Genomic DNA, 72,089 nt, shown 5'->3' with positions numbered 1-72,089 from the left:
ATTTCCCTAACACTCCCAAATTTTGATTTTAGAGCCAAAAAACCGTTATCACGTATATTTATGAATATAATCCCTTGTAACTTTTTTATTTTTGCACTGATTTAAAAGTCTTTTCTTCATTTTAAGGGGGGAAACTCATGTAAATGCATGTTTTTTCAGGAATTAAAAAAAAACTGGTAAAGTTTATTGAATGAAAGTAAAGCATACCTTAAAGTACACAATATAAGCTTTATAAAAAAATTTTTTATTAAATCTATTATAAAATGGCGACGTTACAGGCGTTTGAAGTTGCATCTTTGATTTTGCGCCGTGCAGTCTACAGGTCACAAATCTCAACTAAAACTAAAAATCAAAATTTTTACAGTTAAAATACGCAAATACGCTTTGCATGACAAAGAGAAAACTAAAAAATTTTTTTTTTGAAAATTTGGGACCATTTTGAAAAAAAGTAATTTTTTTTATAAACAATGGTCAAAAACTATTGTATAATTTTTTTTTAAATGTAATGCAACAACCAGTAAGATAAAGAAGATTTATGGTAAGTTTGATGAAAATCGGTTAAAAATTGGTTGAGCTACATTACACGGCGCGCGAAAAAACACGTTTCGAGAAAAACGTATATATAGTTTTCGATACATAAAAGTAGTGTTTCAACTATTGCCTTGAAGATGTTATGTATTCGAAAATAACTATTGCAATAAAACCAAGATTTACTATCACTTGCTTATGGTCTTTGCTAATGACAATTAACAAAATTATATTGACAAGAAACCGAAGGAATAGAGGCATCTCATGCTCATAGTTAACTGCATTTGGTTGCATCTGAAGTGCTAAACTTATGATTACTATGAACATTCATACATCTAATTATAGATTAGTAATGTAGGATCATGTTCTACAGATAGTAAACTACTTTTTAAAGCAAAAAAAAATTGTAAAAAAATTTTGTTTTACACGAGTTTCCCCCCTTAAAGCTGAAAAGCGGGGCTTTTTTACCCACATAGACTTTTTTTGTTAAAAGTAATATTTACAAGAGAAAAGTTGCATGACAGTTCGGAAATTGTAAGTTTTTCCTCAATTTTTCAACTTTAACTGATGTTTACGGTATTAATTAATTCAAATTATTTTGAAATTTGAAACTAAATAAACTTTCTTAAAACTCGTTACCCGAAAACCTTTTAGTAACGAGTTTTAAAAAAGTTTATTTGGTTTTACTCATTTTTGAATTTTTTCCGCTTTTAAAACTTTTTTAAAACTTAAACCTTAATTATTAAAAAATCTGTCCATTTTTTGAATTTTGCCATTTACATTTTTTGTTCAGGAGGTCAAAAACTACAAAGTTACAAAGTTGCAAGAAATTTCACCAGACCCCGAATTTCCATGTATATGGTGCGGGATTCTTTCATTTTCTGGCTTCTTAATCCAGCGAGAGTGTGGTGCGAAAGTGTTACACCGAGTATATGGTTCGGTATGGCATACCCAAGAGTAAAAACTGCCTCTAAATGTTTGTATGTGATAGTTTTCGGTTAATTATAGTATTAAATTATAAAAAGGTATCTAATAAACAATATTTATTTATTGTCTTCAAATTATAATTTTTTATATTAACATCTTTAATATAAGTATACACCAGCTCTGTGGCTGGACATGACATACCTAAAGGAAGTTTTATATCATAAGCTGCCTTGTTTTGAGTGTAAAATTTATTTTTGACCATAAACTAAAAAATAAAACATAATATAAAGAAATAAAGAAAAAATAAGTACAATAATTTGTTGCACGGAAATTATACACGAGAACTATGTGGTTGGGTATGACATACCTAAATGATTTTAGCGCACATGTAACTTGAAATGCGAGTTGCGCAGCACTGTGGTCACATTTCTACCCCATCCATCACAATTTAGCTCGACTTGCGTCAACTTTCCCTTGAAGATCTCTACTTCAACTACAGTCTATCGCAGGATCGTTTTTTTTAATAGCCACAGGTAGGCAGTGCCTGTTCTAGTACTGTATACATTTTAGTGGGTTATACCTGATACAATTGTTAACAATAAAGATTTTTTACAAGAAGTCAATCATAAAAAAATAAGGTAAAAAATGAAATGTTTTAAAAAAGTGTCCGCATTTTGGCATTTGTTTAACTTTTGAACTATTTTATAGGAACAACCTATTATTTAATAATTTATTTCGCAGTGTAGAATGCCCAACGTTTTCCCTATTTAAAAAACCATTGATTACTAGGTGCGCCATATTGGCCGCCATTTTGAAATTTTTTGAAAATTAAGAATACGTTTTAAAAGTTCAAGGATGTACCTTTATTGAAAAAAACTACATCGTTAGTCAAAACCGTTCCCCGCAAAAAATTGTCAAAGTTTGTGTTTATTTTTACTTCCGCAATGGAAAGCTCTCCTTAAGGGAAAAGTCCACTTTTTTCAAAAATTTTAGTTTTTCCAAGAAAACTCAATTAAAACAACTACCTATCAAGTTTGTTAAATTTTTCCTATAATTAGCACGTAAAACTGAATAAATTTGAAGCCCTTTATATAATATTTTCTTCGTTTTTTGTGGAAATAATGATAATTTTTTCTAAAATTGTAATTTTTCTTTCAAAATTTAATAAAAATTAATCATCAACACCAAACGTGCTAACTATATTAATTTTTAGGCACTTTTCGTAAAAATTCATGGTTTTTCCTTGACAAAGCTATGATAATCAATACCAATCAGGTTCGTTATATTTTAACTGTAATCTACACGCAAAAAATACATATGAGGCAAAATTCCTCAAGTGTCACAGGTCCAAAAATGAAGTTTCTTGAATCGGGCTAAGATTTTCAAGAATTGTTGCCTGATTGGCTAAGACTTCAGACACGAGTATTTTTAGGTTAATTCAACAACTGTCTGATTCAGAATTTTTTCATTTTTAGGGTTCTGTACCCGAAGGGGAAACCCTATTAATGAGACTAGTGAAGTAAGGCATGTACCCCCCTCTCCCTAGCGGCCACACGAATTTATCTAGAGGGCTGAAATTTGGTACACATGTACATTATTTGATATAATGAACACGTGCTAGTTATATCAACAGATATGATTGTAATTATATATTAGAATAATTAAAATTAGATTAGTCCTTAAATTTATTATTTTTATATATATATTTTTTTGAAAGAAAATATTTATTTTATTTTTAGAAAATTTGTTGCTTGTTTACCAAATTAGAGGAATCTTTTCTATAATTATTCGGTAGATCATCTGTTTATTTTCTTATTCACTTCTACTTTTATAAATCAATAAATGTCATATATCGTTTCGAAGTTAAATATTTTTACATTACAAAAAAATGAATATTAGTTATTAATAAAAGAAGGAATATTAGTCATTAATAAAAAAAGGAAAATATAAATCAATCATAGGATATAGTTATTAATTATTTAGGTCTGAATAAATAATTTTGAGTTCGTTCTGAATGAAATTAAATGAAATAATTTTTATTAATTAATTTAAATTTTTCACCTTTTTGTTAAATTTTTTCTCTAACAAATTTGTTTTTCTCAATTTAATTTAAAATTGCTAGTAGGTTTATCTATAAAAAAATATAAAATAAAATTTTAACAAAATATAAAAAACTGTCAATGCCTAACAGCTACCAAGGTCAAGTCATCTATTCCCTAAATTAATTAATCTATCATAAGTAAATTAATTTCTCAAGTATTTCCCCCAGAACTTGATTTATTTAATATGTTATTTAATTCACCACATATTAAAATGCTCAAACTCTTGTAGCAAATAAATGAAAAACTCATTTACTTCTCTGAAAATTAGACTAAATAAATAATTTAAATAAATTATTTATTTCCTAAATTAACTAATTAATTGGAGAGCAAGGATTCACAATCAATTGAATCTTACACATTAACAAATTGATCGCCTATTGCAATGAATTTGAGATATATGTATCTTCAAGAGACTTACGATTTGCTTTTGTTACCACTTAAGGATCCAGATAATAAGGTGGTACTCCGAGTTATCAGAAACCCCTTAAGTCCTTCACCATGGCTTAATTTTGTAGAATTTTTAAATAATTTTTACTTTTATATGAGATATAATTTTTATATTATTATTATTAATTTAAGCAATTAAATTAAATAATTTGCATTATTTTATTTAAAAAAATGAAAAATATGGTTAATTAATTTAATTATAGGTTATATTTATTTTTAATATCATTAATAAAAAAATCTTTAGATTTGAATTAAATTAATAATTTCTTTATATTCGAAATTATATTTTTTTTCTATTACTATTATTTTTCTCTTGTATATTTCTCGATAGTGTTATCTATGAATGTCTTCTATCTCTTTTTATTAATTTCTGTAATTCTATTTCACCAGGTTTTTTATTTCTTAATATTTCTTTACTTTAATTTTTTTTTATAAATAATTTATGATTTTTCCTTAAATACTTAATTATTTTTATACTTATTTTACAAAATAAAATAATTTTTATTATTTAATTTATCGATATTTAATTCAATATAAATTAAAATTTTATTTATATATTATTAATTATTTAATATTAGCGAACATGATTCGGATCGATTTACATAGCGTTGTCAAGGAAAAATAAAAAATTTTGAAAAAAGCGTTTAATCCTCCTAGCGCGCACACACTATTTGCACGATTGGAGTTGATGATCATATTGTTTTTAAGGAAAAGTCATACTTTTAGATAAAATCATGGATTTTTCGAATAAAAAAAGAAGAAAATTTTATCTTAAGGGCTTCAAATTTATACATTTTTACGTATAGATTACAAGAAAAATATAGTGAGCATGATTGGAGTTGATAATACGTTTTCAAGGAAAAGCTGATAATTTTCGTTATATGTGACTATGTGTCTATCTATTTGTTTTTATGCTCACATTACAGGAAAAATTAAGCAAAATTGAAATTTTTCCACCTGCCTTCACACTTTAACCACCTTAAATTTTAGGTTTAAAGGTACGGAACCCTCGGTTTTAATGCGAGTGTAACGCGCACTTGTCCGATTTTAATGAACATCCACTTTTTTAATATTCTGTTACTTTTTTCCTTTTGTATGTAGGGGAGAGTGGAAAGTTGTGCTCCAGGTTTTGTTTTCCGATAAAAACTATTACATAAATTTTTTTTTACTATTATATTATATAGAACTTTTAGTACACGTTCAAACACAACTTTTGACATAATTGATTAATTAAAATTCAAAACGGAAATAGAAATTTTTCTTATTTTCCGAAAATACTGGTTTTATGACTTTTCAAAAACAGTGGAAGGTGTGATCCACCGTTGAAATTTGAAAAAAAGACATATTTTTAGAATATTAATAATAAATAATAAATTTCATTTAAAGTGAATACAGATGTAAAAAGTCTCATTTCACTAAAAAAACAATATTTAAATTGCATAAATCATTCTAATTATTCATAAATAATGGGAAATAAAATAGAGCATTGTATTAGAATTAAAAACTGTTAAATATGATGTGAGGCACAACTCCCCACTAATGTTGGACCACAACTCCTCATTTTCTATATTTTCAAAATTGTCATAGAATAATTAAAACATCGAATGTTTATGCGAATTTTTTTGTATGTCGAAAAGTTATTGATGACAGCTAATTTTTATGCATTAAACATTGTGATCACTTTTTTACTCACTATCTGCAAAGACACGAAAAATGCTTCCAAAGATGACGGGTGTCACTTAAAAAGTTAGTTCTGAACGAGAAAAGAATATGCTAATAGTCGAAATTTGTCATATTAATTGCTGTAATAGAAAAAATTAAGGTGGAGCACGGCCCTGCCGATGGTTGTTCGCTACCAACAGTCTTGTAAATTATTGGTAGACCTTGTCGTAGTGGTGCGGCTAGTCTGAGCTCCCGAAAAGGGATGTCAGCCGATCGAAAAAGGGGTCCTTAGCGTTCTTCGATTTTATAGAGCAGCTGTACTCGCTGGTACTGCTGATCACCCGAATTTCTTTCAGCTCCGATCCAGCCCTTGGAGTTGAGTACATGGCTCAGATAATGGCGCGTGATCGATTTCGAAAAATTACAGAAATCCTTCACCTCAATGACAACACCAAGATTCTTAAAAAAGATGATCCCAATTATGAAAAGTTGTTTAAAGTAAAACTTCTCATTGATCACTTAAACAGAAAGGCGCATGAAACTTATTCTGGCACATAATTTTTTATTTTTGTGTCGATTTGGCAATTGTAAATTCTTTTACAATGTATCAAATTCATCACGAACGTAAAGATGATCAACTCACATTCCAAGTAAATTTGCCAAAGCAATTGATAAAAGAGTTTTGTACTACAAAAAAGGTCGCTATAACATCCCAATTTACAAAAAAAAAATCCTCAGATGAAATCTCAAAAGATGCAGGAAACCACAGGCCAGATGTCTGTTCAAATCGTCGACGGTGTCATTTCTGCTCGACAAAAAACAATCAGAAGAGAACGAATGTGATATGCATTGCATGGAATGTTCCATTATGAATCAATGCATGATTTCAAAAAATTTAATGGTAAGTAGAGATTATTGAATTTATTATTTTTCATCGACTTTCATCAAATTTATTATTATCGTCAATATCGTCAATTTTTATTATTTTTTATCAAATTCGTAAATTTACCTCAATTTCATCGGTTACATCAATATTTATAAAATTTGATCGTTTTTAATAATGTTATTTTGAATTTATCACTCGGCAGTATTAAATAATAGAAATGATGATATCGATCACTCCGAGTCCGAATTAAAATCAATAAAAAACTATTCTTTACGTTTCAACGACACAGTCGTCCTCTTCAGAAACTAAAATTTTTATTGTAAATGTAAGATACCAAACTTAAAATAAAGATTTATAAACAATTATTAAATAAACTTTACCTAAAGATAATTAACATATTTTTTAGAAAAATGTAAACTAAATCTAAAAAATATGTTAATTATCTTTAGGTAAAGTTTATTTAATAATTGTTTATAAATCTTTTTTTTAATTTTTGTATCTTATATTTACAATAAAAATTTCAGTTTCTGAAGAGGACGAATGTGTCGTTGAAACGTAAAGAATAGTTTTTTATTCATTTTAAATCTGACTCGGTGTGATCAATATCATCATTTCTATTATTTAATCGTTTTTATTAAATTAATAATTTTTTATCAGTTTTTATCAATTGTCATCAATTTCACCATTTTCAGCAATTTTTTTGTAATTTTAATCAATTTCATATAAAAAACACCCGTGTAACGAATTTTAAGTTAATCCGATGAATTTTTACAAAACTTGTCCGCCATATTGGAACCCAAATTTTTGAATTTTGAAAATCTGACTTCATTTTCGGAAACAGCGACCCCAAAAATCCCTGCGTAACAAGTTTCACGCAATTATGAGCAACTTTGAAAAAAAAATTCCGCCATTTTAAAAACCTGACTTCATATTCGGAAGCAGTGACCCCAAAAACCCACAAGTGGTGAGTTTCAAGCAAAAATGAACAATTTTAAAAAAAGTCCGCCATTTTGAATTTTGAAAATCTGACTTCATATTCAGAATCAGCGACCCCAAAAACCTCGGAGTAACAAGTTTCAAGCAATTATGAGCAATTTAGAAAAAAATTCCGCCATATTGGATCCGCCATTTTGAATTTTAAAAATCTGACTTCATATTCAGAATCAGAGACCCTAAAAACTCCCGAGTAACAAGTTTCATACAAATCCAACCGATGGATTTCCCGGGGGCACGAAAAAGTTAAATTTTACAATGTTTGACCTAGTTAGATAAATTAAGTATCAATGTATTTTTACGATTAAAATACCATAAAAATTTTGCGAGTTAAAATAAAATTGAGTTTCATATATTTTTTTCGAAACATTTAGTTTTCTTAAATAAAATCAGATAAATGTATGTTACACTAGCACTGAAATCGAGGTATCCATACACGAAGCGAACTTATTTAAAATAAAAGCTGTTATATTCTCGTGCTCGGAGTTTGAGATGTTTATACTTGTAGATATTAGCCGAAAAGGTAAGAAAACAAACAAGTGTAAACATCATAAACCCGAACAATGACATCCAGAGGGACTCTGAAGCCCATTGTTCTGGGAGGCGCCGACGACTGTGAGGCAAAACCCAAAACAGTCTGGCGCGGGAGTAGGGAAAACCCAAGGCTCTTCTGGCCGCCTTACGGCAATGCGTTGCGATAGAGTAAATTTAGTTGTAGTATAAGTATATTTTATTTTATTCAATCTATTTATATATTAGTTTTCTTGCGCATAGTTTTAAATTTCCTTCATTTACTTTATTAAATAATTGCATCTTTTCCTACTTTTATTTTCTATTTTTCTTTTAACTAATGAACATGTAATTATATTCTTTAGGCTAAGTTAATTTTTTTATGTTTATAATACTAAAGGTATTTAATTTTTACATATTCGTTAATATAATTTATTATTGATATGGTTCAAATTACCTCCGAGTAATAGTTATTAATGTAAATTTAATTGAAGTCTATTTTAAACCACAATTTATTTAACATTAATATTACACTAAGGGCCAGTTTCATCAACTCCGGTTAAAAGTTAATCAGCGATTAAATCCCTAACCGACCAATCATGAGCGTTTAAATTGGTTTTAATCGCTGATTAACTTTTAACCATAGTTGGTGAAAACGGACCTAAGTTAAGTATGTAAGAAACAACTAAATAATATATCTTTTACTATTAATCTTATATAATGTATCATAGCCGTGCGTAGGCTGGTCTTCTGCATGGCACGGCGTTTTTCATTCATAGGGAGGTTCTTTTAGTACGTCCGTTCCATTCAGTCTATCCCGCTCGACTGCCTCTCACTCTTGACACTGTCACCCTACCGCGCAGGCGCGAACGGGTGGGAGCACAACTCGCGCACTGATTGGTCCCCGCCAAATGGAAAGGGGAAGTCGCGGAGGCAACTCGGAAGAGGCGCATAAATACTCCGAAATTTCCCTGACTCTCTCTCACTTGTTCGCTATATCTTGAGAAAGTACGTCGAAAGGAACTCTCTCTCTGAACCTCTGTCGTCGATACGGTCAAGAGGTCGACGTGCCATCGACCAGCCAGCCAGTGTACCGGCGCTCTCGGGATTAGCAATAAAGGAGTTTCATCGAAGGAGAAGATTCTGATTATTTCAACCACGACTACAGCCTATAAAACAATCTGCCCTTTTCAGGGCAAGAACGAGGAAAATCTGTTCTTTTCAGGACACACACATAAAATCAGTCATTTCAGGACTAGTTATTGTTCAAACATCATACGTAGGATTACTCAGCTCAACGAGTAGTAGCCAACCGTCTCCAAGGGATAGTGTTCTCAACCTTGCTTAGGTTCGAATACCCGACACTTGGAGTAGAACGGGTTCTCGATCTCTGGTCCCTGCTTGGGTTCTCAGACCGACGTCATCGATCGGCTCTGGCAACAACTACCGTTGATGACTGAGACGTTTACGTGCGTCAAGCGACGCCGCCCAGGAGGGGCCGCCCGAGTGCGAGCCCAACGCCGTGCTGCCCGTGAACGCAATGCGGCCCTGACGACCGCTCTGGAATATAACCCGGATCGCCCTCCGCCGCCATTGTTGAGTTTCTTCCTCAGGTTGGTCCGCGGAGACCCTTCAACCAGGGATCCCTGTTCGAGGCTCGGGGGACGCCCTCGTACCGTGCTGTCACTTCCGGTGCCAGTCTACGAGCGCGTTCCACACTTAAACTTTTCGGGCGTCCGACACGACACACGTGCCCCCTCCACTGACTCTGGTGAGGGGAAGTGAGTGATTCTCAAACAAATAGTTTTCTGTTGGCGCAGCGTAAGTTATTCTTTGCTGTTGTAATTGATTGAAAGTAATAAATTATGAATAACAAATTGTTACTAAATAAGTAACAAAACTAAAATTTCATAGTTTTATTTGGTTACAATAATATGCTAATAAATAAATAACATGTGAAACTATTGTGATTTTTTTATGGTAAAAATATGCGTATTTAATTTATGTTTTTTTGATTTCTATAATTTAACTAATTGTTACTGAATAAGTAACAAAAGTACAATTTCATAGTTTTATTTGGTTATAATAATATGCTGATAAATAAATAACATGTGAAACTGTTGTGATTTTTTTATGGTAAAAATATGCGTATTTAATTTATGTTTTTTTGATTTCTATAATTTAACTAATGTTTAAAAAAATATTTTATTCGGATTCATTTGTAAAAAATTGAAAATGTGTATGTAAATAGTGAATCAATTGGAATTATTTAGAACAAATGTCAAGATTAAATACTAATATTCAGGTAAGTATCAATATTATTAATTTTATATTATAGTTAGTAAATGGATTTTAGAATTTTTTTTTTGTTTTTTTTAGGGAATGTGTCTATTTATTCAAAGAAATTTATTTTTCAATTTCTTATAAAAATACAAAATAATGAAACGAACATTTTAATTTATAATTATGTCATTTATTTTTATCTGGTGGGTGACATTAATTATTATATAACTTTTTTTTTACTCTAAATTTTAAAAAAATTATTATACATTAGAATTTTTAGGTAAATAAAAATTACTTTTATTACAGTAACATAGTCATTATTTATTAAAATGTATATATTTATAAAAATTACAAAATTAATTTAAGTCTTATAACATAAGTCAGTTTAGGGATCACTTTCAATGATGTCCATTATTTTGTTAAATTTGGTTCTCCTTTTTGATGGACACACTTCTTTGAAAGCATTCACAATTATTCTTTCATATCCCGTAAGTGGAGTGTAATTTTCTTTTTGTTTCAAAAAAGTTTTTAAAATTTCTTCCATCTGGCTACTGCAGGCAGCCAATGTTTCTATTTCATCATCGTCATCTTCATTTTGTTCCTCCAAATTGTTGCTTCCTTCATCAGCCAGTTTGATGTTTTTTGCTTTTGTTTCACCTGTAAAGTTTCAACAACAAAAAAATGTATATATATTTAGTTTTTAAAAATTATTTTATTTCTTTTTTTTTAGTTTTCTTTTAAGCTAAATTAAAGATGAAAAATTGTACCTTTGCACATGTCATCACATGCTGTTCCATCGAATTCTCTTTCCTTCTCTTCTGCAAATGCATTGTTTGATGCAAATGTAAAATTGCTATCCTTTCTAGAATTGAAATAAATACAATTTAATAATTAAGTAATCTGTCAATATTTAATTGTATTTATTGAAATTTATTTTAATATAATAATATATACATACCTGTAGTGTCTAACATGACCATCGAGGAAGATCATGTCCGAATAATAGTCCCAGGATGCTGACTGATTGTCACTCGTTTCTCCCGATCCACTTGGAACATATTTATTCAGTTTTTTATGTTCTTTCACGAATTCTGTTTTCAATGACGTCCACCTTTGCTTTAGTACATCTACTGTAAAGAAAATGAACAAATTTCTTTTCAAGTTATATTATCAATTAAAATTTTCAGCAGTATTAAATAACAAAAATGTTTCTCGAGTTCCATGGAACTGTTTAACTGTAGTTAACCAATTTAAAAATTAAAAAATATGTTTTTTCGTCATGAAATATAGTATATTCTAAAAAAATTTGTGTTTAAAAAACTTTTTATTCTCAATACTTTTTAATAATATATCAGCTTTTTGTTGTTAAGCGTCAAGTAATCACATAAATTAGGGTCAACTGGGGTAAATCCGAACGCTTTTAGTAAGTTTCAACAATAACATAAGTTTTTTCTTTAAAAAAAAAATACTTCCGGTATTCTGGTGCATGAAGTTGTTACTTTACTTCCATAGAACAATTTTATGGGGTAGAAAAAATTTTTGATAAATTACAATCGCAGGAAACTTAGCGTTCGTATTTACCTCGATACTTTGCAACTTTCCTAAAATATGGGGGTAAATACGAACGCCACTGTATTTCAGAAAAATCTTAGGGAAAATAAATTTAAAGTATTGCAATTGTTAAACTTATATAAAAACTCAAAAAAAATACGATAATAAACCTATTATGTAATAATGCATCATATATAAATACAAAAATCAAACAGGTTAAAAATTAAAATGCATTACACAAATAAAACCTTCAATAACTTTATCAAATCATAACGGATTTTTGCAAAACTTGGTACAGAAAGTATTTTGGAGTGATTGAATGTAAATACAAAAATAAAAGTCAAATTTTTTAAATTCAAAATGGCGGACTTTCCTAAAACTTATTTTTAAAAATGATCAAATTTGCTAACCCTGAAACCCCCCGAGTAACAATTGTCGAGCGAATCCAATGAATTTTTTAATTCTCGTCCGCCATTTTGAATTTTGAAAAACTGACTTCAAATTGGTAATTAGCGACCCCAAAAACCGTAGAATACCAAATTTTATTAAGATCCTGAAAAACTTTTTTCAACAAACCATTTGGCAAAAAAATTGAAACACTCCTTTGAGAGAACAGAGATTAAGTTTCTGCTTATTAATTACTAAGGAGGATACGTATAGAAAGAAAAACTTTTTTCTATGTACTTTTATAATGTTAAAATAATAGTGTAATCAAATAAAAACAATTTTGTGTGGCTTTGATGTAAAAAAAAATTATTAAAAATACCGTTCGGATTTACCCCAGTTTTCCAATTTTCTTGGGTAAATACGAACGGTCTGATATTATTAATAAAATTTTACAGAAGGCAAAAATCAAATATAGTTTCTGTTCTAGTATTCATAACAAACAATTATAAATAATAAAATGAATTTTTAGCTTCTTTTTCTTCAAATACGAGACAAAATACTGAAAGAGTGTCATCTTTGATTTTCAATCTTTTTTGCAATACTTGTTATCTTTGTTTATGCTGTTGCTAATTAACAAACAAAAAATGGGATAATACTTAGAATCTCTTCAAGAGGATCTGAGGTAAAAATTCTCATATCGAACTTATTTTTAAAAATTTTAATTAAGCTGAAATAATTAGCGTTCGGATTTACCCCCCGTTCGGATTTACCCTGACTGACCCTACTTCTTAACATTATTTGTTTTTAAAATGTTAATTCTAACAAATAGTATTTTGAATGTCCCAACAAATAGAATTCTTTAAATTTAGACATTGGATCTAAGTTTTATGATTATATTTTGAAATGTATTTTTTTAATTATTCATTTTTTCATTAAATTATCATTTTCCTACAAGAAGTAAGAGATACTTATTTTAATTTGTTAATAAAAGATGAAAACATTGAGAAATGAGAATAAAAAATGAATTGTTGAAATTTCTTCGTTTTTTATTAATAAATTCTTTACTTTTAATAAGCAAAAGGTGAAAAATTACTAAAAAGGGGAAAAAGGGGACAAATCATCAAAAAAAGGTGAAAATGAGAACAAATTTGAAAAAAGGGGACTATCACATTTCCTCGACTTTTATAGCTACCCTGATAAAGGTTATGTTTCTTCTATGCATTCATGTGTACAGCTCAAATTGTACACAGAGAATTTATAATATACATGCATAGATAAACAATTACAAGTATCATTTTTTCATTTATTTTTGCATTTATAAAATTTTGTATATATAAAACTTACGCATTAACAAAGTTTGCGATTTCTTCGCCAATAATATTTTAATAAATATATCTTAAATAACTTTTAAAACTTACCACTTTCTTCTTCATTGCAAAGGAAATTATACCTTTCGGCAATTTTATCCCATGCTTTTTGTTTTTTTACACTGTTTTTGTAATCATCAAGTTTTTTGTTGTACAATACAGGATGCTTCTCTACTAAATTCATAATTATTAAATTTTTATCTATATCAGAGGAATCTACTTCCATCATTTTAATAAAAGAAACTGATTTCAATAGAAAAAAAAAACTTAAAAGTACAATAAAACTGTTTAAATGCGTGTTAAATAATATAAAGCTATTACTATCGAAAACTTGAGATAATATTAGGAAGAAAATGTTGCATCCAGTGATTGCAGCAGAATGTGTTCGTAGTAGGTAAAATGGCGGTAGTATCATTTCCACTACGCTTGCGTCAATTGTGTCAATTTCTTATTGGCTTTCAACATTTTGTGACACAAAGTTTAAAATTATTTTATAGCATTTGTAAACTATTCATGCTTTGAACCAATAATTCTGCAATTATTATTAATATCATTGAAAAATTTCTAAAATATAATCATATGTAATCCTAGCCATATGGAGCATTGACATTTTTCTTTAAAAAAAAACGAAAGAACAAGATTTAACATGGCCTTTAGCGCCATATGATTTCATTATAAGGCAACATTGTGTTTAAACCCTTATGGAATTTAACTTTTCTATTGCACTTTTGTTTACTTTTGTGAATTTCGCTTCGTATAAAACTTTGAGTTATGTATATTATTGTTTTTTAAGTTATCGGAAGTCCATTTGTTGTTCTTTTAGAACAATTTTTGGTATAGTGCAACATAGTTCCTACTTTGTAAACTATTTTATCTTTTTTGAGAGTTGGCATTAGTGCGTTAAATGTGTGGCGCTGTGAATCTAACTTAACATTTGTTTATGTTTCTTCAGAGTATCGTTAAAACTTTAAATTTACTATTGCGATTATTTAGTATTAAAAGTCTTTTTGTTTTTATTATCTTCTTAATAACTGTAAACATTTATTCATGTGAAAAATGACAGCTCCTGTTCCGGGAAGTGAGTGTCATAAAATTTCGATTTTAATAGAAAATGTTGCGAAGAAAGTGTGTTTGTATGATAAAAAATTTAGTCGAGATTCTGTTGCCAAAAAAAATGCATGGGATGAAATTTGTGAAATTATAAAAAAAGCAGGATATGATGAAATTACAGGTAAGTTATTTGGTACTTTACTTACATATAATGTTTGTTAAATTGCAGTAATATTTTTAAAAAAATATATGTATTATTTTTATAGTTGATGAAATTCAAACAAGATGGACTAGTATTAGGGATGGATTTGTTCGAGCTGACAGAAAAAAAATTAATTACAAATATAGAAAGCAGTTGCTCTTTTTGATGCCACACATTGGTCATGTTGAAAAAAATGAAAGGTATAAATAACAATTATTGCTGCTTGATACGATAAAATAATATAATAAAGTACAGTAAATGTTTTTTGCTCTAATTTTATCACAATTTTGTTCTATTCTTAATTTTCTCCATTTTCAGTTAGTCAAGAATTAAGAAAATGTTATTTTATATAATAAAGACCTTTGTAAATCTAATATACAAATGAAATGATCAATTGAAAAATTTCCTGTTACTTATAATTTAAATTTTTTTGGAATCATGTACTTCTTCTTTTTAAGTAAAGTTATTTTCGGTTATCTAAAAAATAAAATGCAAAGCTGTATTCTTATTGTGTAATAAATAATTTTTTTTATAGTGTCAAGCGACTCATTAAAAAAAATGAAGATTTGAGTGATGCCTCAAGTTGTTCTTCATTAAATACGGTAATTTCTACACAATCACAAGCTGATACTTCAGCTATTGCATCTCAAGAAATTTTTCGCGAATTAAAGGAAATAATAAAACGAGATAATATGAAGAATCAAAATGCCAGTAGATGGAGAATGTTTTTTTTTACAAAAGTTCAATATTTTAATAGGATGTCATAATTTTCTTTTGATTTTAAAAATGCATACTGATTTTCAGATCAACCAACGACTTCTGCGTTTAATATTGAGGATTTTTCTTCTGATAATAGAGATTTACCTATTAACGAAAATATTGGTGAATACAACGCAGGTATGATAACTGAATAATATTAATACCAAATGATATAGATTATATGCAAAATTGTAATGACTGAAGATTTTTGTTATTGCATTTCTGGTTCTGTACATCAGAATATTAAAACTTTATTAAACCCTTTCTTATTGGAACTAATAAATAAACATACTACATTTTTTACAGCCCATGAAGTAAATCAAATTTCGAAAAATTTGGTTGAAAATGAACATTCACAACATGCTGATAAATCTGATCCAGACAATGATACAAATCGGAATTGCTCAAAATATTGTTAGCGATCAATCCGAGATGTGAAATTACTTTTAGATCGAGTAGAATTAGATAAATTTAAGGAAAAACAAGTCCAAGAAGCTCAAACTTCGACAAAATCTACCTTAGCTAAAATTCTAATAAAACGAAAAATTCAAACTGCAACTACAAATTTGAAAATTAAAAAATCTTCAGATTTCAATAACATTGTTACTGCAAACTTTCAAAATCCTGGACAGGCCAGAACCGGAATTGTTGAAAGAGGTAAATTATAATAAATATTTTAAAAATCAATATTTGAGTCCCATAAATGATCTTATTTATAATAATCAAATCAATTATAATGTGAAATTCTAATTTAACATAAAACATTTTTTATAAAAAAAAATAGAATTTAAAAACTAATATCTCTTTATTTTTGCAACTGTTTATATACAGGTGTCCATCCGCCTCACGATAATTTTGCAAGAAGAAATAGAGTCAGTATTGATGGATGTGAAATTAAATTTGAAGGGGCTGTGAATACATTTGAGAAATTTACGAAAATGGCTACTAATTACTACGCGAAAAAACAAATTTTAAATTTTAATAAACAAATGGTTACAAATGAAGCTGCAGTGAACATGGCATCATCACCTACATTACAAGATGGCTACGAAGAAGAAATAATTAACTTTTTTAGAAGAATACCTCAAACAAGAAAAAGAGAGGCCTTTGGATATGTTATGGAGCAACTGGAATATATTCTGCATGATGCTGAGGTTATTTAACTTTGATTTTAATTTGGACTTGTAAATGAGATTTTCTTTAACTTATCTTTTAAAGATTGCGTTGTTTTTAAAGTTTATACATTATTATAAAAATGTTGAGCAAGACTTCTAAAAGTTACACTAATTTTATGTTATACAGATTTGAATATTAAGATGTTAAACAAACTTCAATCATACAATTACAGAGTATGATGAACAGTATAAAATTCTTTATTAAATTAAGCAAATATTTATAACTTAAAAATGTTTTATTGACATAGTTTTTTATCTTAAAACATAAGCGTAATGTTTTGTTATTAGAAATGTTGTCCTTGATAAATATGACAGGTAGTACAGAGGCCTTTAAATATGTTATGGAGCGAATTTAATATATTATGTATGATGCTGAGTTTCTTTAACTTATCTCTTAAAGATTGCGTTGTTTTCAAACTTTATAGATTAGTATAAAAATGTTGATCAAAAAATATGAAAGTTACATAAATTTTATGTTACATAGATTTAAATATTAAGATGTTAAACAAACTGCAATTATACAATTACAAGATATGATGAACAGTATTAAAGTTCATTCAACTAGATTAAGTAAACATTTATAACTTAAAATTTTTTTATAAACATATTTTTTTTATCTTAAAGCATATGCATAATGTTTTGTTATTATAAATGTCTTCCATCATAAATAACACCGTTTGTCTTTACTGTATTTGAAAAAATCATTAAATTACATTAAATTGCTTTGCTTTTCAAAATATGCACACAGAATTTTTCTTACTTTTTGTCCTTTAGGACAAATTTTTTTCTTAGTTTTCTTTTTTTCCTGTTGGTTTCGTCCATCGATATCATAATTGTCATCATTATTTCTTCCTATTTCATCTTCGGCATCTTCTTCACCTTCTTCATCTTCTTCTTCATTCTCATCTTCTTGTCGTCCAAAATTTTCATTAAAATCTTGATTGCACTTATAATTTTCTCTAATTTTCCGCATCAACTTTTCAGTTGCATACTTTTTATGTTCTTCTGGCTCTTGCGCTTCCTTCGACAATAAAAAATTGTGTAAACACAACAAACATTTGACTATGTTAATTGAAGTCCGTAACTTTAAGTTCAGTGTTGTTTGCAGAATTCGCCAAACAGTTGTAAGAATTCCAAAAGAATCTTCAATTGTCATTCGAGCATGAGACAAACTGTAAAAAGTGTTTTTTAAAATTTTTTTTAAATTTTTTATTTATTTGTACTTACCGATAATTGAATAACTTGTGTGCATCGTGTTTTAAACTTCGCCTTGAATATGGCCGCATTAGATATGATCGCAAACCGAAAGCTTCATCCCCAATGAAGAAATACGGAATTTGGTCATTCATTCCAGACAAAGGTATTGGTTCAGGAAGAGGATATCTTCCTGCTTCTAATTCTTGTCCAAATCCCGACGCATTGAACACGCTTGCGTCATTTAGAGATCCTGTAATATGTATAATTAAAATTAAAATAATAACACATAATTTATAAATTATTCATGATAATAGACAAAAACATTCTTTGCAGAAAAAAGTGTTCACCATAATCTCCTATATCAACCCAAGTAAAACGGTATTCTGGATCACAGATTGCCATCAAAACAAAGCTGTAGTACTTTTTGTAGTTATAGAAAGCTGAACCAGATCTTGGAGGCTTACTAATTCTAATGTGCTTTCCATCAAGCGCCCCTAGACAATTAGGGCAATTCCAACGGCTTTCATACTTTTCTCCTATTTCAATCCAGTCTTGAATTTTTTTTTCTGGAAGGTATATTGGTGATAAAACATTCCATACTTGCTCGCATACTTCATCGATAACTTCGTATAATGTCGATAGTCCTATGAAGTACATCTTTGATAATGTAAAAATGCTATCACCATGTCCTAAGAAACTGCAACATAATAAGAAAAAATTCTTTACGACTAGAATACATTTGTAAATGTACAGTAATGTTCAATGAAGACTTTAATTAAATTTTTTGTTTAAGATTTAAGATGAATGTAGCTTTATGTACAAAAAAAAACCAATTGTCGAGGGTGTACCATTTGTCGAGTTATCATGGTAACAACCTAAAATATTAATTTTAAAAGTTATTTTGTTATTGAAATTAAAGTTTATACATTAGAATTCACATTCACAACACATAATAATTATAATATTTATCATTATTAATAATTTACAATGTGATTCGATGTTTATAAAAAAAAAAATTTGTTTACTCGACAAATGGTACACTCTCGACAATTATTGCCTTTACCCTACAGTCATTACATATAAACAAAGACTATTGTTGAAAATGCAAGACGCAATCAAAAGAATAACTTTAAAAATAAATCATAAGATTTTAGTCATTAAATTCGCAGCAAATTGGTTGAAGGATAAAGTGAGTTGCAATCAATCTTATTTGACCATAAATTCAACTGCTTTTAAATCATTTTAATACTCAAATTTGATGATGCAATTCACTTTTTTCTAACTTGAACATTTTATGAATAAGTTAAAACATCATTTCAATAAATGATAACAAAGTAATTAAAATGTAATTTTAAATACTTACTGCAAAGTAACTGCTAATCTTAATTCGGGATCTATTGGTTCTCGCAGCAGAGTCGACTTTTGAATCCTAGGTTTAATCATCTCGTATAACTCATCAAATTGTTCGACTGTCAATCGATATAATTTATGAAATTCTTCATGATCCTCCGCTTTAAAATACGTAAAAATAGTTGTAAATGCGCCAAATCTATTTCGCACATTTACATTAATGTGTGGTTTAACCCACCATCTGCGAAAATGTTTCTTTTTCTTCTTCAATTCAATATACAATTTTACAACCCTCAAAAAAGATAAAGAAGTATACAAAATAGGAACTATGTCCATGTTGAACAACAAATGAACTTCCGATAACTTAAAAAACAATAAAATACATAACTCAAAGTTTTATACGAAGCGAAATTCACAAAAGTAAACAAAAGTGCAATAGAAAGGTTAAATTCCATAAGGGTTTAAACACAATGTTGCCTTATAATGAAATCATATGGCGCTAAAGGCCATGTTAAATCTTGTTCTTTCGTTTATTTTTAACCTTCGCCGGACTGGATACTTTTTATATACACGGTTGACAAGATCCCACCCAGGGTGGGCCAAATGTTTTCTTCTTTGTATATTGCAATAAAAACTTAGAATCATTCAGTTTTTTTCCAAAATTGTTATATGTTACCAAATAATATATTTTATTAATGTTTTGTTGATTTTTTATTTGTTTAAACAATTTATTATTAATAATTTATAACTTTTTCAAATATACATACGACAGTAGAAGAATTTTATAAATTTGTTACCTTTTCTTCGTAATTATTAATTCAAAGGTTATAAATAAAATAAAATATATAATTCAATTTGCAACAACTATTATTATAAATTGTTTAAACAAATAATTGTTGCTATTTATTAACTTTCTTTATAATGTTCCAAGAAAGTTGCAATTTTTTTCTAATTTTGCAACTTAACAAGCTCAACATAATAACACAAAGATTTTATATGAATTTACTATTTAACCAATTGTTTAAACAAATAATTGTTGTTATTTATTAACTTTCTTGTAGTGTACCTAGAAAGATGCAGTTTTTTCCTAATTTTGCAATTTATCAAACCGAATATAATATAGCCAAACAGATTTGACATAAATTTACTAATTTAACAATTGTTTAAACAATTGTTGAATTTACAATTTTACATCAAATCTATCTTTTATTATATTCGGCTTGATGAGTTGCAAAATTAGAAAAAAACGGCAACTTTCCAGGTGCCGTACAAAAAAAGTTAGTAAATAACAACAATAAATTGTTTAAACAATTGTTGAATTAATAATTTTACATCAAATCTATCTTTTATTATATTCGGCTTGATAAATTGCAAAATTAGAAAAAAACTGCATCTTTCTAGGTGCAGAACAGAGAAAGTTAATAAATAATAACAATAAATTGTTTAAACAAATGAAAAATGCAATATAATATTTTTTATATCTATTATTTGACATCATAAAACACTCACAGTGAAAAGTCTGCATGATTTCAAGTCTTTTTGTAAAATAGAATTAAAAAAATATCTGAATCATCCCGGTTATCTCCGTACATACATTGATAAAAGTTATAAATAATCAAGAAGAAATTTTTTTTAAAAATTTGTTTTTACATTTTTTGAAAGTTCTTAAGATTTTGTTCAGTGACTTAAAATCGCAATTCAATTAAGGCAAAACTTTAGAAGATATGGCAATTTCAATTTGTCTGGCCCACCCTGGGTGGGCATCTTGTCAAGCGAAGGTTAAAGAAAAATGTCAATGCTCCATATGGCTAGGATTACATATGATTATATTTTAGAAATTTTTCAATGATATTAATAATAATTGCAGAATTATTGGTTCAAAGCATGAATAGTTTACAAATGCTATAAAATAATTTTAAACTTTGTGTCACAAAATGTTGAAAGCCAATAAGGAATTGACACAATTGACGCAAGCGTAGTGGAAATGATACTACCGCCATTTTACCTACTACGAACACATTCTGCTGCAATCACTGGATGCAACATTTTCTTCCTAATATTATCTCAAGTTTTCGATAGTAATAGCTTTATATTATTTAACACGCATTTAAACAGTTTTATTGTACTTTTAAGTTTTTTTTTTCTATTGAAATCAGTTTCTTTTATTAAAATGATGGAAGTAGATTCCTCTGATATAGATAAAAATTTAATAATTATGAATTTAGTAGAGAAGCATCCTGTATTGTACAACAAAAAACTTGATGATTACAAAAACAGTGTAAAAAAACAAAAAGCATGGGATAAAATTGCCGAAAGGTATAATTTCCTTTGCAATGAAGAAGAAAGTGGTAAGTTTTAAAAGTTATTTAAGATATATTTATTAAAATATTATTGGCGAAGAAATCGCAAACTTTGTTAATGCGTAAGTTTTATATATACAAAATTTTATAAATGCAAAAATAAATGAAAAAATGATACTTGTAATTGTTTATCTATGCATGTATATTATAAATTCTCTGTGTACAATTTGAGCTGTACACATGAATGCATAGAAGAAACATAACCTTTATCAGGGTAGCTATAAAAGTCGAGGAAATGTGATAGTCCCCTTTTTTCAAATTTGTTCTCATTTTCACCTTTTTTTGATGATTTGTCCCCTTTTTCCCCTTTTTAGTAATTTTTCACCTTTTGCTTATTAAAAGTAAAGAATTTATTAATAAAAAACGAAGAAATTTCAACAATTCATTTTTTATTCTCATTTCTCAATGTTTTCATCTTTTATAAACAAATTAAAATAAGTATCTCTTACTTCTTGTAGGAAAATGATAATTTAATGAAAAAATGAATAATTAAAAAAATACATTTCAAAATATAATCATAAAACTTAGATCCAATGTCTAAATTTAAAGAATTCTATTTGTTGGGACATTCAAAATACTATTTGTTAGAATTAACATTTTAAAAACAAATAATGTTAAGAAGTAATTTATGTGATTACTTGACGGTTAACAACAAAAAGCTGATATATTATTAAAAAGTATTGAGAATAAAAAGTTTTTTAAACACAAATTTTTTTAGAATATACTATATTTCATGACGAAAAAACATATTTTTTAATTTTTAAATTGGTTAACTACAGTTAAACAGTTCCATGGAACTCGAGAAACATTTTTGTTATTTAATACTGCTGAAAATTTTAATTGATAATATAACTTGAAAAGAAATTTGTTCATTTTCTTTACAGTAGATGTACTAAAGCAAAGGTGGACGTCATTGAAAACAGAATTCGTGAAAGAACATAAAAAACTGAATAAATATGTTCCAAGTGGATCGGGAGAAACGAGTGACAATCAGTCAGCATCCTGGGACTATTATTCGGACATGATCTTCCTCGATGGTCATGTTAGACACTACAGGTATGTATATATTATTATATTAAAATAAATTTCAATAAATACAATTAAATATTGACAGATTACTTAATTATTAAATTGTATTTATTTCAATTCTAGAAAGGATAGCAATTTTACATTTGCATCAAACAATGCATTTGCAGAAGAGAAGGAAAGAGAATTCGATGGAACAGCATGTGATGACATGTGCAAAGGTACAATTTTTCATCTTTAATTTAGCTTAAAAGAAAACTAAAAAAAAAGAAATAAAATAATTTTTAAAAACTAAATATATATACATTTTTTTGTTGTTGAAACTTTACAGGTGAAACAAAAGCAAAAAACATCAAACTGGCTGATGAAGGAAGCAACAATTTGGAGGAACAAAATGAAGATGACGATGATGAAATAGAAACATTGGCTGCCTGCAGTAGCCAGATGGAAGAAATTTTAAAAACTTTTTTGAAACAAAAAGAAAATTACACTCCACTTACGGGATATGAAAGAATAATTGTGAATGCTTTCAAAGAAGTGTGTCCATCAAAAAGGAGAACCAAATTTAACAAAATAATGGACATCATTGAAAGTGATCCCTAAACTGACTTATGTTATAAGACTTAAATTAATTTTGTAATTTTTATAAATATATACATTTTAATAAATAATGACTATGTTACTGTAATAAAAGTAATTTTTATTTACCTAAAAAATTCTAATGTATAATAATTTTTTTAAAATTTAGAGTAAAAAAAAGTTATATAATAACACAGCCACACAAAAAAAAATTTGTGTTCTGACCCAAAGGTCTCACTATGTGTACGTTATGTTTTTGGGGTCGCTGAATCCGAATCCGAGGTCCATTTAACCCCATCAGTTCAGGGTTTTGATATAACCCCAGAAAACCAATATGGCGGACACCTTTTGGAAAAATTCATCGGATTCGCTTGAAACTCGTTACTCGGGGGTTTTAAGGGTCGCCGATTACGAATTTGATGTCAGTTTTCAAAAATTCAAAATGGCGGATCCAATATGGCGGACACTTTTTTGTAAAATTCATCGGATTCGCTTGAAAATCGTTACCCGTTACATCCAGTAATGCCAATGCCGACGGTACAAGGATTTAGAAAATTGGTCTTAATTAAATGAATGTAATAATAAAGTCATTTTTTGAGGTTAGAAAAAATTTCTGATTTTAATGGAGTTAAATAGACCTCGAATTCGGGTTCAGCGAACCCTAAAACCCCTGAGTAACGATTTTCAAGCGAATCCGATGAATTTTACAAAAAAGTGTCCGCCATATTGGATCCGCCATTTTGAATTTTTGAAAACTGACATCAAATTCGTAATCGGCGACCCTTAAAACCCCCGAGTAACGAGTTTCAAGCGAATCCGATGAATTTTTCCAAAAGGTGTCCGCCATATTGGTTTTCTGGGGTTATATCAAAACCCTGAACTGATGGGGTTAAATGGACCTCGGATTCGGATTCAGCGACCCCAAAAACATAACGTACACATAGTGAGACCTTTGGGTCAGAACACAAATTTTTTTTTGTGTGGCTGTGTAATTAATGTCACCCACCAGATAAAAATAAATGACATAATTATAAATTAAAATGTTCGTTTCATTATTTTGTATTTTTATAAGAAATTGAAAAATAAATTTCTTTGAATAAATAGACACATTCCCTAAAAAAAACAAAAAAAAATTCTAAAATCCATTTACTAACTATAATATAAAATTAATAATATTGATACTTACCTGAATATTAGTATTTAATCTTGACATTTGTTCTAAATAATTCCAATTAATTCACTATTTACATACACATTTTCAATTTTTTACAAATGAATCCGAATAAAATATTTTTTTAAACATTAGTTAAATTATAGAAATCAAAAAAACATAAATTAAATACGCATATTTTTACCATAAAAAAATCACAACAGTTTCACATGTTATTTATTTATCAGCATATTATTATAACTAAATAAAACTATGAAATTTTAGTTTTGTTACTTATTTAGTAACAATTTGTTATTCATAATTTATTACTTTCAATCAATTACAACAGCAAAGAATAACTTACGCTGCGCCAACAGAAAACTATTTGTTTGAGAATCACTCACTTCCCCTCACCAGAGTCAGTGGAGGGGGCACGTGTGTCGTGTCGGACGCCCGAAAAGTTTAAGTGTGGAACGCGCTACGCACCTATGGCCGTTCCCGCCGTCGAAACCGCTCGCTCACACTTCGTGCGTGCACCCTCTCCTCCCGTGTGCAAACCTTCTTCGACGACCTCTACTCCACCTGTTGACCGTTGGAGCCAAGAATTTCAAGAGTTGTTCGGGCCCAGCCCGAGCAAACCAGACCCGCTACCTACGACACCCCGTCACTCATCATCCCTCTCCGCATCGCCCGCACTTTCCCCCGACGTACTGTTCATCACGGTAAGCGTGCCACCCGAAGCACTCTCTCCGGACAAGTGTTCGCCGAGTCCGAAGTTGTCGCTGTCCTCACGTTGACGCCTACGCATTGAACCCTATTAGGGTCCAACTGATAAAACATCGGCCCTTTTTAGCGCCAACAAGTTCTTTAACCAGAAATAAGTTTATTTTCTCAAAAATTATCCCCCTTTTGAGCTCGTTACTCCCCATCCTTAGTGACCAGTATCAAATTGGTGCCTAACGTGAGGCAGGGTCCGGACGGATGTCTGGACGAACCCCCCTCACCAGTAAATGCCTCCTGCACCTCCGACAACTAGCTCTGGCACACCATTAACTTCTACGCGCAACCTACGAGACTTACCTTGTCGTCGTCGCAAGGGTGGTCTCTTGCGAACACCTCCGCTCATCCGACGTGTCTTCCCAGAGGATACCATCACAGAAAGACCTAGGAGAACGAAAATATCCGAAAGCAGGCATTCTTCTTTGCTACTCGGACTAGCTGCACTCACTACTACTGAACAGCCTAGTATCGCGATCAGTTCCGACTCCAGTTTAGACCCCTCGCCTGGGACTAACATTTCAGTTTCCCAACCAACCACTTCCGGGAGTGGTCTTCACCAAGAAGGTGCGTATATGCGTTTTCTGGGTTCTTCAAATTTAGATACTTTGTTCTCTTTTCAATTTTTTTTACAATATAATATGTATATATATTTAAAAAAAATAGAATTTAATTTTTTATTATAAACATGACACTTTAAACAAACTGTAACCTCGTAAAAATATACTTTATGGATAATAAATTACGTCACTGATGAAGGCTCCCATTTGAGCAGAAACGTCTGACAATTTTTTAAAAAAAGGAAAAGGTTTCTTTATTTTATCCTCACGCCAATATAATCAAGAAAATCAAATCTCATTTTTCAGAAGCATAAAAATGAATGTAAATCTAAATTTGAATGCCTAGTTACGCAGAACCAAATTGATAACATCTCTGAAATAACTGACCCTACATTGTCACTTAAATTAGATTAAAATAATTTGCTGTTACATAACTGCGTTGACACATTTCTCAATTGAGAATCTCATAACAAACACACAAAAATACCTATGACTTACTTCCTTAATGGCCTTACCACTTGCACTAAAAATTCATTTTTTAATTTCAACAACATAACTTATAAACAAAAAGAAGGTTTTTCCATGGAGTCACCTCTATCGCCCATAATGGCAGACATTGTTATGGATGACTTAGAAACAGAATGCTTATCCAAACTACCTTTTCCAATACCCTTTTATTATCGTTATGTCGATCTTCAACGGTTATAACCACAAAATTCAGTTCACAGTAGAAATTGAAAATAATGGTACAATAGCCTTTCTTGACGTTTTACTCATTAGGGATGGGGAAAACATAATAACAAATTGGTACAGAAAACCAACCAACTCAAACAGAATTCTCAATTAGCTATTACACCACCCCCTGCGTTACAAAATTAACGTTATCAACAAACTTGTTGATAGGAGCTTACTACATTCAGACAAAAAATTCCACTCTGACAATATTAAACAAATCAAATTTAACCTTTTTGAAAACAACTACCCGTCAAATTTCATTACAAAAACTATATCAAAAAGTATAAACAACATTAAACACAAACTTAGATGCGAAACACAAATACAACAATGGGATGACAACAACACGACAACAGTCAATTACTTGCCATTACCTTATATTGAAGGATTATCAGAAAAACTAAATACCATTTTAAAACCCTTTCATATCAAAACTACCTTCCGTACTACCAATAACTTACAACATATTTTTAAGACACAAAAAGACATTATCCCAGAAAATGAAATAAACAACGTGGTTTACAAAATCCTTTGCTCACAATGTGACTCCTCTTATATAGGCACAACTAAAAGAAATATAAAAACACGAATTCACGAACATAAAAATGATGTCTACAAACTCCCCAACGAATGTACATCTCTAACTAAACATTCCTGGTCAAAAGATCATACCTTCGATTTTGAAAAAACAACAATTTATCGACCAATCACAATTTTATAAAAAAAGAATGATACTAGAAATTGCACACATTGTGAGCAATCCCACATCAGTCAATCTTGGTAGCGACACTGCTAACCTTTCTTCTTTCTACAAAAAAGGTTATTTTTTCCCCTGTGAAAGCATTTTCACTATTTCCAATATATTCATTTCTTAACCATATGTAACGTGATAATATTAAATGAATCCATAAATTACGACATACTTCAAATAATATTCTACAAATTTAGCGTGAAAAATCATGTTCTTTCATTAACCAAACAAATTTAAAACCGCTCTTTTCACCATGAAATTAGTCACGGTACCGGCCGATGACTCCAACTACATTATATTACAAAAAAAAATCATAGTTTCCGCCCTCATCTCACTCCTTCCTAATATTGCACTTTTGGACAATATGTGGACAGATAACCCCCCACCCACAAGAAGACTAAAATTCAGTTTTCTTTAAATCTTGGTATTGTAGACATGTATATATCTGTCTCATATTTTTTTCACACAAAAATTAAACTAAAAATGCCAAGAAGTGTAACAGTGGTTCAATTTTGTGAATTTTTAATGGATTAACTCTTCACCAAGAAGTTTCGTATATGTGTTTTCTGGGTTCTTCGAATTTAGATACTTTGTTCTCTTTTCAATTTTTTTCAATTTTTTTTTCAATATAATATGTATATATATTTAAAAAAAATAGAATTTAATTTTTTATTATAAACATGACACTTTAAACAAACTGTAACCTCGTAAAAATATACTTTATAGATAATAAATTACGTCACTGATGAAGGCTCCCATTTGAGCAGAAACGTCTGACAATTTTTTAAAAAAAGAAAAAGGTTTCTTTATTTGATCCTCACGCCAATCTAATATTACAACCGAACTAATTAACAATAAAGGATCAATATAATTCGAAACATGGATAGAATTAATAAATTTATTTTGTTAAATCATAACATTTTTAATAGCGTGCGTTTTCTAAATTACGATGTGTTTTACGTGGTAAATTCTTGGCTCTGTTCTGTTTTTAAAAAAAATCTGTTATTTAAGTTTTTTATCTTCAAAGTTTAAATCTCTCCTATTAAGGGTGGTTTTTTCGATTTCAAAAAAATTCAGAGGGTGCTGGATCAGCTCTGGCTTTGTTTCTGGGTCAGTAGAGAAAAAATAAGGTAAGGTGTAAGGTTCTGTTTTTTAAAGAATCTGTTATTTAATTTTTTATCTCCTAAGTTTGAATTTGCCCAATAAAGGGTGATTTTTTCGATTAAGTAAATCAGAGGATGATGGAGCAATTCTGACTTCATATTCGTTTTCAGCGGGCCAAAATACTATAGGAAATATATGTATAGAAACTATATTCGTTCCAAGTCATCTTCACTAAACTGAACGGACGTACGAAAAGAACCTCTCTAAGAATGATAAACGCCTTGCCATGCAGAAGACCAGTCTACGCACGGCTATGATACATTTTATAAGATTAATAGTAAAATATATGTTATTTAGTGGTTTCTTACATACTTAACTTAGTGTAATATTAATGTTAAATGAATTGTGGTTTAAAATAGACTTCAATTAAATTTACATTAATAACTATTACTCGGAGGTAATTTGAACCATATCAATAATAAATGATATTAACGAATATGTTAAAATTAAATACCTTTAATATTATAAACATAAAAAAATTAACTTAGCCTAAAGAATAGAATTACATGTTCATTAGTTAAAAGAAAAATAGAAAATAAAAGTAGGAAAAGATGCAATTATTTAATAAAGAAAACGAAGGAAATTTAAAACTATGCGCAAGAAAACTAATATATAAATAGATTGAATAAAATAAAATATACTTATACTACAACTAAATTTACTCTATCGCAACGCATTGCCGTACGGCGGACAGAAAGGCCTTGGGTTTTCCCTACTCCCGCGCCAGATTGTTTTGGGTTTTCCCTCACAGTTGTTGGCGCCTCCCACAACAATGGGCTTCAGGGTCCCTCTGGATGTCATTGTTCAGGTTTATGATGTTTATACTTGTTTGTTTTCTTATCTTTTCGGCTAATATACACAAATATAAACATCTCAAACTCCGAGCACGAGAATATAACAGCTTTTATTTTAAATAAGTTCGCTTCGTGTATGGATACCTCGATTTCAGTGCGAGTGTAACATATATTTATCTGATTTTATTTAAGAAAACTATATGTTTCGAAAAAAAAATATATATATATCTTAAAAGTACATTGATAGTTAATTTATCTAACTGCGTCAAAAATTGTAAAATTTAACCTTTTCGTGCCCCCGAGAAATCCATCGGTTGGATTCAAATCTTAAATTTACTTTTGATATTGAAAATAACAATTCCATAAATTGTTTAGATGTTTTACTAATAAAAACTGAATCCGATGATATTATTACTAATTGGTATAGAAAACCTACATACTCTGGTAGATTTCTTAATTATTTAGCTTGTCACCCATTTCAACAAAAAATTACCATAGTAAAGAATTTAGTTGATAGAGCCATCAAACGTTCTCATCCTCAATTTCATAATGAAAATTTAATTTACGAATGCTCCTCCAATTTCGTGGAGCATTCGCATCATACAATCCGCCAGGGGTCTTCCACCTTTTTGAATTTTTGAGTGAATGAAAAATTCGAAATCAACGCCCTCTATAACCCTCTAGTTAGGAGTTTCAACGAAAATAATTTATTTTTAAAAATTGTTATCCGCTATTTTGAATTTTCTAGTAAATAAAAATTTCGAAATCAGCGCCCTCTATGACCCCCTAGTAATAAGTTTTAATGGAAATAATCAAATTTGTAAAATTTGACATCTGCCATTTTCATTTATTGAGTGATAAAAAATTTGAAATCAACGCCCTCTATATCCCTTTAGTAAAGAATTTTAAAGAAATGAATTGAATTTTTTAAAAATTATTGATTTTTACCTGTCGGTGCACTTCATCAACTTGTCTGTATATACTATTCCAGTATACATTGTTTTAGAGAACTATAAATCATTTAATTTTAATGATTAGTCAATGATAATTTCACTTTTTAATAATATAATTACATTTTTCACACTATTTTTTACTACTTTTTACATATTATTTATCTCAATTTACTTTTCTTTTTGTATATATACAGTCAAAATCTTTATTAGTTATATAAAAATATACTTTACTTTAAATTATTTTTTTTCACTTATTTTTTAATAATCCAATATAAATAGGGTATCTATTGATACATGATCACTTTTTCTATATATGTATTTAGTGAAAATACTTGAGATAATTGAAAACTTCGTTTTATTATTATAAAAGAAGAAATAAATTTTCCTTATCATTGTTATAAAATATGATTTTAAAAAATAGAAAAATACTCCCAGAGAAAAACTTTATTTTTCAATTTCAATATATTGGTCTCGTAACTAAATAAAACAAGACAAGATTATGTTTATTTCATAAACATTTTGCTTCCTCATTGTGTGAAGCAAAAAATTTGCTTTCTCGTGGAGGAAGCTATGAATTTCTCCGATTCAATTGATTGATTAAAAAAATTTCGAGTTAAAAACTGTTTTAAATTAATTAAATTTTTTGAGACATTAAGAAAATTTTAATTCATTTTTGGTGTAACATATACTTTAGATATACGAATCGATTCGTTTCAATGCAAGGAATACAATTATTTTATGTATTAACTTGAATTTAAAAAAACACAAAATTTGTTAGTTAAAATATTTTCGATTTTTCAATTTTTATTAATTCTCAAAGTTTAAATTAAATATATACTTTGTATATATCAACCAATTAGTTTCAGTGCAGGGAACAAAATTATTTCATATAAACATGAATTTAAGAAAACACAACATTTTTTAGCTAAAATGTGAATTTTTGATTTTTTAACTTTCGTTAAATCTTTAAATTTTAATCAAATCTATACTTTATATGGGGCGGTCCACGCCATTCCAACATATCATCGACTTGGACATTTTTGATTTCGCTCAAATTTTTTTACCTTTTTTTACTCATTGAAAAAAAGCTTCCTGATTTTTTTCAAATTTTTTTATAAAGCCGTTTTCGAGATATAAATTTTTCAAAATTTTTGAAAAAAAAATTTTTTTTTTTGAAACCTCATAACTTTTTGATAAATGCACCAATTTTAATTTTTTTTTCAAATTGTGTGTTTTCAAATGAACTTTTCAAAACTTTCTTGCAAAAAATTAAAAAAAAAATTATTAACCTTATTTTTTGTAATTTTAACATAAAAATCTTATTTTTAAAAGTGTTTGTATATTTTGATTTTTTTCAAAAAATTTGCAGAAAAAAATTACATATTCGCCTCAAAGATGAAGAAATAAAATCATCTGAACTAGATGATAATGACAATTTTAGTCTAAATGAGGCTGATAATATTCCTGATGTACCCACGGAACCAAATTTTTTAGGTATTAGGCATATTTTAATTTTTTCTTCAGTTTTATTCTTCAACTATCAAATCAGTTTTTGAAAATAAAATTTCTTCTGCACACAGATAATTTGTGCTACTTAAATTGAATTTTTCTTGTAAACTTTTGGAAGCTAACCTCAAAGATTTTGTCACTCTGTGCTTTCTAGACATTATGGTCAATATAAAGTCTTATATTTATTTCTGAATATATGACAATTTATACTTGTATATAAATTAAAAAACACTAATATTAAAAAACACTAATATTTAAAAATAATAATATTTTGACATATCGCCAACATAACTAAATACTGCAATTCAGCCAACAGCAACGCCACGCAGCGGCTGGTCAAGCAAATACAAAAATTCAAAAATTTTGAAAAATTCGAAAAAAATATTAAAAATTGATTTCCCACGACTGGACTAGCCTCAAAATTTGTGTTATAAGAAGTAGTGTTTTGAAAATTTTTTGAAAAAAATCAAAATATACCAACACTTTTAAAAATAAGATTTTTATGTTAAAATTACAAAAAATAAGGTTAATAATTTTTTTTTTAATTTTTTGTATGAAAGTTTTGAAAAGTTCATTTGAAAACACACAATTTGAAAAAAAAATTAAAATTGGTGCATTTATCAAAAAGTTATGAGGTTTCAAAAAAAAGAATTTTTTTTCAAAAATTTTGAAAAATTTATATCTCGAAAACGGCTTTATAAAAAAATTTGAAAAAATCAGTAAGCTCTTTTTCAATGAGTAAAAAAGGTAAAAAAATTTGAGCGAAATCAAAAATGTCCAAGTCGATGATATGTTGGATTGGCGTGGACCGCCCCATATATACTAATCGATTCGTCTTGACGTAAGGAAGAAGATTATATTAAATATTTCCTTAAATTTTTCTATTTAAAATTTTTTTAATTAAAAAAAAATTTTTGAAAAAAGACGATAAAATTTTTTTTGGTCTATTTTTAAAAATCCTCTTGTCATTTTTGAGAGATAAAAGTGATAAATAAGCCTACCAAATTTCACCCAAATCCATTAAATTCTGTTAAAGATATCGTGTTCACAAAAATGATCCACACACATACACACATCCGGACAATTAATCAGGATCTAATATAACAAGTTTCTATATAGAGGAAAATTTGTTTTCACCATTTCTAAAAATTTTATAAACGAAAAGACTACAAAGCTTCCTCCACGAGGAAGCAAAAACCAAAAATAAATAATTATTTGTTTCACAAATATTTTATTTCTGCTATATAAATAAATATGTGGTAAAAGTCCTGTAGCGAAATAAATGAAAAAAAAGTTGATCGGATCGGGCTGTAACTTGTACATAGTTTAGCACTAGGGGTGAGTAATTTAACCACGGAGTATTGTTAGGTTTTTTCAAAAACTGTCGAAGAGGGAGGGGGTTGAATTTTTTTGAAAAATTTAAACAGTGAATATTTGAAGACTTGTAACTTTTAAACAGAAAGACGAAGATAAATTTGTCCTCTATGTTTTCGAAAGGTTTTTTCCTGCTCTTTCAAACGGTGCAAAAAATTTTCAAAAAATTCAAATTTTGACCCTTTTTTGAAAATTAAACATTTTTTCGAATTGTTTTTTAAGTTCGGTCCTTTTTATTTTTTTTATTTATTTTTTTTTTTGAAAGCTAAAAATGTGTATTTTTACTACAAAAAAAATTGAGATGTCCTTTTTTGTTATTTTCGAGATATTAATTAATTAATTAATGTTAATAAAAAATGAAATTTTTACAAATAAATAAAGTTATTGCAATCCTGAAGGTAGCAATTGAAAGCTGACGTTATTCCGCATCCAACGAGCTCCATATGGACTATTTTCGATTAGAGGATTTTCTATAAACAATTTCCATGTTAACCAATTGTTTATTAACAATCCACTAACCCGAAGTACTTCATATAGGGCTCGTTAGATGCTGAATAACGTCAGCTTTTAACTACATAATTAGGTATTTAGGTCTAAAACAAACTATTATTTTATTTAAATAAAATAAACATATGCTTACTTCAAATAAAAATTTCTCTGGGTGTAGATATGTATTAATTACATTAAATCAACTTGCGGTTGAGGAAGATTCCTTGCTGACTTTTGTCATTGGAGAGTTTTTAGCATCTTTGTCCAATTGGTATTTTCTTTTATTGGACACCAAGATGTTTATAAATTCAATCAGGTCTGATTTTAAAATAGTTTGCTTTGTTGCAACATTTATTCACTCTAAAAATAAATAAGAAGATTTCATATAATTGCAAAGTAGACAGTGGTTTTCGTTCAATTGTGGATGAAAAAAATATTTGTATATGTCAAAATATATAAAAAATGTAATTACCTAGCAGTCTTTTAAACAATTTAAATTGAATTCCCTGTCTTTCTGTCCGTTTTCCAGGTTCCGAATAGTTTGCAATGCTTTAACCTTAAATTTCCAAGAGCGTTTTTCTTGGTAACATTTTCTAATCATCCTTAAATATGGCTGATTTTTCTATGAATTCGTGTCGACTGTTGGATAAATAAATCCTACAGTTTGGAGCTATTTCAACCTAGAATAGAAAAAATATAAGACATAAATCACTGTTACAATTAGTTTTTAATTATTATTAAAAAAAGATTTAGTTGTCTTACTTTATTTTCATTTCCTTTAGTAAATGATCTGAATATCTGTATGTACAAAAAGTAAACGAAATTATTATTAATTTCAAAAAGATTAAAATACATTTCAATCAGAACTTGCAAGTGATTTATCCATTACAAAAAAACTTCGCTAGAATTTATAGTTTACTATTAAGGCTATTACTTATAGCCTAAATGACTTTTTGAATCATTAAAAATTATTATTATGTTTTGAATTTGTTTTGTTTAAAAAACGATAAAAAATTGAATTAAATAAAATATATTGGGCCGGACTAAATAGACTTCAAATTCGGATTCAGTGACTCCAAAAACATAATGCATTCATAGTGAGACAAACAAATAAGAATTTTTCTTGGTTGTAAAATTTTGGGTTTTTTGAGGTAATTTCAAAACCCTGACGTGATGCCCACTTGAAAAACACGATGTCGTAAACGATATCATAAACGATTTCGTATGCGATGACATATACGGAGTCGTTCACAACATTGTAAATGACATCATTAACGGCGTGGTACTTTGGGACAGTATATGATGTCGTTTACAATACCGTTTACGACGTCGTAAACGATGTTTAAAAAAATAAATATTTTAACATTCTTAAAATAAATTAATTAACATTTTTTAAATACAATCAAATAACACCGTCCGACACAATTTTTGACCCACAAAAAAATTTAACATTTTCGGAAACTAGGACTCAAAAAAAACCCGTGTCTGGCCGTTTTGCTAGATCAAGTCGTTTGTGGTTTTTAGGGGTGAAAATAACCCCTAAATGAAAAGTGACAAGATATCTTTATTATTCTGATGTCAGATTTTCAAAATTCAAAATGGCGGATCCAATATGTCGATCAAATTTTTAAGAAGTTATTAATTTTTTATTTTATATCTGCTATTTTCAATTTTAAAAATTTAACATCAGATTCGTCATCAGCGACCCAAAAAACCCCCAGATACCAAGTTTTATAAAAAATTAATAATTTTCAAAAGACATCTTGTTACTTTTTATTTAGGGGTTGTTTTCACCCATAAAAATCACAAACGACTTAATCTAGCAAAACGGCCAAACACGGGTAATTTTTTTTTTGGTCCTAGTTTCCGAAAATGTTGGATTTTTTTGTGGGTCAAAAAAAAAGTTGAATTTTGTTGGACGGTGTAATTCAGCTACTTTTGAAATAAATTAATGTGCATAAGAGTTAAGCATATAACAAAAATAAAGTAAAAAATTACACAATAATAAATAACGTAATTTATTTTAATTCATTATTATTCACATCTTTTTAATAATACAAGTAGTATAGCTAGGCGGGTTCTGAGCCACCTACCAACCTCAGTCGGTAAGGTACATTTCGCGGGTTTGAGTCCGTGCTAAATTACTATCACTTGGGTGGTCCCTGTTTTACCGACGTGAAAAAAAAGTTCTAGAATGTTCTGGATGGTTCTCTTGAGCCACCTACCGACCGCAGTCGGTAAGGTACATTTCGCGGGTTTGAGTCCGTGCTAAATTACTATCACTTGGGTGGTCCCTGTTTTACCGACGTGGAAAAAAAGTTCTAGAAGGTTCTCGGTTGCCATGGAGAGTTCTAGAAGCTAAAATTGTTGAGTACTATTTTTTTTTGTTTTAAATACATCCCTACCTGTTTTACCGACTGAAATTGAAAAAAAAAATTTTAAATCCACTCCTCGTTTTTGAATCCCTGATACCCTATATAGTGTACTCTATATTGTAAAAATGAAAAAAATCGTAAAATTCCTGTTTTACCGACGTGGAAAAAAGTTCAAGAAGGTTCTCGGTTGCCATGGAGAGTTCTAGAAGCTAAAATTGTTGAGTACTATTTTTTTTGTTGTTTTAAATACATCCTTACCTGTTTTACCGACTGAAATTGAAAAAAAAAATTTTAAATCCACTCCTCGTTTTTGAATCCCTGATACCCTATATAGTGTACTCTATATTGTAAAAATGAAAAAAATCGTAAAATTCCTGTTTTACCGACGTGGAAAAAAGTTCAAGAAGGTTCTCGGTTGCCATGGAGAGTTCTAGAAGCTAAAATTGTTGAGTACTATTTTTTTGTTGTTTTCAATACATCCCTACCTGTTTTACCGACTGAAATTGAAAAAAAAATTTAAAAATCCACTCCTCGTTTTTGAATCCCTGATACCCTATATAGTGTACTCTATATTGTAAAAATGAAAAAAATCGTAAAATTCCTGTTTTACCGACGTGGAAAAAAAGTTCTAGAAGGTTCTCGGTTGCCATGGAGAGTTCTAGAAGCTAAAATTGTTGAGTACTATTTTTTTTTTTGTTTTAAATACATCCCTACCTGTTTTACCGACAGAAATTGAAAAAAAAATTTTAAAATCCACACCTCGTTTTTGAATCCCTGATACTCTATATAGTGTACTCTATATTGTAAAAATGAAAAAAATCGTAAAATTCCTGTTTTACCGACGTGGAAAAAAAGTTCTAGAAGGTTCTCGGTTGCCATGGAGAGTTCTTGAAGCTAAAATTGTTGAGTACTATTTTTTGTTGTTGTTTTAAATACATCCCTACCTGTTTTACCGACTGAAATTGAAAAAAAATTGAAAATCGACTCCTCGTTTTTGAATCCCTGATACCCTATATAGTGTACTCTATATTGTAAAAATGAAAAAAATCGTAAAATTCCTGTTTTACCGTCGTGGAAAAAAAGTTCTAGAAGGTTCTAGAAGGTTCTCGGTTGCCATGGAGAGTTCTAGAAGCTAAAATTGTGGAGTACTATTTTTTTGTTGTTTTAAATACATTTAACATTTAACACAGACAGTTCATATTTAGTATACAAATGTATTTTTACGGGAAAAATACAGGGGAAAAAAAGCGGTCACGATTAGAGTTGATGATTAACTTTTTATCAAGTTTTTCAAGAAAAATTACAATTTTAGGAAAAAAATGTATTTTTCCAGCAAAAAAGAACAAAATTTTATTTAAAGGAAATTAAATTTATATATTTTAACGTATTTTTACGTGTAGATTACAAAAAAAATATAGCGAGCATGATTGGAGTTGATTATCATAGCGTTGTCAAGGAAAAACCATGAATTTTTACGAAAAATACCTAAAAATGACTATGTACCCCCCCCTAGCAGCCACATCTTTTGACATAAAGAGCTCAAATTTGGTACACTTACGTATTTTTACGTGAAAATTACAGGAAAAATATAGCGAACTTGATTCGAATCAATTTACATAGCGTTGTCAAGGAAAAATCAAAAATTTCGAAAAAAATGATTTATTCTCCCTAGCGCACACAATATTCAACCCAAATTGTTCATATTTGCTGTAAAACTGTATTTTTGCGTGAAAAATACAGGGAAAAAATGTAAGCACGATTGGAGTTGATGATCAATTTTTATCAAATTTTTGAAGAAAAATGATAAATTTAAGAAAAAAATGTATTATTCCGCAAAAAAGTTGATCTAAAGTGATTCAAATTTATATATTTTGACGTATTTTTACGTGTAGATTACAAAAAAAATATAGCGAGGATGATTGGAGTTGATTTTTCTGGGTCTGTCAAGAAAAAACTGATAATTTTAGAAAAAATCATGAATTTTCTCCCAATAACGGAACAAATTTTTTCTAAAGGGCTTCAAATTTACTATTTTTACGTATTTTTATGTGTAGATTATAGAAATAATTTAATAGACATGATTGATCATCAACTCCAATCGTGCTTACATTTTTTCCCTGTATTTTTCACGCAAAAATACAGTTTTACAGCAAATATGAACAATTTGGGTTGAATATTGTGTGCGCTAGGGAGAATAAATAATTTTTTTCGAAATTTTTGATTTTTCCTTGACAACGCTATGTAAATTGATTCGAATCAAGTTCGCTATATTTTTCCTGTAATTTTCACGTAAAAATACATAAGTGTACCAAATTTGAGCTCTTTATGTCAAAAGATGTGGCTGCTAGGGGGGGGGTACATAGTCATTTTTAGGTATTTTTCGTAAAAATTCATGGTTTTTCCTTGACAACGCTATGATAATCAACTCCAATCATGCTCGCTTTTTTTTTTTTGTAATCTACACGTAAAAATACGTTAAAATATATAAATTTAATTTCCTTTAAATAAAATTTTGTTCCTTTTTGCTGGAAAAATACATTTTTTTCCTAAAATTGTAATTTTTCTTGAAAAACTTGATAAAAAGTTAATCATGAACTCTAATCGTGACCGCTTTTTTTCCCCTGTATTTTTCCCGTAAAAATACATTTGTATACTAAATATGAACTGTCTGTGTTAAATATTGTGTGCGCTAGGGAGAATAAATTATTTTTTTTGGAATTTTTGATTTCTCCTTGACAACGCTATGTAAATTGATCGGAATCAAGTTCGCTATATTTTTCCTGTAATTTTCACGTAAAAATACGTAAGTGTACCAAATTTGAGCTCTTTATGTCAAAAGATGTGGCCGCTAGGGGGGGGTACATAGTCATTTTTCGTAAAAATTCATGGTTTTTCCTTGACAACGCTATGTTAATCAATTCCAATCAAGTTCGCTATATTTTTCCTGTAATCTACACGCGAAAATACATATGTGTACTAATTTTCAGCTCTCTAGATAAATTTGTGTGGCCGCTAGGGGGGGGGGGGTACACGATTTCAAAAAAACCGATATTAATAGGGTTCCGAACCGAGTACGGAACCCTAAAAAGAAGAAAGTGAAGATATTGAGAATGGAGAAAAAAGATAAAAATAAGTAAGTAGAAATAGAAAAAAAAGAAAAAAAGTTATATATATATATACTGAAAAATACTGAAAAAAAAAATATTTTTGTCCTACCTGCACGGAAAGTGTGTTATTTCGTGCACTTGAGGCGGTCGCAAAGTAAGTGATTCCCGCCCAGAGATGGGGTGAGCGGGCGCAAAGTACATTCGCGCCCGCTGACGTCATAGATGCGGGCGCAAAGTACATTCGCGCCCGCTGACGTCATAGAAGCGGGCGCAAAATACATTCGCGCCCGCACCATTAAAAAATGTATTGTTTTAATTTTTTGTGACATAATAAACATACGTAATATACGTAAACAACTACATGTAATTTACCTTAAGTATATTATCTTCCCAACCCTGATGGAACATTGAAACAAGCGGACTTGCATGCACTCAATAATACACTTTCCATGCAGACAGGACAAAAAATGTTGTTCGCAGCACGGGCGCAAAAGGTGATAGTGTCTCAGGCGAGATTATGAAGAAACCTCGGCGACCCTACGCACCCTCGGCTTCGCCTCGGGCGCTTCGGGTCCCCTTGGTTTCTCTAATCTCGCCTTCGCCACAATCACCTATTTTGCGCCCTTGATACGAAAATAACTATTTTTTAATTTATACAAAAAAATAAAATGTATATAAAATGTATATAATATATTTTTACATATTTTTTTTACAGCATGAATCCTCATCACTGCTGTTGTAGCTGTTCCCAGCGATGCCGGTGCTGCTGTTCCTGCCATACAACTGGTGTGTGCCTTCGAGGATGTCAGGACGGCGGAAGGCGAATCCTAATTAATCTTCCCATGGAAGCTTTTTTGATGAAAAATGTGAGTAAAAAAAAATGTGGGGGTGGGTAAGTGTTGTGTGTGTTAGTGTCAGTGAATAATTTTTTTTTAATTCTTGGTGTCAAGTGTGGGGGTCGGTGAGTGTTATGTGTATTAGTGTCAGTGATTTTTTTTAAACTCTTGGTGTCAAGTGTGGGGGTGGGTAAGTGTTGTATGTTTGTCAGTGTTAGTGAAAAAAATTTTTTATTCTTGGTGTCAAGTGTGGGGGTAGATAAGTGTTGTGTGTGTTAGTGTCAGTGAATAATTTTTTTTAAATTCTTGGTGTCAAGTGTGGGGGTGGGTAAGTGTTGTATGTGTGTTAGTGTCAGTGAAATTTTTTTTTTTAAATTCTTGGTGTCAAGTGTAGGGGTGTGTGAGTGTTAGTGTCAGTGAATAATTTTTTTTAATTCTTGGTGTCAAGTGTAGGGGTGGGTGAGTGTTAGTGTCAGTGAATAATTTTTTTTAATTCTTGTTGTCAAGTGTGGGGGTCGGTGAGTGTTATGTGTATTAGTGTCAGTGATTTTTTTTAAACTCTTGGTGTCAAGTGTGGGGGTGGGTAAGTGTTGTATGTGTGTCAGTGTTAGTGAATAATTTTTTTTAATTCTTGTTGTCAAGTGTGGGGTCACGGTGGGCTTGGATTAAGTTCAACCCAAAAGTCTTTGCACATCACCGTTTTCTTTTGGAATTACTTCGGGGATGTCTTCTGATTATTTTAAGACAAAAATGAAAATAATCGGTGGAGGGAAACTGAAATTATCTTGATTTTTCATTTTTTTTTATAGGTTATTCTATGTAATTTCTTTAAAAAAAGGTTTCTTTCAATTTTTTTTCTACAAAAGTTGTATTTCGGATTCAGTAAAGAATCTCTATGATAGTTAATGAATTTAAAAAATTTGAACTATTAAATTTGTTAATAAATAATGGAAGAACATGGTTTTTCATTCGTTTTTTGAAATTAACTCGTCTTGTAATTAATTTACACCAAAATTTTTCAAAGATAATTTGAAGTACATAAGATTATCTGTAAAACTGAAAAAAGAAGACTGTTCTACCTATTACCGTTCCTTAGATATGACACGTTGAAGTTGCTATTCAATGAAAAATTTAAACTTGGGAGCTCATTATTCGATGAATTCTTTTATTTAATATCCTAATATAACAATTATAATAAAACATAATTAAGAGGACTCTTTTTCGAATAATTTGCGATAGATAAAATTAATTTATCTTCAGTAGTATAAATTATTATTATTATTCATCGAATAATGAGCTCCCAAGTTTAAATTTTTCATTGAATAGCAACTTCAACGTGTCATATCTAAGGAACGGTAATAGGTAGAACAGTCTTCTTTTTTCAGTTTTACAGATAATCTTATGTACTTCAAATTATCTTTGAAAAATTTTGGTGTAAATTAATTACAAGACGAGTTAATTTCAAAAAACGAATGAAAAACCATGTACTTCCATTATTTATTAACAAATTTAATAGTTCAAATTTTTTAAATTCATTAACTATCATAGAGATTCTTTACTGAATCCGAAATACAACTTTTGTAGAAAAAAAATTGAAGGAAACCTTTTTTTAAAGAAATTACATAGAATAACCTATAAAAAAAAATGAAAAATCAAGATAATTTCAGTTTCCCTCCACCGATTATTTTCATTTTTGTCTTAAAATAATCAGAAGACATCCCCGAAGTAATTCCAAAAGAAAACGGTGATGTGCAAAGACTTTTGGGTTGAACTTAATCTAAGCCCACCGTGGGGTGGGTGAGTGTTATGTGTATTAGTGTCAGTGAATTTTTTTTTTTAACTCTTGGTGTCAAGTGTGGGGGTGGGTAAGTGTTGTATGCGTGTCAGTGAATTTTTTTTTAATTCTTCATGTCAAGTGTAAGGGTGGGTGAGTGTTAGTGTCAGTGAATAATTTTTTTAAATTCTTGTTGTCAAGTGTGGGGGTGGGTGAGTGTTATGTTTGTTAGTGTCAGTGAATAATTTTTTTAATTCTTGGTGTCAAAAGTGTTTAAGTGTCATTAAAATTAAAAAAAAATGGTGTTCAGTGAATGTAGGGGGGTGAGAGATGAGGGAGGTCGTGGTTATGAGTGATGTGAAAGGGTGGGGGGGTCGGGTGAGAGTTGAGGTGGGGTGACTGTGCTGAAGGGGGGTAGGGGTTGATATGAGTGGTGGGGATGGGTATGAGTGATGGAGGATGGGTATGAGAGATGGGGTGGGGGTATGAGAGATGGGGGGTGAATGTTGTGGAATGGTGGTGGGGGTGAGTGTCGTGTATGTGTGGGCGAGTGAGTGTTGTGTGATTGAATTGTGTATTTTCCATGTTTAGTTTATTATTATTATTATTATCTAGTTTTTTTTTATTTTAGGGTGAGACATTCAATTCTCCACCACCACCACCACCTTCTCCTGAAGAATCTTCATCATCTTCTTCATCAGAAGAAGATGTGGTGGTTATACAGTCTCCGCAGCAGCCACATGGAGCAGCAGCAGCTTTCAAAAAGCCACCGATTACATCCTACAGAGCAGCAGTTAAAAAGGCGTCCGTTCCTTCAGGTTCCTCAGCAGCAGCAGTTCCTGGCAATTTCATCTCTCAACAGGCACCTGTAAAACGAACATTAGAACCAATTGTAAATTTACCTGAAAAAAAGGAAAAATTAAACACACACCCACAACAAACACACCATTTAAACATTCAAACACATCCACAACAAACACACCATTTACACATTCCAGCACATCCGCAACAAACAAACCACCAACACAATCATTGACATCCACAACAATCAACACAATCATACACATCCGCAACAAACAAACCATCAACACAATCATACACATCCGCAATACAAAAAAAAATTTCTCCCCTACCTATCACAAAACAAACACATTCACCCACTCACCCACAACCACCAACACGCACATCCTCCTTGAAGCCATCATCAGCATCGTCACCACCAGTCCCTCTAAATAGGAAAATGGGTTCAATTATAGGATCTTCTCCATCTTCCGAATTAGAGGGAGTACCAACAGGTGAACTACTGCAAGAATTATTAGAATTCATTTCAAAAGTTGATGATGATGACTTTAAGGAGAATGTTTCAAATAAATAAAAATTTTCACACTCCCACACATACACAACACTCACTCCCGCACATACACACCACTCACTCCCCCCCACATATATACATAACACTCACTCCCACACATACACGACACTCACTCACAAATGAACGCACTCAATACTTACCTTTTTTTCATGAATTTTTTTCATCGAATACTTACCATTTTGTATTATTAATATATATACTGCCAACTCTGACAATGCTTTTTTCTATACATTTTTTTTATTTTTAATTTATTTAAGTAAAATCGGGCAATAAGTAATAAGAAAAAACAAATGTTAATATATTTTTTTATTAATTTCATTCACGTTTTTTCAAAAAATATTTTACATTTTTTTTCTTTTAGATTAATTAAAAATTTTAAACTTAAAAATATTATAAGTTCCTCCAAAATAGTACAAGTGGAGAACTTTTGATTTTGCTGATTCTACCAAGTCCTCAAATGTATTCTCAGGATCATCCTCAAAGGTGTTTGCAATTCTTCCAGGCAAGAAGACTTCAAATTGATTGTCTAGTTCCGCTACTATTCTGGTACCGTATTTAGTGACAACTTTTATAAAGAGAGAGCAATCCCCACTCCAGAATTTCCGCCTCCACATTTTCTAGAACTTTCTACTATATGTATTTGCAAAAAAAAATATTAATTCGAGTCTCAGCAATTTTCAAACAAGTTAAAACATATTTTAGAATCTCTAGGGTGATATTAATAAGAGAAGATAATTTTTATTAGTTTTTTCTGGTTTATTAAATAATCTTAACCTAAAAGTTTACATTGCTTTTTTTTTTTTTTTAAAAACATAAAATCACAACTGGTATAATAATCTCTTAACGTAGTCAGGTTGGTGTCCACAGTATCATGTCCAGAGGAAGAGGAGTCTCGAACATCGTCATCATCCTCTGTAGTGCCTATTATGCACTGGGTACTTGATGTCGTAGTAGTAGCAGTAGAATTCAGGAACCAAGTTTTTAGAGCAATAACGTTGCGAACTGCACAGTTGTGGTAACAGGTTTGGCAATGGTGATGACACAGTGGAGGAATGGCACTATGCAGTATCTTCAAGGCAGGGCAGCCCAATTCTTCAACGTATTTCACCTGCAGACCAGTCTATCCCATGATAGTATACTGAATTTTTTGTGTGTATCTCTCTGCTTTTATACCTTCGTCCCCCACCACAACCAATATTTACCCCCACCACTACCACTTATTGCAGGTTTAAACAAGTTTTTTAACTTCTCCACTAATTGGTTTGTATTAAATGATACGATCGTGTATAATGAGACAATAGGCTGCAGTTTCAGCAGGAAAATTTTTTCTTGACTCAAACTCCAAACGTACATCTACTGAAGCTTGTTTAAGGAATTCATTTTGCTTTGAACAATCGATGACTATTAGTGGGACAGCATCCATGAAATCAATTTTCTTTAATAAAGGTTCCGGCTCTCTGTCATAATAAATGCGTTGAAAGTTTGCATACATCTCGTACAACAATGCAAATTGGTTGTGTTCAATATCCAAATTTAAATTTCCATAGGGATAGTATTGAGAATTTAGAAATAATTTAACATTTGTAATGTCACAGTGGTCAAAGCGATTAGCATACTTTTTTAGTTTATCCTTTCTACTTGTTTGAAAACCTAGCAAAACGTAACGCGGTTTTTCAAGTTGCGTAGACGTTTTCACTGTCCATACATGTTTTGAGGTAATGGGGAGTAAAGGATATTCATACAAATCCCAGGCTCGAAAACTCATTGTAATGAATGAATCTTTCTCAATTGATTGCAGTAAACGTATTTTTTGACGATCAGCAGCCATTACATATGGCATCATCCACTCAATCTTGTAAAGTGTTATCTTGAATTGTTCAATGTCTTGACCTTGAATAACTGCATTGATGTCACTGCGTGCACGCGTCATGATAAGTTCATGTTTTGCGTTTACAATTACTTTTTGATAATCTTCAGCAAAACCCAAGATCAAACTTAGCGGTATTGTGACATCAAAATATCCATCATTATTGGCAAGTGTTGAATCGATCCAGCCTGCATTCTCCAAGAGATTACGTTGTCCCAATGTAAGTGATACATATCCCTTCATCGTGCTCGTGAGACCAACATTTTTACAATGATCAATCTCAATAGCATTGAGCTCATAACGAATATCATCAAATAGAAAACAGATGGCGTTGGTAACTAGAGTTGTTGCTGCAGTTGCTGTAACTCCATCAGCTTTTGTCAAACGTCCAGATACGTGCAAAGTACTTTTGCTAGGTAGAATACACAAATCTTGATGTTGAATAACAATTCTTATTTCATCGCTGTTGTTGTAAGTTGATGAGGATGCATATGGTTGATGAGCGTGAATTTCGTAATGTGAAACAGATTTATCAAACTGAACACCTGTGTGAATGTTCAAGACGTTTTCCATTGCGTTTATTGCAACAGACAGAGAAAATTAGTATTTGGAAAGGACGTTTGAATCTTTTTTTCCACGAGGTACGATTTTGAGTCCTAGTTGTTTCAGGAAAGTCTCGTTCTGAGGTGTTAACACTTTGCGAAGTGGTTTCAAACTGACGCTTTTTTGACATTTTGGGTAATTTATAAAACTTTTGTTCCTCCTCCCTCTTTACTGTTGTATACAATACCCATCACAGTGTTTTAACGTGTAGCCGTATAGTTATAACTTCTCCACAAAAGTTGACTAAATCATCGTCTTGATCGATTATGCGCAGCTGTATATTGTGTATTGTCTTTACGGCTAACGGAAGATAAATGACGTGTGTTGGCAATTCCACAATCTTATATCCTGGTGGAACAAGGGGGAAAAATTCGTGTATTGTGTGACTTATTCTGCCATTGATTAATGCACCTGTTGTTATATTACATTCCACTCGCAAACCATTCACTTTGAGAATAGCGACTGGTAAATCTGAAGTATGAGTAATGTTTGCCTTCAGAATGCGTGGTGTAAATCCCAGGAGACGTCCAATTGAATCCTTGTGTTGAAAATTTATTTCACGGTTGCAATGAATTTCACTGCGTAAAGTATTGTTGTTTGGTCTAATCTGTATGTCAATACCAGCACGTGCTGCTATCTTTTGCACGTAGTTGTTAATATCCTCAATTTCACATCTACCCGTAGGTAAATTCACAACTGTATTTCCAATGTAGAATTTATTGTTCTTTCCTTCTTCAATGTTGGGTATTGCATTAAATGTGAGCAACTCCACGAGACCAAGTGCATAACTTTTGAATGAAGAGAGTTCTATTGGAGGAAAGTACACGGCTTCCAGTACAGAAGTGTTACCAGAAAGCGTTAGAGTAAAAGATTCATCCATGATGAGCTTGCACTCTCTACTGACTCAACTTTCTGAGTCACTGACTTATATAGAGTACTGTAACGATTTTACATGAGAAGAATTTAAATATTAGTTTAGAAAATTAGACAGGCAAAGATTTATTATTAACTTTAAAAATTCGCGAATTATATTAATGTAAAGCAAATGAAATAGAAATAAAACACTGAATTACTCCGTAATTAGACACATATATTGACCAAGTAAATTTCGATTGAACAGATATTTCGTATATATATAAAATGATCGCACTTAAATCAATTACGGAACGAAACGCGACTCGCACTCTTGCACACTTCGTAATAAAAACAATAACGAGACGCGTCAACAAAAGTCGAATAATAAATACATGTTATTCGAAATAAATAATATGACAAACAATTGAATATATAATGCGTAGGCAACACAAATAATTTAAATAAAACCGTCGAACCCGAAATGCAAATATGAATGGATCAAGATGAGTTCGACGGATGGTCAAATTGAGAAGATGAGTAAAAAGGAAAATGATAAAATAAACAAATAAAATAAAACTTATCCAGTTGGCGATTGTGAGTCTGGCGATGGAAAAGGGTAGCGTCGGTGTGGAATTCGGTCCGAGGAGGTCCGGATACTGCTGACGGTGCACTCGTCAATAATTTGGTCTCTTTATGCTTTCAGCAAAATCGTAATTATCTCCGGGGCAGGTTCCTCTCTCGTCAAATTCGGCCCAATATTCGAGGGAATGCTTCCTCGTGGGATTTCCCCTAAATCCAAAATTCCGCACGCCTTGTCCCCAAATACCACTCGTATAATGCGCCACACTATTTTTATAAAAACAATAATTTAATCTCCAAATAAAACGATACATACCAAAAACTTTACTCTTCCTTTTTTTACAAAACATGATTTTACTGAAGTGAAATTTAACAAAGAATTGAACTGAATAATTAATACCTTCGTGCTGTCGGCGACACGCGAAAATGTGGCTTTTCAAAATTGATTGCAATTTTCCACCGGACTGGAATAAGTGAGGACAAGACGTGCTCGTGGTTCCCTTTTATTAATTGACCCACGCGAACTCCCCCCCAGGGAAATCTTCCCCACCGTCCAGCAGTATTCCGGCCTAATCGTGCCTCTTGGCGCTCTTTCGCCGAAATTCATCGAATTTCCACGAAAGAGCCCACGTTAGTGGTACCGACCCCCCCAGACTGCACAATTGCTCAAAGCGCGAATATTCAAAAACATTTTGATCCTTTCAGTACATTTTTAGTTTTATTTTCAAGTTGTCCACATAGGAATTTCAAACACAAGTGTCCACATTTAACACTGTCATAGTCTTGATATCTTTCATGATTGTATTGTATTTTGCTTCCAGAACCAAGATATTTTACCAGATCCGTAGGTGGTCGAAGATTTCCAAAACTGTCAAAGTACAAGACAGTGTTGCCCAACTTTTTATATGCAACCTAATGTGTTTCAGGACCAGCTTTATCATCATGATTCACCATAGCCGTTTCTCTGTATAATGGTCCAGATAAAGGTAGTTCATTACGCATGAAATCACCACGAAAGTGAGGAATTTTCACTGTTTTGGCGTATTCGTACAAATTAGCGTCTGTGAGTGCACGACGTGGTAATTTTACGAGCTTTTTTTTTGTCACTTGTTTTACACGAATTCCCTTTCCACTATGATACGGTTTCAAATGTAAACCTAAACCTTTTCTATAAGGTTTTAGGTGTAAGCCTTTCCCTAAGGCTATAGCTTCTATTGTTTTGTTATGTCGTTGTGCCTCTTGAAGTTGCTGTTTGGCTGAATTTGCATCACCTACAGCCTTTGCTATTCCAGCTGCTCCACCAGATAAAGCTCCAAGTGCACTAAGGCCAGCAAAGACAGGTATCAGAGGTAAGAAACCACCCAATTTTGAAGGTATAGGTAGAATGCGTGGTTGATGAACATTTTCTTTTCCACCAGCAGATTTAACGAAATCCTGTGCACTCTGAAGTGCCGATTGAATAGCCGTTTTTGCATCTCCTCTAGAAATCATCTTTTTCTTGGCTGCAACAACAACCTTTCTCAAGGTCACTCTGTTGCTTTTGGGTTTTGTTAAAGTCTTTCGCTTCTTCTTTTTCTTGTTTCGCTTCCTTGCCTTTAGACCCATCCCTAATTTTGATTTAGCCTTCATTACGTTTGTTATTGCCAAGGCTGCTGCCTTTTCACTGAACTGAGCGTCTTTGGCAAAAACACGTTGCCACGCTTTATCAGCCAAAACTTTATCAGCAGAATTTCTTGCCGCTATGTTCTCCCGATTTTGTGAATAGGCAATGTCGTGTTCCTTGCACGCTGCGTCTAGTGGATTAATACCGGGATCACCGCGCGCAAGACGTTTGGCAAGTTTTGTTCCTGGTCCGCAGTATTGATACCCAGGTAAATGCAATTCAAACGGTAAATTGTTTATAATCTTATTGACAAGACCTCTACCGCACTGACGACGTTTACGACGATGCAGAGCAGCTCTTTGTTTTCTGCAGTGTATAATCATTCCGCACTGTATGGAGGTATGCAGATAACTGATGGAGAGTCTATTTAAGTGCTGTATTTATACGTTTTCAGGCAGTAACAGTCAAGATGCGGTTCAAGACACAACAGGTTAAGCTGCCTGTTGTAAATTTGGATAATATCATTCAGCATGAGTCTGTTAAGAGAAAACGTCACAGCAACTTACTCCCCAACAGCATTCGTGCTGTCTTTTGTGGACCATCTAATTGTGGTAAAACAAATGCTCTGCTTGCCCTCATTTTACACCCGAATGGTTTGCGTTTTGACAACGTTTACATTTACTCGAAATCTCTAAAGCAACCAAAATATAAATTTCTAGAGAGAATTTTAAAAGCTGTAAAAGGTGTAGAGTACTACCCGTTTAGCGAACATGAAGAAGTAATATTACCGAGTGAAGCTCGACAAAATTCAATTATTGTCTTTGATGATGTTGCCTGTAAAAAGCAAGACAACATTAAAGCTTTTTTCTGTATGGGTAGACATGGTCACGTAGACAGTTTTTACTTGTGTCAATCGTATGCACGTATTCCTAAGCATCTAGTTCGTGATAATGTAAACTTGCTAGTGCTTTTTCGCCAGGATGAAAAAAACCTGAAACACGTTTATGATGATCATGTAAATACCGATATGTCATACACACAATTTCGTGAATTATGTGCAGCTTGTTGGAATCTCGACAAACATGGATTTCTTGTTATTGATAAAGACAGTGATATAAATGAGGGCAGATACAGAAAAGGTTTTGACTGCTTTATTGGTCTATAAATACGAGTAATATGCATCGTATTGCGTTAGTACTGACCTTGACAGCACAATGTCAGCATTTCAAAAAGAAAAGAAGGTCCTTTATCAAATTGCCAAAGCCAGCAAGGCGATGCGACGTAAACATCGAACGCTCAAGCTGGGCAAAGAAGCTGCTGAACAAACTTTAAGTACAACATTTAAAACGATAGTTGTGCCACTACAAAAACTTGTTGAAATGTCACATAATCCAACGCGAGTAAAAGCAGAACCTACAAAACATGAAGTTAAAAAAGAAGAAGAAGAGGATAATGCTTCCTTTGCAACTGCTACGGATGAGGAAGAAGATGAAACTCTGCTTGACACTCATGATGCAACAGCATCAACGCCAAAAAGTCCTGAAACTTATGATTACTTAACAAATAAATTTCTCAGAATGTTGCAACAAAATCGCAAACAATTCTTGGATATGACTTACGGCGTTCGAAAACTCGATAATGGTACACTGATGATTGGTGATACACCTATTCATTTTGAGGGACAGTATATTGACGTTGGTGGTAAACGTTACCCTAAAACTGTTGGTCTAATGGAACTGCTGTTTCGACAAACTCCTGATGAGTCATTAATAAGTGATGCTGATCTCAACACATACAAGGAGATTTTAATTGACACCAATGCACACAAGAAAAATTACAGTCCCAATGGTCCGACTCATACCAGCAGGAGTCTCAAGTATAAAAATTTTATTGCCAAATTTATACCTACATCTCGCAGACGGTCCTCAACCAGTGGCGGTACATTACCCAAGTTTATGACAAATAGAAAAAATGTCAACACTGACTACGTCTACTGGGATGATCCGAATGAGCTGGTAGACCGACTTCGTCTACTACTTGCATCTCAAGCAGCTGGAAATCCTAGTCACAACAATGAAATAATTTCCATCATTGAAGAACTTCGTGAATCAGGAATCATATATTAATCGTGATTGTTATCAATATTGTTCAGTTTAAAAATGAGTCTTGACGTGTTTGGACGCCATTTGGAAAGAGCAACATCAACAACTATAGCCAGCCGTGGACCACCTGGTGTAGGATTCAAAGTCAACGTGGATGGTAACTACGACATAGAAGACAAAAGAATTTGCAACGTTGCTGCGGCTCTAGCCGAAGACGACGCAGTGACATTGAAACTGACACGGCATATGATAGAGAACGAAGTACTTCTACTGTATCAAGTCACATCTTCACAGAGGAAAGAGATTGATGACACTAACCTATTACTAAAAATTCATGAAGACTCTGTTAATGCAAGATTAATTAACCTGGAACGTGAAATAAATCAAGATTTATCATATCGAAACGCTGAAATTCTTAAAGAATTGGATACTCGTTTAAGCGTTTTGGAAAATGAACGACAAAAAGTTGTCAGTAGTGATGGAACTTCACAAACCGGCTAGAAAAAACTATCCACGTCGCCGTGTGCAAATGCGTGGTATTGATGAGACTTGGCAGGCAGATTTAGTGGAAATGATACCTTATGCCAAAGGAAACAAAGGCTACAAGTACTTGCTTACAGTAGTCGATACATTTTCAAAATATGCATGGGCCGTTCCTGTTAAAAGTAAAAGTGCCAAAGATGTTACTGCAGCAATGGAATCCATACTTGAGAAAGGACGTGTTCCAAAAAATTTACACACCGATCAAGGAAAAGAATTTTACAATACAACTTTCAAAAGTCTAATGTCACGTCACGGCATTCACTTGTATTCAACACATAGTAATCTAAAAGCATCTATTGTTGAACGTTTTAATCGTACCCTTAAAAACAAGATGTGGCCACAATTTAATCTAAGGGGAACCTACAAGTGGATAGACATTTTACCGCAACTTGTCTCGCAGTACAACGGAACAATACATCGAACAATTGGTATGAAACCAAAAGACGTCCTGCTGCTGATGTAGAGGACCTCAAGCGGCGTTTTATTGCACTACGAAAAATACCCCTGAAACATCCAAAGTTAAATGTGGGTGACAAAGTTCGTGTCAGCAAGTTTAAGCACACATTCGAGAAAGGATACACTCCCAACTGGACGACAGAAATATTTACTGTGGATCGTGTTATGCCTACAACTCCAGTCACTTACAAGATAAAGGATTATCAAAATGAACCCATTGCTGGAGGCTTTTATGAATTTGAATTACTCAAAGTTAAACATCCAGATATTTATTTAGTAGAAAAAGTATTGAAAAGACGCGGTAATCAACTTTATGTTAAATGGTTAGGATTTGATAATACGCACAATAGTTGGATAGATAATACAGATTTGTAATCAACGTTAAATCAACATTATAGCAACGTTAAAGCAACTTTGAATCAATGTTACATCAACGTTAAATCATTTTATGAATATATATATATATATATATATATATATTTAAAATTGTATTATGGTACTAGGTATAAGGTTTTTAATGAATAAAATAAAATGTTATAAATATAAGATATTTACATTAGGCGTTTATTTATTTAACAGTTTATATTACAAAAAGAAAACACTTCTCCCTCTCTCTCATTCTTCCACATCATTTTCTCTCTCTATTTCTCTTATTCTATAATGTCCCCATGCAAGGGTATCAGTTGTATTTGGTAGTAAGCAACGCTTATCGTCATATGGACTAAGAGCAAGTTTTGTTTGTCGAATTGTTTCTACATTGTGTAATCGTGACCGGATAAGATGTTGCATTCGCGTTTGTTTACTGTTTTCTCGAAGACATTGTTTGAAATCGTTGAAAGTAATAGTTTTCTTTATAATATTTGATTTTAATCCCTTTGCTTTTTTAACATGATCGATACCATTCACGCGTACACTGTACATTTTACTCCGCAGGCCAACAAACTCGGTTATGATTTTACCGCTACATTCATCTTTCATAAGACCTAACACTTTTTTGTTGACCTGTGGCATTCCGTACACATTGTCTATAGGGTAATCGAAGGTGTCAAATTTGTCGATGTCCTGCTTCATGATTTCGTAAACGTCATTACATTTTAATTCATAGATGAAACTATCGGTATCCGTGTACAATAATTTACAATTTTCACCATACTTTTGTTGCATATAGTCATAATGAAATTCATACATAAGTATTTTAGACACAACAAGTACAGTAAGACCAACGTAGATTGGTTTGTTAAACAAAACTTCCAATCTTCTCAGTTCAACAGCAATAAGATTTTCGCTAAAAATCGATCGACTTTGGAAATTTGCTTTAACTATCAAAGCTTCAGCTCCATACCTACCCTCCCATTTCGTTACGAGTTTAACATTGACATATTTTCGGACATTTTCCATCGTTTTACCGTAAACCGCATTATTCATTAATTTGAATAAATTTTTCTCAAAATCATTTTGTGCGTTTGCTCTAAGAGTAGTATTGAAGTCGATATAATTCTTAAGCCATGTTGATTGCTTAAATCTCAATACTCGATGTATCGACTGCAACACTAACCCGTTTGTTAGAGCCTGTTTGAGAGCACGATAATGAAGAACGTATTTTCGCTTTGGTGAGAGGGTGGTAAGAAGCTTTACTTGACTTGATCCGGGTGGACTTGCATGTTCTGGACAAAATGGAAGATCATTATGCTGATCGTGGAGCTCTTGTGGGTATTCTAAGTCGACTTCAAGGATGTAGCCGTATGATGAATCATCCGGAATATTAAAATCAAAGTTATTGTCAACATTAGACACCCACTTGAATTCTCCGTAGGGTAAGGATTCTCCCATTGCCCAGCCATACAAGTTATTTTCATCCAAGTACAGAATGTAGACGCTCTCCTCACTTTTGTTGTATGTTGTCATATATTTGTTATTGGCGGATGAGTAGCGGTTAGAGCACTGACTCACACCACCTCGTTTGCCTTGTTCAATCATTAACAGCATATCAACGTCAGTGAGGAGTTCTAGTCGTACATTTGTATACTTGAGCATAGCGTCCCACGTCAAGCCTGGTGTTGTATAGTAGTGCGCAGGATCTAATTCATAAACACAACACTGATCGCGAAAACTCTCAAAAACGTCAGCAAGAAGCAAAACATCAGATTTCAAGTACAGTTTTACATAGTCACCTAACGTTGGACACGCAAATGCTGACCATACGTTTTGCGCATGTTTATAGTCATCGTCAGTAATCGTTGAGTCGTTCAATGTGCTGTAAAATTCTTCTTTCGTTGGTAGTTGTGTTTTGCTAAGTTTTTCTTTTTTATCCAGATATTCATAAGGCATAACTCCTTTTCGCGTTAACAAACTAATTTTTCTTTTTCTACACCAGAAAACTCTGCATTTACACACGGGTACTCAGTGAGATACGATGCTAACTTCTCTAGGGATGCAGCAAGAAACCTGAATGAATCTATAAACCGGAATTTAATCCTCGTATCTTTAACATATTTCGTAAAAGAAATGTATTTTTCCTTATTCAAAGCTAGAACTTTAACTTTTCCATCGAATTGTGTTGCTACATCCCTAATGGTGAAATGAGCATCGCATCCACTCAGGTTATGAAAAACTACTGGTACCACACTACAATCTTGATAATTGAGGTTGCAATGCTCGTGTTCAGCCCCACGATATTTTCCAGTCAGGTGACAGTGATCGCGTACCTTCCTCTGACGCGGACTGAGAGGCTTCTTACAAATATGACAAACTGTTGCACTTACAAAATCTTCTTTTTCTGCAACTGTTAGTTGATACATAGCCACTGGAATTGATAGAATCTGTTCAAACTCTAACGCTATTCGCTGCAACTCCAGGGCAAACCATTTTGCTGGATCAACATTCTCAGGACAAGAATTATAAAATGATAGGGTGCTATTAAAACTACACTTCAAGTAATAGCCAATATCAAACACTTGATGCTCTTGAATAACTTCAGTGTTGGACTGATTTGAATTCTGATCTTGTGTGACAGGCTTCAGAAGAGATTCACAGTCCGCGTAAACTATAAAGGGCACTTTTTCACAATTTTTAAAGTTGGTAAATTCGACAAAGTTTTTTCCAGGTTGAGGAAGAACAATTTTACATTCGTTTATTTTTACACAATCTTCCATGTGAGTTGATAACTTTTCCTCTTGTGAAAAATAATGTAGACACCGATCACAAATATATGCCCTACTTTTTTTCTTAGACAATTGACTACTTACTAAGCGTGACAGATCCTTAATCCACACATAATGAAAGTTTTGGTTTGCAAAAGATTGATTTTGATCATCTTCTTCAACTTCTTCATCACTACTGTCATCGTTCCAGTAGCATTCTTCCACTCGCAGCAAATTGACATGCTGATTCTTATTATTAGATGTTAAATGCAACGGGTTAATAGAGAACATTTCTTTCTTTAAAATAAGACCGTATACATTTATTGAGATGTCATTTTGATTTTCAAATTTCTTAATTTAATGTATTCCAACTGGAAATGTGATATCATTAAAATTAAGTGTATCTTGAAATGGTCTATAGTTGGAAACACGATATGTATGTCTGTGATGAGTAACAGGATGTAGTGCTGATAAAATGGCCCACTTGAAGCATTGATTGTCCTGGTTCTTTACATTGATGCATGCTTTTTTACTCTCAATATACTTGGGTAACTTGATATAAGAACTACCCCTCATTGGATTCAGTTTGTTAATATTAACATCTAATTTAACAATTGAGTGCAGCGTCCATCCTGAGTCTTTCTCTTCAAATTCCTCTGTTTCTTTAACAATGGGGTTCTTAACATGAGCATCAAATATTGTTTTCAGGTTAGATGATGCATAAATCTCTTGATTTTTAGATTTAAAGGTAAACTCTTCAACCCGATCTTCTTGATTATTTTCAACAGGCTTTCGAAATTTTGCCGTGAGTACGGTATTGACTTTGAGTGTTTTATGTTCACGCAATAGCTTTCCAATGTAGTCTGTAAAGAGTACAGCGACATCTACGAAAAAAGCCCTGACATCCTTGTGTTTAAGGTTGATGATGGTGGATGTTCTCACTCGGTTTCCAAACGCATTATCTAGATCAACCCACTGTACACGTTGGATTATGTCTTCTTCTGGGTTTGCAATCCTTCTCTGTTTTGATGGAATTCCACTTCCTTGTTTCAAGAGTTGCTCAAATTGCAGTTTAAAATAAATTAAATTACCAATAATATTAAGACATTAACGTCTCTGACCATTACTCAGTGGAGGTTGTCGGTAAAGCTCCCTCCGCACCGTCCTCAGACACCTCGACCACACATTCATCCATTTATTGATCTGATCTAAGGGTGCATAACCCAATGACAGCATCAACTTAAAGGCAATCTCAATGTTAGAAAGGAGATTCTTACATTCTTTAAGTATCATTTTGCAGTAGTTCCTTAGGGTTCACTGGGACATAAGAGTTCACTAGATCTTGAGGAAGGGCACATGGACTTTACAGTTCACTAGGTTATTCGGGGTACACTAGGACTTTACAGTTCACTAGATTAGTACACTATGACTTTATAGTTCACTAGGTTTTTGGGTACACTTGGACTTTACAGTTCACTAGATTTTTCCGGTACACTAACACTTCAGGAATTCACTAAATATATATACACAATGGCTCAGAAAACTACACTGATCATAGGCCGCTCGACACCTTCTTATATACCCACTTTATGTACCTAACCTTACTTACCCATGCTTTTCTAGAATTCTCCATGACAACCGAAAACCATAGTACTCTACAATTGTTGCTTCTAGAACTCTCCATGGCAACCGAGAACCTTCTAGAACTTTTTTTCCACGTCGGTAAAACAGGAATTTAAGATTTTTTTCATTTTTACAATATAGAGTACACTATATAGGGAATTAGGGATTCAAAAACGAGGAGTGGATTTTCAAATTTTTTTTCAATTTCAGTCGGTAAAACAGGTAGGGATGTATTTAAAACAACAACAAAAATAGTACTCCACAATTTTAGCTTCTAGAACTCTCCATGGCAACCGAGAACCTTCTAGAACTTTTTTTCCACGTCGGTAAAACAGGAATTTTACGATTTTTTTCATTTTTACAATATAGAGTACACTATATAGGGTATCAGGGATTCAAAAACGAGGAGTGGATTTTCAAATTTTTTTTCAATTTCAGTCGGTAAAACAGGTAGGGATGTATTTAAAACAAAAAAAAATAGTACTCAACAATTTTAGCTTCTAGAACTCTCCATGGCAACCGAGAACCTTCTAGAACTTTTTTTCCACGTCGGTAAAACAGGGACCACCCAAGTGATAGTAATTTAGCACGGACTCAAACCCGCGAAATGTACATTACCGACTGCGGTCGGTAGGTGGCTCAAGAGAACCATCCAGAACATTCTAGAACTTTTTTTCCACGTCGGTAAAACAGGGACCACCCAACTGATGGTAACTTAGCACGGACTCAAACCCGCGAAATCTACCTTACCGACTGAGGTCGGTAGGTGGCTCAGAACTCGCCTAGCTATACTACTAATACAATTTCATTGATCTTTCATTGAATAGTATACGTGTATATACTATGTGCTATATTGCACAACAGGTACATATTTAGGCAGGTTATTTATGAAATCAAATCTAAAAATGTAAGAAATTTATTTTTTATTATTTAAAATACATTTTTAATGCAAATTAATTTTATTAAAACTTCATTTTTATGGTAATTTTTAAGATACAAACTGACGTTTCTTATAAAAATTATTATTTAACTATAGAAACTAAAATACATATTTTATAAAAAACATTTTGTGCATTACTATAAAAATTAATAAAAATTGTTTAATGTAATTTTTCATAATTTTTAATAGAAATTTCTACATTTATCTGCAAGAAATGTATAGAGGTACCGTGTACCTTGTCCGCCTTTTAAGGGTGATGAAACTTTGTTTATTATTTCCGAATAAATAAGGTACATTATAAATAATATTAAAAAATTTTGTATGGATAAATTTGAGATGTCAAGAAACCTTGGATCGCACAGTGGTCTGAGAGACCAGGTTTTATGCGAAAAAGGGTAATTTTAAAATTGTAATAAATTAACCGAAATAAGTGGATTCTCAGTCACAAATGCCCAATAAATTCAGAACTGATCAGCATATTGTAACCGTTATAAAGTGACAGTTTTCTTTACAATTTTTTTATTCAAGCAGTAAATTTTAACAATGTTTAACGGTTTGTTTTTAGTTTTTACACTTAAAAAAAGATTATTTCATAAAAGTTTTCACAAAAAAAATTTATTGATAAGATATCAACACCTTTATAACATAACTTATTTTTTGAATACATTTTTTTCAAAAGGGTATAAAAAAAGTATGTCCGAATATGGTCGTAATTTTTTTTCTACACATAGTGCAAAGTGTCTTTTAATGATCTACGCTTAGAATAGCTGCGCACACTTGCGCCAAAAAAATGGCGGCCATTTTTGTTTCACTACTCCGACTACAACAGTGGTTTAAAATGACAATAAGTAGATTATAACATTTAGTATTATTTTTATTCATGGTATATTTGACATCATGTGATATGTAAGGTTTCAAAAATCTGAAGTCAATTTTCGAAATTTAAAAATTGTTGAATTTTTATGAAATTTGGTATTTACAGGTTTTTCACATTATTGTTTACGAATCCAAAAGAAGGAAAAAAACTTTTAATAATTTATTAGATTTTAGATCTAAAAAATATATTTTTATTTCTACAAATAAGTCTATAAGCCTATTGCTAAGTCAAAAGTCATCTGTTCCCGTAGAAAGTGATTTATATGAGTAAAAAAAAATTATTTATCACTTTATTCAGTTTTTTATTTAATGAATAATATTTTAAATTCCTTTTTTAAATCAAAATTTATTTGAAATAAACAAGTTTTTTTTAAACAACTTATTTTAATAAATAAAAGTACAGTTACAGTGACAAGTGTCAACTGTCAAAGTTTAAAGTTCACATCAAATTCGTGCTCAGCTAGTCTCAAAATCTAATTTCTGTCATTTTTGTAAAAATTCTCCAACTTTTGGTAAAATTGACAGTTACTTTGACAGCTCTCAACTGTCAAATTTTAAATTTGACTTAAAATTCGTGTTTAGTTAGCCTCAAAACCTTTAGGGTAACATGTTTGTTAAGATTTTTCAATTTTTAGTATAATTGACATTTATTTTGATAGCTGTCAACTGTCAAAATGTAAATTTTATATCATATTCGGATTTAGAATGACGAAAATGCGAATATCCTAAAGTTCAGTTGTAATCGGAGTAGTCTTTCTAATTTTTCGCGTAAAATAGGGTCTTTCTGATTACTGTGTGTCGATACGATTTTAAAAATTATAAAAAAAATCAATATGAAAATGCAAAAGGTACCTGGGTACGTCGTCAGTCCCATAAAGGTTAATTGAGCAATTCCACGTGAGTTTGAGGGGTCTATCCTCCGATTCCTTCTATACTACGTTTTTGGGTAAAGGTTATGGGTCTAATTGAATAAAAACAATTTTGAAAAAAAATATTTATTATTTTTCGAGATATTTGCATTAAATAATTAGTGCAACTCTTTTTTTAATTATTCATAACTTTTTCCTATTTTTTGGTCTTTCTCTAAATAGCATTTTAGAATTAATTTTCTATTCTTAATAATACTTAATATTCTTTTCTTGACACAGAATTAGATGATCTTCCAAACAAAAAGAAATTAACTGTTTATCGTCACTCTTTCAAATGTTATTAATTATTTAAATAATTATTATTATTAATTATTAATTTAAAATCCGTTCATCCGAAATAGTTCATATAGGGCTCGTTGGATGCAGATTTTTATAAGCATTAAAATGGCGTTTTTTAAATTATTATAATTTTATTTGTTCGTAAAATATTTCATTTTTTATTCATTTTTGTTAATTAATTAATTATTATATCAAAAACAAAAAATAGGGTACTCGCCAAATTTGGCACATGTCTTTGGCTCATATTAAGGAATGTTCATGAATTTTTTCAGTTTAAACGGAGCTCGATAACAAGTTTAAAAATTAAAAACAAATTTAATTTTTTAAATAAATGAATTAAAAAAATTTAATTTTTTTTCTAAAACTTTAATATTTTCTGATCAAAAAACGTATAAGAAACTTTTTGCTAGAACTAAAAGTGAAAAAGTTATGAATAATTGAAAAAAAAGTTGCACTAATTATTTAATGCAAATATCTCGAAAAATAATAAATATTTTTTTTCAAAATTTTTTTTTACTCCATTAGACCCATAACCTCTACCCAAAAACGTAGTATAGAAGGAATCGGAGGATAGACCCCTCAATCTCACGTGGAATTGCTCAATTAACAAATTGTCAAATTCATTATTTCCGAGACGGAGTAAAATACCCCCATCAAATTTTTATATCAATTAAATTATATCAATATTACAATAGTGCGAAACCCCAAATATTTTTAAGCTTCCAGAAAAAAATTACAAGCTTCAAAAAATAGTGAAATTTTTTTTCTGGAAAAATTTTTAAATTAGAATTAATATCTAAAAATAAAATAATTATATACTTAATAATTTTATCATTTTTTGATAAAGAATAAATTTATTTATTTTTTTAGTAAATAATAATATCTAAGTTTTAGAGTTTTAGAGTTTTTGAATAATAATGTTTCCAAAAAAAGTGGAACATTTAAGGTTACGAAATCACGTCGCGAACCTGCTACTTTTAATAAATTATAATTTAAAACGAAATTATTGTGAAAAATGAATTTAGAAATTCACCTAGTTTCACATATATTAAAACTAAATTTTTTAAAAATATGACAACAACCACTCTTAGATGATTTTCAGTGGTTCGATCCACTAGTATTTGTTTGTCAAAAACAAAATGTTAATAAGAAGTTTTAAAAAATTCAATTTAATTTTGAAATATTTAAAAATTGTTTAGAAAAAAATAATAGGATATTGATTATATTAATAATAATTAACTTGAATTTTTCTTGAATTTTATCCGTGAGATTTAGTGGACTCCCTGTATTAATTTTTACTAATTACTTTTTCTGGTAAAAGTAATTAGAAATTTTCTAGTTAGATGCATCTAATAACTTCAACCAAATTTTTTTATTTATAGTGTAAATTATATAAAACAGATGATAAATAAGATGTACTAAATATTCAACACTGTAAAATAATTATTTTGATTTATTAAGAAGATAAGGTTCATGGACGCAATATAATAAAAATCGATTAATTTAATTAAGTTCTTAATAAGGAACCACATAAAGTCGATAAAGATTTTAACTAGGTTCTAAATAGGTTTTTTTTATGACATAATAGGTCTATAAGGAATTGAAACAGGACTTTGTGAATCAACAGATTTTCGACTCGGCCTGCTTTTAATCTGCAAAGTAATATAACGTTTTTAACATGAACAGTAAAAATCAATACGTTTGCAATTCTTTCAAAAGATTACCACACTTTGATTAAATAAACTAATTAAATCGTCCGTTGAAAGTAAAAAGATTATATTGGTTGTTAATTTTAATGAAATTAATTAACATTTTTTAAGTGTGAAGAACTGTGTGTCATTCATAATTAAGTATTGTGTTAAAAGACAGAAAACTAGAATAGAGAGTAATAAAGAAATGTTTTTCTATAACACAGGCCTGCAAAATTTCACATCAGGGGTTAGAACCACGTCTCAGTGACTTTTCTTAAACATTTTTTTTATTACAAAATTTATTTTATTTACTTCATACTTTTTATACCTAAAAGAGTCGATTTTAAACTATTGTAAAAAATTTTATTCCTTATTTATTATGGATTATCTTGCTGTCATGGCCGCCTGAAAATACCCCTACTTGCGATTGGCGGACACGATATCTCCAATTCAGGTCATCGAAAAATAAAATTTTTGATCGTTTCTTGAAAAGTAAGTTTGTCACTATCGTCGGAACTACAATCAACTATTTTCAATAAAAAAAACAAAATGGCGGACTTTTTTCAGCTTGTTTTTTCAATTTAAATTGTTTTAAAAATGGTTAAATATTAATAAAAAATTTTAATTGTAGTTCCGATGAAAGCGGTATATATGTACAATAAGCTATAAAACCATTTTAGCTTAATCGGTGCAATAGTTTTTTTTAGGATGTCCGCCAGGTCAATAAATGTTGTTTGGTGAGAAAGCGAATTTACGAAAACACGTCTTTTGTCAAGAAAATACCACTTCACGCGTCAGGATATATTATATACATGTATATATGCTTTCATATACATATTTATATACATATATACACGATACATTCCAGGTCAACACGGACAGAGCTCTAAACAAAAATTGCTTAGATGGATTTAAACGTTCTAGCGCTTAAAAGATTTCTACGTTCATGTACTGTATGAAGCCGTTGGGCGTTATTCAAAATTTTTTATCTTTAATGCCAATAGAGCTGTTGAAAGTTAAAAAATTCAAAATTTTCAAAATACTTTTATGAATTAAAAGCTAAAAACCAGGTAAATAATTCTGAAAATCATTCTATAACAGTTTTTAGGATCGCTGATTATATATCTAAAGTTTTTTTCAAAAATTCAAAATAGCTGATCCAATATGGCGGACAGAAGTTAAAAAAGTAGAAAGAATTGTTTTTTGCGGGAAACATATAATTCGACTTTTTGAGGTTGCTGATGACGAATCTGAAGTTATTTTTTAGAAATTCAAAACGGAGGATCCAAAATGGCGGACGAAAAATTTAAAAAATCATCCGATTCGGTTAAAATTTCTTACTTGGGGTTTTTTGGGGTCTATCAGTGATCCTAAAAACTTTTATAGAATGATTTTTAGAATTATTTACCCAACGGCTTCTTACAGTACATGAACTTAGAAATCTTTTAAGCGCTAGAACTTTTAAATCCATCTAAGCAATTTTTGTTTAGGGCTCTGTCCGTGTTGACGTGGAATGTCCAATGTATACTTTTATATGGGGTAAAATTCCTGTAGCGTACTAAGTGAAAAAAAAGTTGATCGGATCGGGCTGTAACCTGCACATAGAGGTAAGTACTTTAACCACGATGTATTGTTAGGATTTTTCAAAAACTGTAGGAAAGGGAGGAGATTGAATTTTTTTGAAAAATTTAAATAGTGAATATTTGAAGACTTATAAATTTTAAACAGAAAGATGAAAAAAAATTTGACCTATATGTTTTTGAAAGGTTTTTATTGTGTCCTTTCAAATAGTGCAAAATTTTTTCAAAAAATTCAAAATTTCACCATTTTTTTGAAAATCAAAAAATTTTTTGACTTTTTTTTTAAGTTCAGTCTTTATTTTTATTTACTTTTTTTAGAAAGTTTAAAACGTATACCTACTTTCAACACAAAAAATATGGAAATGTCCGTTTCCGTCGTCTTCTATATATTAATTAATTAATTAATGTTTATAACAAATGAAATATTTTACAAACAAATAAAGTTACCGTAATTCTGAACTTAGTAATTGAAAGTTAACGTAATTGCGCATCCAACGAGCCCTATAAAAAGTATTTTGGATAAGTAGTTTGTTAATAAACTAAATAAATCTATTTATCCAAAATACTTCACATAGGGCTCGTTGGATGCGAAATTATGTTAACTTTCAATTGCTAACTTCAGAATTACGGTAACTTTATTTGTTTGTAAAATATTTCATTTGTTATAAACATTAATTAATTAATTAATATCTCGAAAACAAAAAAAAATGTTATACTAGTTTTTTTTGGTATTGAATCTATATATCTTAAGCTTCATTTTGAGGCTAAAAAAAATAAAAAAAGTGTCCTTTTAAAAAAAACACTCAAAAATATTTTTGATTTTCAAAAAAGGGGGAAATTTTGAATTAAAAAAAAAAATTTTTTACCATTAAAAAGAGCAGAAAAATACCTTTCGAAAACATGAAAGTCAAATTTTTTTTCAATTATTCATGTAGAAGTTACGATTGTTTAAAAAATCCACTGTTCACATTTGACGAGAAATTTGAACCCCCTCCCCCCTCAACAGTTTCGCATAAAACTTAATAATAATTTTTGGGTGAAGTACTCACCCATAGTACTAAAGTTTGTGCAAATTTCAGCCCGATCCGAAAACCTGCAATTTTAAAGTTGGATCACTTCAGGAATTTTGCCATATATATATATATATATATATATATATATAAGCATACATTGGGCACGCGAAGAGTACACTTTGTGGGCGCGTGACTTTTACATTGTACCCTGTTTTTCGATATGTTACCGAAGTTTGCATCCAAAATATTAGTTTCCATAGCATTTTTATATATATCTACTACAAGAATCTGCAGTTTTTAGAAAACCGATTTTTTTAAAAAAAGATGTGGTACTAACCCCTTCAGTTTGTTACAAAAAAAAGGAAAGGTGATTCTTGTAGGTTTTTTAATAGATTTAATTATGGTAAAAATTTTAAATACTTTTTTGTTTCAAGCATAAAAGTAAACTTTTAAGAGCATAATTGACACTATTTTAAAGCATAATTGCAATTTTTTGGGAGCATAAATCGTCTTTGTCAAAAGCATAAAGCTCCTGTCTTTAAATTATATTTATTAGCAATTAAAAAAAAACAATAATTTTTAAACTTAGATTGTTTAAATGGAAGGTTATATAAACATCTTACAGCAGCAAAATTCAAATACTAGAAATAAATTTTTTCATTTGTTATTTTTGCATTATACTATCTTTAAAATATTAAGGAGTATTTGAAACACTGACGCGTAACGTGAATCTTATTTGGCGTGCATTAAAACATGAATGCTTTCACACGAGGAGCACTCTTGAAACTGGCGCCATGAAGTTATACGATTTTTCTATACACGAAACATAACTACTACTATAAAGGAGGCGCAGACTCGACATATGTACTCATTTATCAGCAAATTGTAGTTGTATACATACACTACCAGCGGAAATCATAGAACCCTTTTTTGTGATTGTAAACATCATCAAAGTTACAAAAAAATAATTAAAATTGTTTCCTTTTCATTTTTTATAAACTGACCGAATTCTGTAAAGAATGACATTTTAACCAAGATAATATGTTAACTTTTCAATTAGATATTTAAAAATCCCGAATGTTATGTTTCTATTTTTTTATATTTCTACATTGTAGTGCGTCAGAAATGACAAATTTGTCCAAAACCAACTTTTCTATAATGAATAAATAATCAATAAATAAATTATGAAACCTTTGATATTTAGATACCTACATGAAAAAATAATAAATATATGTCATTCTAACCTTTTACTTTTTTTAGAACATAGTAAACTACCAAATACTCAATTTACAATATGTCTTTTGTATTTTATAAAAATGTTTTCAGAAAGTGACAATATGCATCGTGTTCTTGAATGAGTAGAAGGTTCACGGAAAAAAATGAAGATAAGATGAGTTCTTGAATTAGTGTTGTATTCCTTTATTTAACAATGAACCAAAAGGATATACAGTAATACTACTATTGTCATTCTTAAACAATTAAGAACCAAGTATAAGTTGTCACATTCATAGGCTCTGAAAACATTCCGTATTGTGCGAAATTATATTGAGAAATAATTTATTTCACGTTGTGTTAAAAGTACGTCACACTGTGAAGTTACAAATACAATATTACAACGAAAAGTCGACAGTAGAGTACTCAGTCCATGTCCATTGAAGAATCACGGTGGCGCCCTTTTAACAGTCCCCGGAACTTTCTGTCTGCTCTGAGAAACTTAACGCGTAAGCGCAGTAGCTTGGCTTGCAGACACGAAGCACATGGGAAGTCGCAGAGATTCTGCTTAGATGACAATAAGTTTACAATTAGATAATTATTCAATTGTTAAATATGTTTTCCAAATAATTAATAATTTAAATCAAATTTCTCAAAACATTAAATTTATAACAGTAATAAAATATTAAATACATAAATGAAAAACAGTTTAAAGCAATATATGAAAATATAATATAAAAACAATAAAAAGTTTAGTTTAAAATAATAATAACAAATGAATTATTTATAAAAAATTTTTTTATTTATTTACTTTGCTTATTTAAGTATTTATTATTTTATTTATTAACTATTATTAATAACAAATTCGAAGTAATTACATTATAATAATACTAACAATTAATAACCCCGTGTAGAAAATAAAGAATTGACAAAACCTCAAATTAAGCTATCGTTAAAAATTTATAGTTATAAAATCACGTGATCAGATGGAAAACCACCCCCTACCCCCTAAGTGATCAACCATGATATTCTCTGTTACCCCCACCCCCCTCTTTGAGTCACGTGATTTGTGAACGACCCCTTGGTCCTACAATGGTTTGTGAAGCGATTTTATCCTGGTCCTAACTTGGGTGCCTAGTTAGGACCAGTTTTAATAATAAATAATTAAAAAAATTAATTTTAACCACAATTAATACTAACTTGCTAGAAGGAATATCCTGTAAGTTTTAAATTAAACTCTGAGAGTTGAATGAAAATTTGAACCCTACGGGAATCGAACGCATGACCTAAGAGACCTAAAGAACGCTTTAATGACCGCGGCTACCGAACCTAATTAGATATTTTTATTTGATTTGTCTGTATAAATTTTCACTATAAATTTTAATTCTATTTTACAAAAATACTTTAAATCATCCAGAAATTTCACTGTAAGTATTTTAACTTGTCAAATAATGGATTTAAAACATTATATTGCATTGTTTAATTGTTTAAACAATTTATTGTTATTTATATTAACTTTTTTTATAGTGCACCTATAAAATGCATTTTTTTTCCTAATTTTACAATTTATCAAATCGAATATAAAGCCAGATAGATTTGTGTAAAATTATTAATTCAACACACAGAAAATTAAAAGGCATTAAAATAAGCTGCAACGCTTCTTATTTTAATCCAATTTTGCTTATTTTAATACCAAAATGGATTAAAATAAGCAAAATTAGATTAAAATAAGAAGCGTTGCAGCTTATTTTAATGCCTTTTAATTTTCTGTGCAATTGTTTAAACAATTGCCAAGGTAGGACCAATGTTCGGCCAACAATAATTTTAGGCATACGTTGGTGATTTCTACACGGGACTCAAAAGGAGATGCAATTATATTTTATTATTGAGAAAAATATTTTTAATTGCTTAAAAACAATTATAATCAAATTTTTAGTTGTATGTCATATGACCTATTTCACTAAAACAAGATATCTCTTAACCAAATATTTGTCATTATCGATTGCGATATCCGAGAGGCTTATTGTAAAAGTATGCGTTTTTAAAGTTAAATTTAGTTATAACAGGCTAAAAAAGGCTATTTTCAGAATTTGTTTTAGGTTTATATTATAAATATTGACATTTGAGGTATTTCACATAATAAATACACTCTAAAAGTGCAAAAAAAAATTTTTGATTTTTTTCAATGACTTTTTTTATTTTAAGATAATGGTTTAAAAATGTTTCAACAAAAAAGGGTAGTGTGGGCTGTTGACGAAATTTTTGACATGGATTGTCTGAAACAAAAAATTCAAACGGTATTTGATTCAGGGTAGCGATTATGTATTTTGATTTACCTTTGACGTCAAAGTCATTTTCGTAGTCAAATGTCATTTTACATAGTTTTACGTAAAATGATTGTTTTGATTTGTCAAATTGTAATAACCACAATTTTGAAGTATAATTACTTTTTTCCCTTTATTAAAAATTTAAGAATAAAAACTTTATTTAGGAATTAAATGATGAAAAAGTGAAGTAAGTAATTTTAAAAAGATCAAAACAGCATTACAAGGATTTTTAAAAAAACTTTTATAACTTTAACAAACTAAGTAAAAGTAAGAGGTTAAAAAAACTTTAATTTGTGAAATGTAATTAAAACATTAATATTATTTTATTTATTTATTCATTCACATATGTTAAGAGAAAAAATTGAAAGAATTATTTAAATATTACTATTATTACTATTACTTTTCAGGGTTTCGTGGCCCATGGCCGAAAGCCTTATAGTTTCACTTTGGCGTCCGTCTGTCCGTAGTATATTTTGGGGCACCACAGCTCCCAAAATCAAATTTTAGGGCACAGATCCCAAATTAAACTTTTGGGGCACCGCAGATCCCAAATTCAAATTTTGGTGCCCCACAGATCCCAAATTAAACTTTTGGGGCACCACAGATACCAAATTCGAATTTTGGGCAAACATAGCTTCCAAATTCGAATTTTGGGGCACCACAGATCCTAAATTCAAATTTTGGGCAAATATAGCTTCCAAATTCGAATTTTGGGTCACCACGGATCCCAAATTCAAATTTTGGGGCCCCACAGATCCCAAATCTCCATTTACTGAATGGACATTTTCCCGAATGGACATTACATGAATGGACATTACATGTCCCATTAGTTAACATGCCCCTATAATTGACATGTCCCAGTAGTTGACCTGTCTCAGTAATTGACATGTCCCAATAGTTGACATGTCCATATAGTTGACATGTCCCTATAGTTGACATGTCCCAGTAGTTGACATTAAAATTTAAAGCGCCACGAAACCCTAGATGTAGGCGCAATTGCGCCTAGTTCTTTTCCTATTTTTTATAATTTAATTCCTAAATAAATTGTGGATATTACAATTTGACAAATCAAAACAATCATTTTACGTAAAACTACGAAAAATGACATTTGACTACGAAGTCAAAATGAAAATGACTTTGACGTCAAAGTTAAATCAAACTACATAATCGCTACCCAGCATGTTGATAGCTCTAGCGCATATCATACGATTTTTTTTCATGCAAAATTGACAAAATGTCGGACATTTTTCGAAAAAAATGTAAAAAAACGTCCTTTTTTGACCGTCTCGGGCCCCAAAAAAATATTTAAAATCAAAATTTTTAAAATCCCTTGATATGCGCTAGAGCTATGATCTTAAAGAATATGTGGTATAAATTTGGTAAGGATCGGTTGAGTAGTTTCAAAGATATCATCAACAAACGGTCGAAAAACGTTGTTTTGAGAAAAACGCGTTTAAAGTTTTCGTTATACTTTTAACGCCCAATTTTTTTTAAGAAGAGAAAATTTTATTACCGTTTGTCTATAATAGTTTTCGGGGCCGCTGATTACGAATCCGATGTTTTTTAAAAATTCAAAATGGCGGATTCAATATGGCAGACGAATCTTTTTAAAAAATCTTGGATTCTTATGAAACTCGGTAACTGAGGGTTTTTTGGGTCGGATTACGTATCCGATGTCGGTTTTTAAAAATTCAAAATGGCTATTTTAAATTTTGAAAAACTGATATCATATTTGTAATCAGCGACCCCAAAAATCATTAAGTAACGAGTTTTAAATGAATCCGATGAATTTTTTAAAACTGTCCGCCATTTTGAATTTATAAAAACTGATGTCAGATTTGTAATCAACGACCCAAAAAAAACCCAGCTACCGAGTTCCAAAAAAATCCAACATTTTTTAAGAAATAAATCAGCCATATTGGATCCGCCACTTTGGATTTTTTAAAAACCTACATCAGATTCATAATCAGCGACCCAAAAAACCCCTCAGTAATAAGTTTCATGTAAATCCGATGAAACGAAAAGTGAAAAATTAAAAAAGTTACACTACTTGACAGTAGCGGATTGGCGTGCTGAAATAGCAATATAAAAATTACACAAAAGTGCAGTTGTAATGCTCCGATCTTTATAATATTTTAATATGATAGGAGAGACCGAGGAGGAAAGTAACAAAAATCAGTTTTTTTATGCTAGCATTAAAAATATTTGTCGGATAAATTTGTCCAATATATTAAATGAAAGCTTGGACATTCACCTTTTAAATAAAATTTGAATTAAACATTTATAATAAATTGACAGTTCACAGTATAACTTTTACGCAAGCTCTTCATCTGTTACTTTCCTCCTCACCCCCGAGGAGGAAAGTAACAAGCTCCTAGGAGGAAAGTAACAGTATAAAATTATGTAAAATTCTTTAGACTAATGACTATTATTAATTAGAAATATTTTTATTAGGAACACATAAAAGTTTAAGTACACTTTATACTTATTTGGCACATATTTGGGACATATTTAGCACATATTTCGAACATTTTATGAATTTAGCTCATTTTTTTTCTTAAACATATTTTATGCTTACCTAGATCACAGGTTTTTCTTAAATAAATCTCTGTTATTCGTAAAATTAAATACGATTTGCTTCAATCATTAGTTAAAACATGGACAATATCGACAACAGGAGAAAAGTAGCGTGTTACTTTCCTCCTCGGTCGCTTTTTTCTTGTATGTCAACAAAAAAGTTAAAACTACACAAATGTTAAATTGTTTGTTTAAGCACAACTTAAAGACAGATAATAAGGCTACAAAATAACGAAAGGCACATTTTGAAAAACAATAAAATTAAAGAAATACGAGACTTTGAAAATTTGAACGAAAACTTACTTTTGACGTTTTTTCTGCACGTCATACCGGAATCAGACCTAACCTTTCCTGTCAGGCTCGGACACACTATGGAGGAGGAAGGGGCAACAGTGCCGACTAAAAATATGTTTGAACCATGTCTATCCGATAATTTGTTTAAAAGTTATAAGCTTTGTTACTTTCCTCCTCTGTTACTTTCCTTCTCGGTCTCCCCTACTTTTGGATGTATATAATTTCAAAAAATGCAATAAAAAAATTGATTGTTTCTTTTTTTTAAAGTGGGTAGACCCCTTAAAGCTTCACGACGCAAAACTAAAGATCTAACTTTAAACGCCTGTAACGCCGACATTTTGTAATATTTTTAATTAAAAAAATTATTATACATAGCTTATATTGTACACGGAAAAAAATAGTTCTTGAAACTTTCGTAAACTAGTTGTTCACTTTTGGACGGGCCTAAAGTTTAGAAATCTTTTATTAACTTTTTCAACATTTCACAAACTTTTTTTTGTGCGCGTGCACAGACATTGATTCTCATGAAGAGAGTAATGAACGTTCGTGAAATCTTGGAAAAAGTTAATGAAAGATTTCCAAACTTTGGGACCGTCCAAAAGTGAAAAACTAGTTTACGAAAGTTTCGCGAACTATTTTTTTCCGTGTACACTTTAATGATAGAACGTCCAAGCGCGCGTCCTGCCGGAAGGCTTTTTTGGATGGCCCTATATATATGAGGGTGCTAAAAAGGGAACTCAAAATTTTTTTCTTTGACCTTTTCTTATTAAAGTAGACGTAAAAACGAAAAAATTCATGCGTTAGACTTTAAAAAAAAATAATATTAAACCATGTTTCGAAGCCTTCAAACTTTGCATGTTTGCTACAAGCCAAAAAAACAGTTTTTCGTAAATTCACTGTAAAATCTACAAAAACCAATATTTTTCGGTCTAACTACTCTCATTTTCTTCTGAAGCCTTCAAAGAATAAAATGTGATAGTTTATTTTAAAAAAGTTCAGTTTAAATATTTTTTTGGATTCGTCAAAAAAACCCTATAAAAACGTCCTTTTTCTTTGAATTCCCTAGCCTAGGAATTTTAATTTACAAACTTTATGTTTACATGCGCTAAAAGCTTGTGTTTTTACCTTTCCAACGATATATTTTACTTTTAGATTATCTGAATCCATGTTAATTTTATAAAACGATTTCGGAGGGACTCACGTGAGTCTTTTTCATCCTGCCGGAAGGCTGTTGGACGTTCTATCATGATCTTATAGTACTACTCTTCAGTTAAAAAAGCCATTTTTTAAAATTATTTTACCTTTTTTAAAAAAAAAGTTATGACTTTTTAAAATTAACACTTTTGGTTATGCTGACATACACTTTGGCCATATATGTCCACCTTAGAAAAAAATATTAAACATAATTCAATTGGATTGTCAATTGGTATATTCAGGTTTTTGGGGTCACTGAATCGGAATTTGATATCAGATTTTAAAAATCAAAATGGCGGACCCAATATGGCGGCCAAAAAAATTTAATAATTTATCAGATTTGCTTGAAAATTGTTCCTTGGGGGTTTTTGGGGTTGCTGAATTTAAATTTAAGTTCAGATTTAAGAAGTTCGAAATTTAGATTATTAGACCAAAAAACCCCTGAGTAATGAATTTTGAATAAATCGAATCTATTTTTAAATGTCCTACTACATTGGGTCCGATATGTTATGTTTAATATTTTTTCTAAGGTGGCCATATATAGCCAAAGTGTATGTTAACATAACCAAAAGTGAGTTGAAGGTCATTATTAATCATTTATCTGCATATTTCATTGTTTTTCTACAGTGACTCAACCCTGACTACTTTTTTTGTTTGAATTTTGCCTGTAACTCCAAAACATCTGGTCAAATATTTTTACAATGTTGGGCAAAAACATTGCATTTTAGTAGATCTTTCGAACAAT

General features: G+C 30.7%; 3 protein-coding genes across 3 annotated transcripts; all 3 read right to left on the bottom strand.

Moving 5' to 3' along the window:
• Window positions 1–17,504: 17,504 nt before the first annotated feature.
• On the bottom strand, window positions 17,505–18,154 carry LOC127282254 (uncharacterized). Its single transcript, XM_051306428.1, has 2 exons — window positions 18,057–18,154; window positions 17,505–18,001 (listed from the first exon to the last, which is right to left on the bottom strand). The coding sequence occupies exons 1-2, from the start codon at window positions 18,113–18,115 to the stop codon at window positions 17,539–17,541; spliced, it is 522 nt and encodes a 173-aa protein (XP_051162385.1). The 5' UTR covers window positions 18,116–18,154; the 3' UTR covers window positions 17,505–17,538.
• Window positions 18,155–42,850: 24,696 nt separating this feature from the next.
• LOC127282280 (uncharacterized) lies at window positions 42,851–45,501 on the bottom strand. The gene is made up of 3 exons (XM_051306453.1): window positions 44,413–45,501; window positions 43,960–44,169; window positions 42,851–43,036 (listed from the first exon to the last, which is right to left on the bottom strand). The coding sequence occupies exons 1-3, from the start codon at window positions 45,499–45,501 to the stop codon at window positions 42,851–42,853; spliced, it is 1,485 nt and encodes a 494-aa protein (XP_051162410.1).
• Window positions 45,502–52,284: 6,783 nt separating this feature from the next.
• Window positions 52,285–53,997, bottom strand: LOC127282278 (uncharacterized). The gene has a single exon (XM_051306452.1). It carries the CDS (start codon window positions 53,995–53,997, stop codon window positions 52,285–52,287), a length of 1,713 nt encoding a protein of 570 aa, XP_051162409.1.
• Window positions 53,998–72,089: the final 18,092 nt, after the last annotated feature.

This window comes from Leptopilina boulardi, unplaced genomic scaffold (genome assembly GCF_019393585.1).
Source record: "Leptopilina boulardi isolate dan_hultmark-lab unplaced genomic scaffold, ZJU_Lbou_2.1 LbouV2_292, whole genome shotgun sequence".
Lineage (NCBI taxonomy): Eukaryota > Metazoa > Arthropoda > Insecta > Hymenoptera > Figitidae > Leptopilina > Leptopilina boulardi.
This window is presented reverse-complemented; position numbering and strand designations above follow the sequence as displayed.

Bases quoted from the DNA above. Each gene is read 5' to 3' on its own strand.
- LOC127282278 (XM_051306452.1), bottom strand. From the start codon at position 53,997: ATGCCTTATGAATATCTGGATAAAAAAGAAAAACTTAGCAAAACACAA.
- LOC127282254 (XM_051306428.1), bottom strand. From the start codon at position 18,115: ATGCGGCCATATTCAAGGCGAAGTTTAAAACACGATGCACACAAGTTA. The intron at 18,002-18,056 runs GTAAGTACAAAT...CACTTTTTACAG, and splicing joins CACAAGTTATTCAATTATCG to TTTGTCTCATGCTCGAATGA.
- LOC127282280 (XM_051306453.1), bottom strand. From the start codon at position 45,501: ATGGAAAACGTCTTGAACATTCACACAGGTGTTCAGTTTGATAAATCT. The intron at 44,170-44,412 runs GTACGTTTGGAG...ACTGGTCTGCAG, and splicing joins TTAAACAAGCTTCAGTAGAT to GTGAAATACGTTGAAGAATT. The intron at 43,037-43,959 runs GTTCGAGACTCC...TTCTCCTTAAAG, and splicing joins CTACAGAGGATGATGACGAT to TCATCATCATCAACTTTTGA.